The following is a 53,187-nucleotide window of genomic DNA, read 5'->3' on the forward strand; positions in this document are numbered from 1 at the left end:
ACAGAGGAGTTTCGTAAGTCTGAGACTCTCTTTATTTCATTTTCTGAATATAGGAAGGGACTTGGACTATCGGCAAAATCCATTAGTAGGTGGATTAAGGACTGTATCTCGGAGGCCTACAAGGCTGGTGGACACACAGTTCCAGAAGGATTGACGGCTCACTCAACCAGGAGTGCGGCGACTTCGGTGGCTTGGTCTACTCAAGCATCGATAGAGGACATTTGTCGGGCTGCAACCTGGGCAGCCCCTACAACATTTATTAGACATTATAAGTTGGACTCCTTTGCTTCAGCGGAAGCGGCCTTTGGCAGGAGGGTTCTTCAAAGAGTTTGTGTTTCTCCTAAGTCCCTAGTTAGACCTTCTCCCTCCCATGGGCTTTAAAAATCTTTGGTATATCCCATGTTGGACTCTCCTTCCAGATGCAGTGGAGAAGACCCGTTGTACCTACCTGAACGGTCTTCTCGATGCACTGGAAGGAGAGTCCAAACCCACCCGGTAGTTGAAGTTCAGGGACACCGGAGGTTGGGTCGGTTTATGAGTTATTGCATTGGTCAATAAAACTTGGTTATCCTCTTAAGTGCCTTTCGTTTTTAAAACTGAGCTCATGGGGGGACTGCAAGGGGGCGGTACCTATTATTATGTAAATTTTTTACTCAGTCTCTATCAATAGGATTGGTTAAATACCCATGTTGGACTCTCCTTCCAGTGCATCGAGAAGACCGTTCAGGTAGGTACAACGGGTCATTTGCCTTGCATCAATTAGCATATAGGTACTTCTGGTCACTGGGTGTTTTAATGAACGTAAACTTTTACATAGAACTACGTATATGTTTTGGATTTGGAAGCAAATATTAAAATTGGAGTTCCCAGTGCAACATCTACAGGTGGCATTACACTCAAAGACATGCTGCTTTATTTTTCCTTTTTGCAGTGAATAGCATTGAGAATCATGAAATTCAGGAAAATTGAATAATTTCCTTCCTTCATTTAGATACCAAACACATTTCCCAGAGACATGGACAAATGCACCTAAAAATTCATGCTAGTTTTGACATAGGTAAATAAGTCATTACAGTATAGCTATTTAGTAGTTTCAAAGCAGCCAAAGGGATTGTACAAAATCTATATCCACTGCTACAGAGCAACACCAGTGAGATCACCACTCCCAGGACTCGTAGTAGTAGAGACCGTAAAGCAGCGCCTAGAAATATAACTGGGGACCTGTACAGTCTTTATAAGCTTTCTTTTTGTGGCAAGGCGGGGGTAGGCAAAGTTGGCTCTTCTATGACATGTGGACTTCAACTCCCAGAATTCCTGAGCCAATCATGCTAGCTCAGGAGTTCTGGGAGTTGAAGTTCACAAGTCATTAGAAGAGCCAAATTTGCCTACCGCCGATCTGAGACATCACACTGATTGCCCTCGTTTTCCTCTTTATTGTCCCAGAGTAATAGTGACGCCGCGGACGCTCCTACTTCAGAGCGTGAGTCTCCCATTTAAGCCGACTCGTCTGTACCAGGTTAAAACAAAGCGGGTTCCAGTTGCTTTGGAAACATTTTTGACCCGGAAATAAGATGAGAAGCTCTTCCGGTTGCCTTGCCATTTTCACGTGCGGGGCGCTTTGCTTGCTAGGAGTGGTGCGAGGAGAACTGAGGCGATGAAGTTTGCCTACCGGGTGAGTAAACGAGACCCTTTGTCGACTTGGGAATTTGCAGGTTTTCTTGTATGGGTGGCTCCCCTTTTTTAGTTTTTCCATCTTCTTTTTATACCGTGGTTGCTTCCCTCCAGGTTGCTTCACAAGTGGAGCAGGTCGGATATCCCTCTCTTTAATAAATGTACCTCGAGAGGAGTCTCGGTTCCTTCCCGCTTCCTCTCACTCTCTTCTTACCCAGGAGTAGGAAACGTATTTGGCGATCCACGGGTTCACTTTGCCCCTGATAAATATCAGCTCTGCATTTTGACAAAAGCGCAGCTGGATTGCTTGCAAAATCTCTCTTCAGAAGTCCAAAACATCTGAGAGATTCTCTATAATTTATCTTACGTTTGAAATCAGTGCTGCATCTAAATTGGGGTATAGAAAAAAAAAGTGAATTTTTTTTGTAAATCAGAGCAATTTTACAATTGTGGTTATGCTTGCTGCAAATGAAATCAGATGGTTCTATTTTTTCCATTTCTTTTCCACTTCTTTTATTTCTTTTAAACTTTATTTGTTTGTGTTACTTTTTATGTTTGTGTAAAAAGTTTAAATTAAAACTCATTAAAGATGCTGCCTTATATATTAAGATCAAGTGAAATATACTGCTCAAAAAAATAAAGGGAAGACTCAAATAACACATCCTAGATCTGAATCAATGAAATATTCTCATTGTACTTTGTTCTGTACAAAGTTGAATGCACAACAGCATGTGAAATTGATTGTCAATCAGTGTTGTTTCCTAAGTGGACAGTTTGATTTTACAGAAGTTTGATTTACTTGGAGTTATATTGTGTTGTTTAAGTGTTCCCTTTATTTTTTTAAGCAGTGGATTTTGGGTACCTAGAAATGGCACTTGATGGATAAGCAGCAGGAAAAAAACCCTGGAACTTTGCTTTCATATATGACATCTGCAGTAAGGCAAGATTGAAAGATTTGACTTTCTACCCATAATGGAGACTTGCTGAGAGGGCTTAATTAAGACATTGTCTAAATTTAATGATGAATAAAAGCCCCAATTGCAAGAAACAGAAAAAAATAAAGTCAAATGGTTTCTAGAATTAAATAAAAATAATAGAATATAAAAAATGTAAACAATGCTATAACTATTAAAAAACAGGTTATTTTATATTTATGCTTATAATTACTGTAAAGCAAAATTGGGAGTCATTTCTTTATAATTCTTTTTCTTTTTTGTTGATTTCTGCGCTTTCATATTTTCTCTTGTCTTTCATTTTTCCTTTATTCTAAATATTCTTGTTAATTTTTAACATGTTTAATAAATTTTTGTAAAAGAAAAAGAAATGGCACTTGATTAAGAACTTACTGTTAGAGCATCTAGTAATAGAATTAGTTTGTGCATTGTATGTATTTCTCTAGATTTTGGCAGAGAGTTGGTTATAAATCACTTTTTAATTCGTATTCAAATTTGTATTGTCTGAAATTTCCTTCAAGAGCTAGTTACAGTACTGTACCACTTTTGTGCTTTATTTCATTTTCTGCTTAAGTTGCATTAATGCAAGTGCAATTTTATTTTTCTAGTTTTCCAATTTGTTGGGTACAGTCTACCGATGTGGAAACTTGAAGTTCACTCCAGACGGAAACAGTCTGATTAGTCCAGTGGGAAACAGAATTACAGTCTTTGATTTGAAAAAGTATTCATTTATTTATTTGATTTATATGCTCCTTTTTTTTCAATTCAAAGCATGCATATGATTGTTTGTCTTCCTATCTTTCCGCACAATAACAAAGCTTGAATGTTGTTTGAACTGAGAGTGTGGGACACTAGTTCAACAATTTCCAGAGTGGAGGGTGGATTTGAACCTGGGTCTTCTAAGTGCCAGTCCACCATTTGAACCATTATATCTGGCTCTTGTATTGTGACCTCTAAGTGTATGATTAGTAAATAGCCTGTTAAAAATGCTTTTACAATCTGCCTCTGAAACTAATGTTTTGTGGAGGAGGTTTATGAAATATATTTGATGTGCTAGTATTATAGAGGGTTTAGTTTTCTATTTGCTTCAAATATATTGTATAATTTTGCCTGGAAACAAAGAGCTATATTTACTTCCTTAACTAATTCATTAATTTTGTGTGTGTGTGTGTGTGTGTGTAAATAGTTTTGCTGATAATGAAAAGGGAGGCTTTTCAAGCTATTTCGCTCTCATCAACTAGCCATACCCTTGCTGGGATTTGAACCTGGGCAGTCTAGCTTTAACCTGTAGGCCACAGGTTCTCCTCCTGGAAAGCTTCTACCACCATTTCTATCAGGGAAGAGTTTTTTAAAATTTATTTATTTATTTATTTAGTTAGTTAGTTTGTCTGTTTGTTTATTTTACTGTATTAATTTCTATTCCCGTGTTGCTTTTGATATGTTATTCATCTATTCTTTCAGTAACAAATCTGAAACTTTACCACTTGCTGCTCAATACAATGTTGCATGTATGGGACTGTCTCCAGATGGGAATCTTGCTATACTTGTTGATGAAGGTAATTGTTTAAGATATTAAGAAATTATTTATTTATTTAATTATTATTTATTAATTGGATTTGTATGCCACCCCCTCCGAGGATTCGGGGCGGCTCACAACATATCAAAACAATAAACAATATACATATCTAAAAACAATATAGATATCTAAAAGATCCAATTGATATAGCTAAAAAACTTTAATAACTCTAATAACATTTAAAATTATTCATTCCCATTCACACAGCAAGACATACTACATTCATCGGCCAGGGGGATAGGATCTAATGGCCCCAGGCATGGCAGCACAAATAGGTCTTTAAACTTTTGCGAAAGGCGAGGAGGGTGGGGGACAGTGCGAATCTGGGAGGAGCTGATTCCAGAGGACCGGGGCTCCCACACAGAAGACTCTTCCCCTAGGCCCCGCCAAATGACATTGTCTAGTTGACGGAACCTGGAGAAGGCCGACTCTGTGGGACCTAGCCGGTCGCTGGGACTCATGCAGCAGAAGGCTGTCCCGGAGGTAATCTGGTCTGATGCTATGTAGGGCTTTATAGATCAAAACCAACACTTTGAATTGCATCCGAAAACCAAGCAGCAGCCAATGCAGTCCGTGGACTGCTGGAGAAATATGGGTATGCCTTGGAAGGCCCATAATCGCTCACATGGCTGATTCTGCACAATTTGTAGTTTCCGATCACTCTTCAAAGGTAGCCCCATGTAGAGAGCATTGCAGTAGTTGAACCTCGAGGTGATAAGGGCATGAGTGACTGTGAGTAGAGACTCCCCGTCCAGATAGGGCCGCAACTGGTGCACCAGGCGAACCTGGGCAAATGCCCCCCTTGTCACAGCAGAAAGATTTGATCAGTAAATTACATTTACAAATGTTAGTATTCTAATATTTTCACTAAAAATCATGTTTTAAACTTTTGTTTAAATATTCAGTTGAATTGCAGATAAAATAAAATTATTTGAGTTCAATTCTAATTAAAATATGAGTAGATACATGTACATAAACTATATTTCATATTTGTAAAAATATTTGAAATATTTATTTTGTTTCTTACAGAGGGATCTGCTTTACTTGTCAGTTTGATCAGTAAATCTGTCATCCATCGATTCCATTTTCAGAAACCTGTCCATAGTGTTTGTTTTTCTCCAGATGGAAAGTATGAAGAACTATATTGAGTATTTGATTTTACTATTTTGCTTTTTATAGAAACATTAATATCAATTAACAATAAATAAAATAAGCTTCATGAAAGTACTACTAAGGAAAATAAGTGTGCTTAAAGAAAAATAAATCTAATGGAAGATTTAATGGATCATTCTTGTCAATCTATATGTTATTTATGAGTGTGCATACAAGTAGTAAATTATCTGAAAGTATCTGTATCAGAAGCATAAATAATTTTAATTACACAAATACTTATTAAGTAAATTGGCTGTAGTGTCACCATTATTTCTATAATTTATTTTCAATTTTAATTTTTATAAAACAGAAAATTTGTGATTACTAAAGACAAAGTTGCTATGATGTACCATGCTCCAGGGAAAAAGAGAGAATTTAATGCATTTGTTCTTGACAAAACATATTATGGTGCTTATGATGAAACAACATGCATTGACTGGACTGATGATTCCAGGTAGGTTTCTGAATAGTTGATTGAGAAAGTCAAATACCTAGTTTCAATGTCAATGACTCCTAGTTTCAATTCATGATTTGTAATCTTAAAATATACAGTTAATGTCCCTTGTTCCATTAATTTAAAGAAAGAAGCTGAAGCATTTCAGGAATACTTCCTTATCTAAACATGCAAGTAGTCCTTGACTTACAACTATTTATTTAACAATGCTTCAAAATTATAATAGCCTTGGAAAAAGTGTTTTACGACCTGTCCTTAAAGTTACAACTGTTGCACCACTCCAGAAGTCGTAGAATTGCAATTTGGGCACTTAGCAATTGGATCACGTTTATATCCATTTGCAGCATTGTGTGGTCAAGTAATAACAATTTGCAACCTTTCCAGCTGATTTTCGACAAGCAACATCAAATGGGAAGCTGGATTTGCTATGACTATGTGATTTTCTAATGACTGCAATAAAAATGGTTATAACATTGGGACTGTTAACATGACTGTTTTGAGTAGCAAAATGCCTTTGTGATTGTAAGTTTGAGGATTATAAGTTTTTTCATTCCTTCATCTGTTCTCAAAATTAAAGTTCTTAACAGTATCCCAACATACAAAGATTTATACTTTTGCCAATAATTAATTGGATAATGATTAAGAGCACTTCCTTGGATGTGGCAGTCTTGGGTTGAAATCCTGTACCTTACCAGCAAGGGTCCTTAGTGAAAGGGTTCCTAACATTTCACCTGCTTACTTCAAAAATATGGGAATGACACAACATAAGAACATAAGAAGAGCCATTCTGAATCAGGCCAAAGACCATCGAGTCCAGCATTCTGTGTCACACAGTGGCCCACCAATTGTACATGGGGATCTTGAGCAGAAAGAGAAGGCAAAACCCTCCCTTTCCCTTGACCCCCAACAAATGGTACCAAAGGGAATCCTGCCTGCCTCAACCAACATAGAGGCGGCACATGGACATCCGTTTCAATAACCAATGGTACACTTGGCATCCATGAATCTGTCTAATCCTGCCTTGAAGCTATCAAGGCCGACAGCTGTCATAGGCTCTTCTGGAAGTGAATTCCATAAGCCAAATTAGAAGAGTCATGCCAGCTTGGGCATTGCTTGGTTTAAGAAGGTCCATGTCAGATGTTGAGGACCAGGACAATCTGTTGATATGTGGGTTACTGGATCATACAGACCAGTACATGAGCACAGCTCAAAAAGGCATTGGAAACAATATCAGAAGTTCAAAACACCAGTTACTCATAGATACAGCAGTTGCCCATGACCTAGGGATCTACCAGATTAGACATGATTCAAATGAAGACTATTGCAGAGAGGCCTCAGAAATAGTCCATCACTTAGTGGCAGGGTATAAGATGTAGGTAGTGCTAGCATATACTGACTGACACAACTAAGTAGCTGGCATTCTGTATAGCAATGTTTCCCAACCTTTTTTGAGCCGCGGCACATTATTCACATTTAGAAAATCCTGGGGAACATTGAGCCGGGGGGAGGGGTGTAAAAAAAAGTTTGGACAAAAACAATCTCTTCCTCCCTTTCGCTCTATTTCTCTCTCTCTCCCTCTTTCTCTCTCTCCCTTCCTTCCTCTTTCTTTCCCCCTCTCTCCATCTCTTTGTTTCTCCCTTCCTTCCTCTCTTTTTTGCCCTCCTTCTCTCTCCCTCCTTCCCTCCCTCTATGTCTTTCCCTCGCCCTCCTTCCCCCTCTTTCTCCCTCTCTCTTTATCTCTCTCCCTCTCCTGCTATCTCTTTCTCTCTCTTTCTCTCCCCCCTCTCTCCCTCTCTTTCTCTCTTTTGCTATCTCTTTCTCTCTCCCCCTCTTTCTCTGTCTCCCTCTCTTGCTATCTCTTTCTCTCTCTTTCTCCCCCTCTCTCTTTCTCTCTCTCCCTCTCTTGCTATCTCTTTCTCTCTCTTTCTCTTCCCCCCTCTCCCTCTCTCTTTCTCTCCCCCCTCTTTCCCTCTCTCTTTCTCCCTCTCCCTCTCTTGCTATCTCTTTCTCTCCCCCCTCTCTCCCTCTCTCTTTCTCTCAGCAGCCGCAGCGGGTAGTAGCCGTTTCGTGGCGGCAATGTCGTCAGCTGTGAGGCGGAGCTTTGGAACGGAGGCACCGACGGCGGCAGGCAAGTGCCAGCCACGCAATTCTAGCATGTCCAGCCGCCGCCGTCTGTCCCTCTGTTCTGGAGCTCCGCCTCACAGCTGACCACTCTGCCGCTGCCCCACGGCTACTTGCGGCTGCGGCCGCCATCACCCTCCCACTGCGTGCCGCCCTTCCGCTGCTGCTATTCTCCCACCAGGCACCAAAGCTCACCTGCTGCAGCCGCCAGGGAAGCTCCAGCCGGGCGGGGCGCTGCAGTTGCCGGAAAACTTGGAAGGCGCTAAGAAGGAAGCTCAGTTTCCGTTCTCACAACTTTTTGCTCTTCGCAAAAAGTTTCGAGACCAGAAGCTGAGCTGCTTTCTTCGCGGCACACCGGTTGGGAAACACTGTTGTAAAGGAATATCTGCCCAGAATATGGGCTAGAGCTAGACCTTCCTAAGTTCAGATGGGAGATCCCACAAAGATCATGGAAACAAGAAAGCTAAGATACTGTGTGACTTCCAGACCGACAGAAGAGTAGATACTAATCAAATCAACCCAGACATGATAATAGACAAGGACCAAAAGATAGCAGTGGTGATAGATGTACAAGTGCCAAATGACAGCAACATCAAGAAGGAGGAATCTAAGAAGCTGAAGAAGTAACAGGATCTGAAGGAAGAGTTTTGCTTTAAACCAAGTGCATTTATTTATGCTCTCCATTCCCTTATGACAAAGCTCATAAATATGAAGAGTGGGCACATTTTTCATCACCTTTGTAACTTTTAATATTTGTTAAATGAGGTAAACTCATCAGTATTTTTCCCAGTGCATAAAGCTATTGGGAGATAGCTAGCTGGCATGAGTAGTTTGTCTTATCCACAGCTATGTAATTATCATAGACTTTAGAGAATAATGATGAAGTAACTTTTTTTTCTTTTAGATGTTTTGCAGTGGGTAGCAAAGATATGTCAACATGGGTGTTTGGAGTGGAACGCTGGGTCAATTTGGTTTATTATGCACTAGGAGGTCATAAAGACGCAATTGTTGCCTGTTTTTTTGAAGAAAACAGTTTGGATGTATGTACCTTTCACATTTTTAAATATTATGTGAATATAGTTGGTTAGTATTTATTTGGTTTGGTCCTTCTAAGGACTATATTTTTCAAGCTCTCTTATGCTTTTTTGTATGTGTATGTAGTTACAATGTTAATGCATTAGTGGGTGGGGCAATACTTTAAATATGATGGAAGTTGATATTATTTATTTATTTATTTGTGATACAAATATAACATAATATAAGTATAAAGTAGAGATAGAAAAGACAAAAAGACATTAGGACAGGGATGGTAGACACAAAGGTGCACTTATGCATGCCCTTTATAGTGTTCTGAAAATTAGCACTATAGATTTTGGACTTAAACAACTAATGAATGGACATGTCCAATTATCTATTAGAGCTGTGCAGATTCAAAAGCAAAATGATGCTTTGAAATATACAGATTAGCAAATCCTACATTTCTATACTATCCCTTAAATGTTTTTCCCCTGGATCACATTGATTTTGCAGAGAACAGCCTGGGAAAAAGTTAATTGCTGAAGAAGTTGCAGGCAGGTGATAGATGAGCACACCAGGTGCTCCAACCACTTTTGCCTTTGAATTTGAAGTGCTGTATGGCCCGATTCCCTTTCATTAAGTACATGCACAGGTCCAATGTAAATATAATTATATAATATAATAATATAAATGCAATCCAGATGTCAGGCAGCTAAATATTTCAAGAAGTTTGTTTCTTTCTCTCTCATATACCACAGATCACATGCTCACATTAAAATAGAGTATAAATTAGAAGTAGCATTTTGTGATTTTGGAATTCCTGTACAATTCTTTTATTTAAAGGTCCTTTTTGCTAATTGATAATTGTACTTTGTTATTGTAGTTATACACTATCAGCCGTGATGGGGCTTTGTGTGTGTGGCAGTGTGATACAGAATTAAATGGTCTGATACAGAGAACTTCCAAAAGCCATTCCACTGACCAGGAAGAATCAGCAAAAGACCTAGATGAAGAGTTGATAGAAACACAAAGAGACAAAGAGATTCATGGTAAAACCAGTACAAATGAAAAACAAAACAAGAAAAAAGTGAAATATTCATGTGCTGCCAAGTAAGTGAGTTTCTAATGAAAGAAACTTATAAAAGGAATTTATTGCATTTCTAACTGGTTTATTACATGGTTAACCTCTACATTGGGATGCTTTTAACATGAATGCATTATGATGGAAGTGACTGGAAACAGGTTGTTAAAATAAGCCTTCTGAACTGAAGATCTAATGTATTAATTTTTATATTACTCATGAAAAATATCAAAATTGTCTGTTTGTTGTTCTGTTACTGACAAAGAGTAAAAGAATCTAATGTTGTTGTGACTGTAGTCAGATTGTTGTTCTGAGTGGCACATAAGATGCAAGGCACAGCTCACTGAATTTTAAGAAGCCTGAACTAGGAAGAATTGTTAATATAGTACTGCAATCAGTTCATTTAAGTAGAAGTCTTAAAATATGGGCTATAGACTATAGTGTTTCAGACAAACAATTTATTTATTTATTAGATTTGTATGCCGCCCCTCTCCGTAGACTCGGGGCAGCTAATGTAATTGCTCTTGCATTACTTAACAGCCCCCATAGCCTGCTATTTGGGATTCCAACTGCAGACATTACCAGCAAGAATGGCAAAAAGTGAAGAGTCTATTAAGTCCAGAAAATTAGGATAATAGGAATGCAGAGGAGGGTCTCTATCCTCTGGCAATATAAGTGTATGCCATTATATTATGCATTTTCTCCAGTCATGTAGGAAATATAAACTGGAGCAGTACTGCAGGTGCTTGTGCAACTAATAGTTGAATAAAATAATCTAAAATCTTAGTCAAATATGCCACCCACTAAAGTGATAGATATGAGGAAAAAATGATAATACTGTATAGGTATTCCTCAGATTATGAATGTAATGGAGCCTGTCCATTCCATTCGTAACCGGAAGATCTGTGGAGTGAATCTTTTACCTTGAACGAGATCACTCCCTCCTTTCACCATGCATTCGCTAATCGTATGTGAGGCTTGTTAAGTGCACATCAAGTATTTTAGGGTGGTGAAAGCAATGGCCTACTGATGGAACAGGTCAACTGCCTAAAACCACCCAAGGCTTCCTGACCCACTGAAATACCTCATTCTACCCAAATTGCTTCCCCCTCCCCCCAACCTGTTGTGCTGGGTCACTTACCGGTACCTTGTGAAGATCTAGCAAACAGTCTCCTCTCCAGTCTCATGCACCCTTCTGCAATTCTGTTCGGGCCTTCTATATCCCATTGCCGGCCGAAATGGAGCCTCTGGAGGACAAATGTGAGCCTCCAAGTCTCCATTTGTCCCCCCAGGACTTCCCCTGGCCCATTGCAGGATGAAATGGAGCCTATAGATTCCCCTGGAAGCTCCATTTCGGCTGGCAACATGCCAACCAAGGCTCTGGATGTCCAATCAGTTTCTGGGGGCGAGTGCACCACTGAAGCTCCATTTTGGCCCACAACATGCAGGACAAATGTAGCAGAGCCTCTGCAATTGTTCGTAAGGGAGAACAACTGCCGTGGTGCTGCAAGATTTGTAGCTTTGGGCCCTGTTTAGAAACACTAGAGGGCACTGATTGCGCAACTTTGAACATTCGCTAAGGGAATGCTTGTAACCTGTGCAGGATTACCTGTATTAACTTCCATTTAAATTTAGGAGAGATTATCACAGCTGTAATAGACTGCTAATATTTAAGATAGCAAATACTTATTTTAACTTATTGTTGAAATAAACAATGATTATTGTTCTACCTTTAGTGACATGACAAGTATTAACATACTGTTAATGTTATTTTATTGCTTTCCTGGATATGCTAACATAAAAGCAGCATTTTATTACCAACCATTGCTGCTTCCGTTCCTGTTTATTAAACTCCTCTTTGAAAGGTAATTGGATGATTTGTTCTTATATAAATATGCATCTGATAATATTTCTATTCTTTATGTTTTCAGATACTTTTTTAATAAAGAAGGAGATTTTAACACCCTGACAGCTGCAGCTTATCACAAGAAAATCCATCTATTGGTCACCGGATTTGCTTCTGGAATTTTTCACCTTCATGAGCTTCCAGAATTCAATCTCATCCATTCTTTAAGGTTCATATTAATGTTTTTATTTATTTATTGATTGATTGATTGATTTGATTTGTATGCCGCCCCTCTCCGAAGATTGTTAAAAATTGAGGATACGTATAATATTAAAGAAATAATAATTCATCAGTTTTGTTTAAAGACATCTTTTGTTTAGTGGGAAGAGTACTTGAAATAATATATTTAACTTTATACACAGAGGGAGAAAGATATGTTTTTGATGTACAGGTAGTCCTCACTTTATAACCACAGTTGAGCCCAAAATGTATGCTAAGTGAAAAATTGGTTAAGTGAGTTTTGTCCCATTTTACAACTTTTCTTGCCACATTTATTAAGTGAATCATTGCAGTTGTTAAATTACTGTAACACAATTGTTAAGCGAATCTGGTTACTGCATTGACATTACTTGTCAGAAACTTGCAAAAACATGATCCCAAGACACTGCAACCATCATAAATGTGAGGCAGTTGTCAAGCATCCGAATATAAATCACATGATCATGGGGATGCAATGGTTATAAATGTGAAAAACGGTCATAAGTTTCTTTTTTCAGTGCCGTTGTAACTTTGAACTACAGTAGTCCCTCGCTATACCGCGCTTCACCTACTGCGGCTTCACTTCATCGCGGGTTTCTGAGGAAGCCGATCGGCAGATTTAAACAGCCCGCCGAACTCGATCGGCAGGTTTTTCAAAATAAATAAATAAATCTAAAATTGTAAATACTGTATTTAAATACTGTATCTAAAATAAATACTGTGTGGGAAGGGTTTATAAACACTTAAAACAATGAAAACTTACCAAACAATTACAATATAAATACTTAAATAAGTACTATCAGTCGATAAATTCCCCATCGCGGATTTCACCTATCGCGGCCAGGTCTGGAACGTAACACCAGCGATAGGTGAGGGACTACTGTATTACTAAATGAACTGTTGTAAATTGAGGACTACCTGTATTCAATTTTTTGTTCTTTTTGTTCAGCATTTCAGACCAGAGAATTGCATCTATTTCCATCAACAGTACCGGTGACTGGATTGCCTTTGGATGTGCAGGTTAGTAACTAAGATATTCTAAGGAATTTGGGAGGGCTTATTTATGTAAGAGTGTTAAAATATTTATTTGTTTGTTTGTTTGATATTTTTTTTAATGCCGCCCTTCTGCTTAGGGCACTTAATACAAATAATCATTTGATTTGTACATAAATACCTATATTCATATGCTGGATGCCATGTTCTTTTAGTGTAAAGCCGTCTACGCAAAGCCGATAAAGAATGTAAGTAGTAAGAAAAATAAATTAAGGCATTAGATAAGAAAGGAAAGGAATTGTAGCTAATTTACGTTTATACCAAAATTGTAATTCTCCATGCCATTCTGTCCTTGCAAATAATTTTTTTTGTCTCCGCTGCTTCAAACATTCCCTTTTGGTTTTCAAACCTTTCACTTATTTTATTACTTCTTCATGAAATACATCTTGTTTAATCTTTCTAACCCTCTTAATGAATTCCTCAGTGAGGAATGATTTGCAAATAAATGAAGGAGAAATGAAAATATTTGTGATTTATTCCTTATTTGTCCAGACTCTTTCTGGTAGATTCAGAGATCTCCACTGATCACGTTTCCTTTCTGTTGTATTGACAGGTCTGGGACAGCTCTTGGTTTGGGAGTGGCAAAGTGAGTCCTATGTGCTGAAACAGCAAGGCCATTTTAACAGCATGGTATCACTTGCATATTCACCAGATGGACAGTACTTAGTTACTGGCGGGGATGATGGAAAAGTAAGCCTGTTGATTAAAATGTTGATTTTTTAAAAAGTCTTAGTATATAATTTAAGGAGACCAAGAAAGGATTTGTTAATATTAAATAGGTAATTATTACATTAACATTCCACAATTAAAATACCTAACATCACAATATTGTTTTGGATGTAGAAATTACTTTAGAATGGATTTTTTTTTACTGCATGAAATACTTGATTAGTATGAGAGGGCAAATTAATACATAGGAATCACTGATGTAATTTGAATTTGCATTGAGGAAAATGACTATTTTTTAAAATATTTAGGTTAGAGAAAATCATCAAGGACAGTTTTCTCTATTTGTAGCATTCTTTTGTTAAATCTGGAAATAGAAATAGAATATGGAAATGATTCTCTATTGCCTTCTTCAAAGATACGTTCTGATTTTCCAGTTAAGCCTCTATCTTGTTATCCTATCCAAATGCTAGTCAGATTAACCTTGACAAATCACAATTGTCAAGACCTATTAGATTATCTTTGACAAACCAAACAATCTTATTAAGGAAATCAAACTGTAGTTATTGTACTAAATATAATTAAATGTAGATAAGGATCAGTAACATAAATGTGACTCCGACAAAACATATTTTCAAGTTAATTGTCAGAATATTATGTGTACAATTTCATAATTCACCATGCATGTTAAAAATTATAATTTAGCATGTGCACATATTAAATTATTTTGGAATACTAAATCTTAAAAATATTTATGATATTTAAAATAAATTGTGGAATTAAAAAAATACTAACAATACAGAACCATTGGAAAACAATAAAATATTCAGTCCTTTTGTTGAGGGCTTACATAACCTATATTTTTTAAAAATAACTGCATATAAATAACATATTTTGTGAAGTCATCATTACAAAAATGCTGAGTATACTATTGTATATAATATAATATTCAGCTACTGTTAATAAAGTAATACCTTGTCTTACGAGCTTAATTGTTTCCTGAAGGAGGTTCGTAAGGCGAAACGTTCGTAAGATGAAACTATGTTCCCATAGGAAACAATGTAAAATCAATTAATGTGTGCAAGACCCCCCCCCCCCCCAAAATAGTGCTTTGCTGGGTGCTGCCGCCCGGCTGTCGCCTTTTGAAACAGCCGGGGGGCTTCTCGGCGTCCTCCCAAACCCGAACGCCAAACCTGAACTTTTGCTGAACTTCCAGGTTCGAAATTCAGGAGGCCGCCGAAAAGCCCCGCCGCCCGGCTGTCGCCTTTTGAAACAGCCAGTGGGCTTCTGGGTGTTCTCCCGAACGCTGAACCTGGAAGTTCGGCAAAAGTTCGGGTTTGGCGTTCGGGTTCAGGAGAATGCCGAGAAGCCCCGCCGCCCAGCTGTCAGCTTTGCAAAAGAGCCGCGGAACTGTTGGCCGGTCAGGAGGCTCAAACGGAGGTGGGGAATCCCAATAGGGAATTCCATGGGCGGAGCTTTGACGTCACGGAGACGTCCTTCATGGCCGGCCGAAACGTGGACTCCAGGAAGGATGTCTTCATGATGTCAAAGCTCCGCCCATGGAATTTCCTATTGGGATTCCCCACCTCTGTTTGAGCCTCCCGACCGGCCGACAGCTCCGTGGCTCTTTTGCAAAGCTGACAGCCAGGCGGCAGGGCTTCTTGGCATTTTTCCGAACCTGAACTTTTGCCGAACTTCCAGGTTCGGCGTTCGGGCGGGGGGTTCGTAAGGCGGAAAAAGTTTGTAAGAAGAGGCAAAAAATTTCCGAACCCCGGGTTCGTATCTCGGAAAGTTCGTATGACTAGGTATTCGTATCACGAGGTACTACTGTATATGATGATGTTGATCCATTGTTTTTGAAGAGGACTTTGTTATCTTGGGAAGGATGTTAATATACAGTAGAACCTCGACATACGAGCTGCTCTATATACGAGCATTTCGAGATGCGAGCTAGGAGGGGAGAGATATTTCTGTTCTACTTACGAGTCCAAATTCGGGATACGAGCGCTCACCGCCTGTCCCTGTCAGCGGCCCAGCCACCTTCACCCGCCCGGACAATCGCCAGAGCGGGGCCGGTGCTGGGCGCGGGAGGAGGCGAAGGTGCCACTGCACCGGCCCCCTCAGGCTGCTCCGCCCGGGATGGGGCTCCTCTGGAGCCCCCGTACGTCCCTCCGGAGGTGCCTCATCCCAGACGGAGCGGCCTGAGGGAGCTGGTGCGGCGGCGCCTCCGCCTCCTTCCACGCCCCGCCCCCGCTCGGCAATCGGCCAGGCGGCATTGCTGGCGTTCCAGGCGGGCCGCCCGGCATGAGCACCGGTTTCGTGCCTCTCAGGCCGGGCAGACAAGAGGTGCGGCGCTCCCACGGGGAAAGGAGAAGGCGGCGGCTCAAGCCCTTCCCCGTGCGCCCCTCCGGAAGAACTCTGGCGGTTGTCCGGGCGGGTGAAGGTGGCTGGGCCGCTGACAGGGACAGGCGGTGAGCGCTCGGAGGGGGCACAGCCCGGAGCGAGACTTGGCCTCTGCTGCGGCTGCTGCCCGTCTGTTTCTCTCTCCCTCCTTCCCCGCCGGATGACATGCATGGCAAAGGGGCAGGGAGGATCGGGAGGCTCAAGCTTCCTTCAGTGGTGACGGCCGGTTTCTTATTTTTGGGCTTGCACGCATTAATCGCTTTTCCATTGGTTCCTATGGGAAACAATGTTTCATCATACGAGCTTTTCGACTTACGAGCCTCCTTCCCGCACCAATTAAATTCGTAAGTCGAGGTTCTACTGTATACTTTATGTGTTAATATATACTTTACTGCTAATTCAGCTTTGGAATGATAAGGTCTAATTTTATCTTTTGGCTTACGGTTATGTTCTTCTCATGAATTGTTTTTTCTTTTTTTAAAAAAAATTCTAGAATACAGTGGGCTTTTTCCAATTCTAATCAACATACTTAAGAGGTTAGAAAGTAATATGTCATATATGTTTTTTTGGGCTATAGAAAAGTGATTCTACTTTTAAAAAAGACAAAGATTTGTTTGAAGCAGAGTTGCATGACAGTTGGTTTGCTCCTTGAGTTATATATAAAAAGGATAAGAAAAAAATGAAGAACAGGTGGAACTTATGTGCATACCAGTTTTTAAAGAGATGATTCTATATTTTTTGTTGAAAATATGACTGGCTAACCTGTCTGCCTGGCTAATCATTAAAGGTGGTGAATTGGAATGTTCTTTCAATAGTCTCTCAAAGTCAAATCATTAATCAATTGCTGAAAAGGTTTAATTTATCTTAAGCTGATTTGGAGCTTTTTGTTCCATTTCAGGTTAAAGTATGGAATACCAGCAGTGGCTTCTGCTTTGTCACCTTTACTGAGCATACCAGCATTATATCAGCTGTAACATTTACCAATTCAGGATATGTTGTTTTGAGTGCTTCTCTTGACGGAACTGTGCGGGCGTTTGATCTTCACAGGTAAGCTTATTATTTTATTTGCTTACTTTTAGTTTTATTCCATCTTGGAGTAGACATCAGATGATTAATGTCTGAAGATACAATTTTCAATTAGACCAGTTGGCTATGTTCTCTTCCGCAGTTGTGTCAATTACAGGACTCCTCGATCTGTCCGTTCACTGTTCTGGGGGGAGGAAACATTGACCGCCTCAGATGGGGTCCGCAACTTGGGTGTCCTCCGGGATCCACAGCTCAGCTTTAACCACCATCTTTCGGCTATGTCCAGGGGGATCTTTGCCCAGGTTCACCTGGTTTACCAGTTGTGGCTCTATTTGGACCAGGAGACTCTAAGCACAGTCACTCAGGCCCTCATCATCTCCTGTCTTGATTATTGCAACATGCTTTACATGGGGCTACCCTTGAAAAGTGTTCAGAGACTGCAAATAGTCCAGAATGCAGCCGCGAGAGCTGTCATGGGTATATCTCGGTATGCCCATATAACACCTATGCTCTGCGAGCTGCACTGGCTTCCTATTAGTCTCCGGGCACAATTCAAGGTGTTGGTTATTACAGTAGTCCCTCGCTATACCGCGCTTCACCTACTGCGGCTTCACTTCATCGCGGGTTTCTGAGGAAGCCGATCGGCAGATTTAAACAGCCCGCCGAACTCGATCGGCAGGTTTTTTAAAAAAATAAAATAAATCTAAAATTGTAAATACTGTATTTAAATACTGTATCTAAAATAAATACTGTGTGGGAAGGGTTTATAAACACTTAAAACAATGAAAACTTACCAAACAATTACAATATAAATACTTAAATAAGTACTATCAGTCGATAAATTCCCCATCGCGGATTTCACCTATCGCGGCCAGGTCTGGAACGTAACACCAGCGATAGGTGAGGGACTACTGTACCTATAAAGCCCTACATTGTTCAGGTCCAGACTATTTACGGGACCGCCTCTTGCCACATACCTCCCAGAGACCAATAAAAGCACACAGAGTTGGCCTCCTCCGGATCCTTTCGACTAAGCAATGCAGGTTGGCAGGACTGCAGGGGAGGGCCTTCTCTGTGGCCACCCCAGCTCTATGGAACCAACTACCCCCTGATGTCCCTACTGCTCCCGCCCTAGTGGCCTTCCGTAAGGCCACAAGGCCTGGCTTTGCTGGCAGGCCTGGGGGGTCATGAACTAACAACTGACAAGGCCAAATTGCATGAATGGTATGTATGTGATTATGGCTGTTTTATAATTAATGGGTTCTTTTTTAATATGGGGTTTTATAGTTTTAGATATTATATTCAACTTCTTATTCTGTATCTATTTGTATTTGTAATTTATATTATTATTTTAAGCCGCCCTGAGTCATTCAGGATTGGGTGGCATAGAAGTCAAACAAACAAACAAATTGTGTTAGTTAATCTAATTTCCATGACAGAAGAAGACATGTAGTATTAGGTTGTTATATAGAAGCATAATTAAAATTCTAGTCAAATATTTTATATAATTAATTGGTTTTCCAGAATTTAGATTTTTTTAACCTGTCTAAAAATTAGTTCTATATATATTATTCTTGCCTTTTGCAATAGATACCGCAATTTCCGCACTTTCACTTCCCCGCGACCAACACAGTTTTCCTGCTTAGCTGTGGACGCGAGTGGAGAAATTGTTTCAGCTGGTTCCCAGGATTCTTTTGAAGTATTTGTGTGGTCTGTGCAGAGTGGCCGACTTTTAGATGTAAGACACAGACACTTTTGAAACAAATGTTATTTTTACCAATGTTGAGCTTAAAGATGAAATCCTACTGGTACAATTTTAAGTGATTATTAAAATCAAATATTGAATTTCTATGTATTTTAAAATAGCTTATTCATGTGAAAAAATAAAACCAGATAGAGTTGAAGAACTCCTGATTTTGCAACCATTTTCAAATAATTATGGTCATATAATGAATCACACAGTTGTTAAGTGAATTAAGTGACAAGCATAATCACATCATGCTTGTCAGAAACCTGCTGGGAAAATTATAAATCATGATCACATGATTGTAAGACATTGTAACTATCAGTACATAAACTATCACCCTTGATTGAATACTTATAAATACATTTCAATAATTTTTTATTATTATTTTCCATTGTTACATTGATACTTTTTTTCATTAGGTATTAGATGGTCATGAAGGCCCCATCAGTAGTCTGTGTTTTAACCCAGTGAAGTGTGTTCTGGCAAGTGCCTCTTGGGATAAAACAGTCAGATTGTGGGACATGTTGGATAGCTGGAGGACCAAAGAAACGCTAGCACTAGGTTCTGATGGTAAGACTGTTGAAATGTCATGACTGTCTTTCTGTTGTTTGGGTGACGTTTTCAATAATTATGGAGTGGAGTGAAGCCAAATTACATAGAGACCTCAGAGCACTAGTACTGGCATAAAACTTCCATGTGACACAATTTTTATTAATGAGTCTCATTTGAATTTTACTGTTTTTTTTTATTTATTTAATACAATTTAGAGGTTGCCTAACTACAAATAACTCTGGGTATTTAAAAATATAAGCAATGTAAAGCAAGAAACAGAGTGTAAGTCTCCAGAAAGCAAAGTCTGAATAATGATAAAATGTCATATATAGGGACTCAACACCAGTTGGGACAAAGATCTGTGATGGCCATGCTTTCACTATCTTTCTGAATATCATGTGGGTGATAGCTGCACAGACTTCCAACTAATCAGATAGGAAATTATATTGACTATATTAAAACTTTCTGTATTGCACGTATGTTTTAATATAAAGAACAGGACCATTTTATGAAATGTGGAATCTATTCTTGTGGAAATTTAAGATATAACAACTGGTCTCTGATAATTGTTTGAAGGGATAAAAGGTAATGCAATCAAAATGCATGGGATGGAATGGAACTTAAATAAAGCTTGCCTTCGATTTCATTTGTAAACTTTGCAGTGCTTGCTGTTGCTTTTCGTCCGGATGGCAATGAGCTTGCTGTTGCTTCCTTGGATGGGCAAATCACTTTCTGGGATCATGAAAATGCAGTGCAAACAGGATCAATTATGGGGCGACATGACCTTCAGATGGGAAGGAAGGAACTGGACAAAATAACTGCCAAACAAGCTGCTAAGGGCAAGTGAGTAGAATACTTATGACCTTTATATCTTTTCCCCCCTGAACTGATATTTATTATAATTGCGGAATCTTTTATCTGAATGTTTGAATTTTATTACTATGGGCTTATTTTAATATTAGGAGTGCAGAGATTTGCTTTGCATGTTTTCTTTTGAATTCTTGAATCCTAAAATTATAAGTATTTACTATATTTAAATCAATTTCCAGCCAGAGAGAAAATACAAATCTATAAAATTTATGGTGGAACCCTTAGAACAAGCTTGTAGAATCATGGAATGTAAAGGTTGGAAGGAATCTTGAAGATTTAGTTCAACCCGAGCTTTATTTGGAACATAACCTTGAATGAATGTCTGAAATCTCTCAGCTCCCTTTTTATATCTCTCTAACCGACAAAGGTTTTAAAAATAAAGTGAAAATATTGGGAATGTGTTTAATTTGTTTGGATATTACATGGGGTCACATCTCTTTAGATTTCCAAATTTCACAGGTTTAATTAAGATTTAAATCAAGTATATCTAAACATGTGAATTATCACACAAAAGTATGCTTGAAAAATCCTAATTATTCATATAGGATGCAGACTGCAATTATTCTAGAGTAACTGTTCAGGGTGAGAACTATAAACTCTGTGGTACCGAGCTTGTGATATACATCAAATTACTGATTTGAACTTCTTTTTCCAGATCTTTTACAAATATATGCTATTCTGCTGATGGCCAGTGCATTTTGGCAGGAGGTCTGTCAAAATATGTTTGTATTTATCATGTCGAGGAACAGATTCTCATTAAAAAGTTTGAAATATCTTGCAATCTTTCCTTAGATGCAATGGAGGTTAGTATGAGTGTGTTGCACATAGGATAAAGTTTATGAAATAAAAATATGGTCACTTGCTTACCACACATTATTTTTTTAATCAATAGTAAATGTATTATTTGACTAAGTAATTTAAATGTGTGTCTTTGACTTGATTGCCTGCTCTGAAATGTTCTTTATTAAAATGTTCTTTTTTATGCTCTATCTTTATAGTATTATATCAGTTTATCTGTCAGATAGACAATTCATGATTCTAATGAGGAATAGAAAAAAATTAGCATCCCATTATATTTAGAGTATTGTGAAACGTATTTGAAATTGGAAATAGGCTATGTTGTATATTTTATTTTACAGGAATATTTGGATCGCAGGAAGATGACTGAGTTTGGGAGCATGGCGTTAATAGAAGAGGGAAATGGAGATGATGACGATGTTGTCATTCCTCTTCCAGGAGTTAAGAGAGGTATTAGTTAATTTTAAATAAGGCTCTCCAAATCATATCTATTAGATTTATTTTGATTTTCCTGATGAAAAGGGCAAAGTTTTTTTTTAAAGTCCTTTTGTTTCCTTTCATTTAACAAAATGATTGAATCTTAATTTGGAGATCAGTCAGTGTCTTTATTGAGGAATGAGAAGCAGTGCCCCAGGTTATAGGCATTGGAAAATATTTCAATTTATTGAGTGCTTTATGACTCTTTTTTCATTATCTGTGATGTTTTTAGCTAATTCAATGGTTTAGTAAATCTTGCACTTAATAACCATTAGTGTTTTCAATACTGCATCTACTGTATATTTATTTATTTATTTATTTTATTTATTAGATTTGTATGCCGCCCCTCTCCGTAGATGCGGGGCGGCTAACAACAATAATAAAACAGTGTATAACAAATCTAATATTTAAGTATATATCACTACTCCCACCCTCACCCTATTTTCTCCCCCTCCCTACAATTACCTGAATTTAATTAATTAATTTGGAATAAGACGTGACAAAATCGGCTTGGTCGATAAATACTATGATCCCAATATGCTTGCAAAAAGTTTGTAAAGTTGGCAACTGACAAATGTGAATGTTCCAAATGATTGCTGTGATGATAACAACTGTATGCATCACATAAACATTTGTATTGGTTAATGTATTGAATAAGGACAGTCATTTACTTAAAAGGGTGGGGGTGGTTGGGGTGGGGGAACATTGATGGAGGAAATGCCCTGTCCTACAATTTGACTTTGATGGGGTATACATTTTTTTTTAAAAAAAAGAAATGTAAAAGAATCTGTGTGGTTCTTTCTCTTGCTACACTTCCTTTGTAGAAAGAATCAATTTACAGTGTCAGCACTGTTTTGTACAAGGAAATTATTGTGGGTAATTATTAAGTTAAGTTTTGATTTCTTTTCAGGTGATATGAGTTCTCGACATTTTAAACCAGAAATAAGAGTGACGTGCCTCCGCTTCTGTCCTACTGGTAGGTTTTTAGAGCATCTTTTCATTACTTGAAAAATGTTCTTCATTTCTCTGTCTGTCCACCTGCCCTCCCACATCACCATAGTTTTAGCTAATATCACAGTGCTTCCCTTTCAGGAAGAAATTGGGCAGCAACCACTACAGAAGGTCTTCTTATCTACTCTTTGGATTCTAGTCTCATCTTTGATCCATTTGACTTAGAAATTGACATCACCCCTAGTAATATTCGTAAAGTATTGCACCAAAAGGAGTACACTAAGGCTATTGTCATGTCTTTTCGACTAAATGAGAAGAAAATGATTCAAGAGGTTCTGGAAACTGTGCCCTATGATGAAAGTAAGCTGGACTACTATTATTAGTGTGATGCGCTGGTTGCATAAAACAAGATTTCCTAAATTTCTAAGTTGTTAGCAAAACTTGATGTATATATGTACAAAAGAGAAGGAAAAAGATAATATCCTGAATAATTTGAATATTTTAAGTTAGTAGATGTTCTCTAATTATTAAATATCACATGACAAAAGGGAAATTGAAAAAAGGAATTACCATTTTTAAAAAAATATAAGACACACTTTACCCCCTTAAAAGAGGGCGGGAATGTTGCTGCATCTTAGACACCGAATATAGCTCCACCTTACGTCCCATTTTTGCAAAAAATGGCCTGTTTTTTGCAAAAAAATGGGTTGCACAGAGGGTTTTGGAGCCTTGCAGAGTGCTCTTGGGGACTGGGGGAAGACAAAAATCCCTCCGTTTTTGGAAAAAAATGGCCTTTTTTGCAAAACAGGGTCATTTTTGCTTTTCCCCAGTCCCCGGAAACACTTTCCAGGCCTCCCAAGCCCTCAGCACCAGAGGTGGGTTCCTCCTTGTTCGGACCAGTTCTATAGAATTTCTCCCTGCTGACCAAACTGGGAGAAATGGCCTACATGCACAGAAGCTTAGTTTTTGGTACTGCGCATGCGTGCACGCCCACAGCACATGTGCGCGCAAAAACCATGTGCAGCCATGCAGCATGGGAGGAAGCGAACTCGCAGTGAGGTGAGTTAGAACCCACCCCTGCTCTGCGTGCCCTGTTTTTTGCAAAAATGGGTGAAAAACAGGCCAGTTTTTGCAAAAAAAATGGTCGCCAGAGGGTTTGAGACGCTTACAGAATACTCCTGGGGGTTGGGGAAGGACAATTTCTTTTTTTTACTTACCTCTTTGAAATCCTATACACTGGTGCATCTTATAGTCTGGAAAATATAGTATGTCATGCAATATAGAACCGCCTCTGACCCCATACCTTATTGCGGCCAGTAAGGGCCCACAGAGTCAGCCTTCTCCAGGTCCCATCCGCCAAACAATGTCGGTTGGCGGGACCTTGGGGAAGAGCCTTCTCAGTGGCCACTTGGACCCTATGGAATCAGTTTGCCTGTTGTGTTTTTTAGGATATGGTTTTATTATTGATTTTATTCTGATTGTTTTTACTATTTCTCTATTTTTCTATTGTTGTATTTATCTTGTTAGCCGTTCTAAGTCCGTTTCGGAATAAGTGGCATATAAATACAATTAATGAACGAACGAACGAATGAATGAATGAATGATTTTCTTGCCTTCAGTTTCCTTTGCTAAAAATGCAGCCATTTTCCTTCTGCACATGTCATGTGCAGTGAACTGTTCTGACATGTTTACTCATTTATTGATAACTAATACATCCTCTTGTTTGTTATAAAAATACAGTCAATATAGTCTGCTCATCACTTCCAGACTTATACATAGAAAAAGTCCTAGAATTTTTAGCATCTTGTTTTGAGAAATCTCGTCATTTGGAATTCTATCTCATGTGGACTCAGAAGTTGCTCATGCTGCATGGATGCAAGTTAAAAACAAGGTTAGTGATCTTAGCTTAATACGTCCAGAAAGAGAGAATACATATCATCAATTGATAACTTTAAAACTACAATTATATCTACCATCAGAAGGCCAGTAGTTAGAATGTCAGTGAAAGTCCATTCTTTTTCATTGGCTTCTGATGATTTGACTGAAAAATGGAATACAAGGGAACAGCAAATATGCTTTTAACATCCCAAAAAAGTTGCAACATGTATGCTATATGTCTATATTTCTGTTGTAATTACTAGCTATTTTATTGGTAATGCATTAAAGATACTTTTTCAAGCTTATTGACACTTTGAAAATTACATATAAATTAGCTTTGGGCATTTATACTTAGCATTTCTAGCACTTTTTTCTAGGGTTATACAAAGGCTTGGAAATGTATGCATTGGCACCAAGAAGCAACTGCATTCTTTGACATTTTTGTGGTTTTGACATTTTTTGCTGTATGTATATGTGTGTGTATGGCATAGGTTCATTACTATGAAATATACATGCAAATAAAAAAATCTTGCAAACGATGTTTGTTTTAACATGTCAAATGTTTATGCTAATGCTTCTTTTTCAAGAGCTTTGCACAGCCCTAATTTATAGAATGACTATTTTTGTCCATTGCAGATCGGAAAAACTGCTGCCTATTGTTCAGTTTCTTCAAAAGAGCATTCAGAAACATTTTGAAGATCTTTCTAAACTGTAAGTATTTTGTTTGATTTTTGTTCTACTGTACTTAATCGAGGAGAATAAAAAAGCATCATTATAAGATCATTTTATTTATTTTTAAAATGTTTTTCCCTTTTTCCCATTACGTAAGGCAGATTGCAATCTGGATAAGTGCCAGCTTTGATTTTTCTTTGGGCATTTAATCATTCCTTGTTTTCTGTAGCCCAAAGTTACTATATTGAACAACAATCCATAATATGATATCAAAAACTACAGTTTCTAATGTTAGCAGAAAAAGTAGAGGCTTGCCTGATTTACTTTATATTGGATATTATGGAATACCTTGCAACTGGAAGAAACTAGATGGAAAGGAAAGTACAGTAATACCTCGTCTTACGAACCTAATTGGTTCCCGGGGGAGGTTCGTAAGATGAAAAGTTCGTAAGACGAAACATTGTTTCCCATAGGAAACAATGTAAGATCAATTAATCCGTGCAACGGAAAAAAAAACCAACACAAAAAAACGAGAAGCCCCCCGGCTGTTTTAAAAGGTGACAGCCGGGCGGCGAGGCTTCTCAGCGGCCTCCCGAACGCCGAACCCGGAAGTTTGGGTTTGGAGTTCGGGTTCAGGAGGACGCTGGGAAGCCCCCTGGCTGTTTTAAAAGGTGACAGCCGGGCGGCGGGGCTTCCCAGCGTCCTCCTGAACCCGAACGCCAAACCCGAACTTATGGGTTCGGCGTTTGGGAGGCCACCAAGAAGCCCCGCCGCCCAGCGGTCAGCTTTTAAAACAGCCGGGGGGCTTCTCTGCGGCCTCCTGAACGCCGAACCTGGAAGTTCGGGTTTGGCGTTCGGGTTCAGGAGGACGCTGGGAAGCCCCCCAGCTGTTTAAAAAAGCAACAGCCAGGCGGCGGGGCTTCTCAGCGGCAGCGGCAGGGGGTTCGTAAGAAGGAAAAAGTTCATAAGAAGAGGCAAAAAATTTCTGAACCCCGGGTTCGTATCTCGGGTTGTTCGTAAGACGAGGGGTTCGTATCATGAGGTACATTTGATTAGAAACAGTGTACAAATAACACATTGCAGCTTAAATATCATATGATGACTTTCAAATTGCTCCAGAATATTGGATGATATGTTGAATAATTGAGTGATGTAAATTTTTAGCATTGCTTTTGACTTATTTTTATGATGATTTTTCTTTCTGCAGTTGTGATTGGAATTGTTATAACATGAAGTACATTCTCTCTATTTCACAACAACGGGGTATGAAACGCAGAGCAGAAGATTCTGAAAACAATGATTTGAAAAATTTGGAAGATTCCAGTGTTGAGGATTTTATGGAAGAATCAGCTGTACTTTTATAGAAATATGACAAGTTTTTTCCATGTGTAAATGTAAACAGTGGTATTCACTGAGAACCTCCTAGCCCTTAAAGTGGCCTATTTTAATAGATGATTTGAATGTGAAATAATGCATCTTGGAGAAAGCAATTTATTTTTTGTACACTTTTTTGAGTATTTGAATAGCTGGTCATTAAATCCCAACCATGGCTTTTTCTGTTGTAGACTGCATGATTCATAAGTGTTCCTTCCTACCCATGTTTGATGCTCATGGAATTGGTGATTTACAGATTATCTAAAATGATCTTTTATAGAGAGCCGGGGTGACGCAGCAGGTAGAGTGCTGTACTGTAGGCCACTGAGGCTGACTGTAGATCTGAAGATCAGCGGTTCAAATCTCATCACCGGCTCAAGGTTGACTCAGCCTTCCATCCTTCTGAGGTGGGTAAAATGAGGACCCGGATTGTGGGGGCAATAGCCTAGCTCTATTAAAAAGTGCTATTGCTAACATGTTGTAAGCCGCCCTGAGTCTAAGGAGAAGGGCGGCATAAAAATTGAATAAACAAACAAACAAAACAAACAAACAAATAAATAAATAAAATAATATCACTTCTATAAAATAAAATACATAGTGGAATAATGAGAAGAGACACAAGGACCAAAAGAATGAACTGAATAGATTCAGTGTTTTGTTTTGGAGGGGGGGCAGAGGGGGCAAACAAACCCCAAAAACATTCATTGTCTTAAAATAACCACAGACTTTCTAGAAATCCTTTATAGAAACTTGTCTCTCCTGCCAAAATTCTTGGTGTTTTTGTGAATCTACTCTGTAAAATTCCAGTGTGGCAACTTCAGCAAAACACTTATGTAAATTTAATGTAAAAAATTACCCAGATTACTCTTCTAGTTAGTTATTTATAGGTTGATTTCAATTATTAAGCCATCATCAGTTTCATTTGCAAATCTGTTATTTCTCACTGTTCCTTGTAAGTTATTAGTTTTTAGTCCACCTGCAAATCAATTTCAGTTTTATTCAACAGAACTTGTTGAACACCTTTTGTTCACTTCATTAACACCTGATTCTTTTGTAAAGGTAAATAACTGGAAGGCTTCCTGCGCCCATTCATTAAAAATCTCTTTTTAAAGTAACCATTTGATGCCTTATAGTGTTTCCAAACATAGACATTTCTCATGAGAAAAGATCCTTTCAGTTAACTTCAAAGTCTTAAAGCAAGTCCATCTAAGCTCTTAATCGGTTTAAACAATTCTAAAGCTAATATTAAGAATCCTTTTGCTCTAAAGGCCACAATGTTTTCTTCTTACAAATATTTAAACTTGTATTTCAGCTTTTAAAAAAAGGCTTGTAGAAAAACTCTCTCAACGATTTCAATAAAACTTGCCAGTCTGAATGTTCTCATTTTTTAAACAACAAAAATAAATGTGATTAGGAGATGAACCCGGGTCAAACTTAAGAGTTTGCATAGAGGACATTTAGCAGCTATAATCATGATGAAATCCTGCAACTCTCAGCCAATTGTAAGCTGACTGCAAAAATACAATTCCTGCCATCTGCTCACATAAAAACACCAATCCAGCTGTCCATATCACATATGGCAAGTTTGTGATATCTCCTTACTCCAAAAGAGATTTTGGTAGTCCAAATTTTCCATTTGCGCATTACTCTCAGTTGCAGTGTGTCCTGTTCAGCATGGTGGCTCACCAAAAGCTCTTGTTTGAAATCATTGAAAACCTATTCAAAGTTTCACAGGAGGTGTTTGGATTCCATATACTGTGAAATTGTTAGTACGGTATGTAATAGTGCATCTGTGGTAGCCAAAAATGCTTTGGAATTTTTGTTTCTGATATTATAGCCTTAATAGAAATTATGAAGAAATTCTATTGGTTTAACAGTAGAAAGGCAAGAATAAATGAAGTAATTCTGTTATCCTGGAATTGTTGCCTGGCGTATTTTTTCCCCCTAGAGTCTTGTTTTGTTCAGAAAAGACATAAGTTGACACCATACTTGTTAAATAGACAGAAAACCCACTTAAATACATACAGTAACAACTTCTAAATGAACTTGAAACATTCCCTCCTGACAACCTTGGGCAAACACAATTTTTGTTTGTTTGTTAAAGGGAAGAGGGAAGAAAAAATAGACTGCCCTCTTCCTCATGTTTTGCTGGCCAGGCAAACTTGGATGAAGATATTTTTCTTTTATGGTTTTAACAATTTTTTTCTAACAGTTTAGAATTTTTGTCTCTAGGGATTAGAGACATTTAATAGTTACATTTATCTAACATACTGTACCAAGACCTTTACACACATACACAGAAAGACAAAAGAAAAGGACAGTAGAACTCACACCCTAGTCATTCTCACCAGAAATCTCAGTTAAATTTAGGAAAAGCAAAAATCTTTAACAAACATTAATTGCTTAAAAGAGGGGAAACTCAATGTTACTATATTTTCATTTTCTTTTAAGTACTGTACCTTTACTGTATTTAGCCAAATTTTCTAGCTTTGTCCGTGAGCAAAGCCCACTCCTTACACAACTTCCTGGCTCATTTCTTTGTCATACCAGCCAGGATGGGCATAAGCCTCTCATTCCAGGCATTGAGCAAGTCTCCTACAGAGTTAGGGTTATCCTGACCCTTGAGCTAGAGCTATTTATCTCATTAAGTCTAATGAGCTTCCGCCCTGCTATTCAGTTTTCGCCCCGCCAAAAAAGCATCTGGGAGGACTCTGGTTCCCTATCAGAGTAAAGGCACCTCCTTTCCTGGGAACTCCCACTATGCTTTTCGGACCAAAAAGGGGTCTGGGAGGACCTGCTCCCCTGCAGTGAGTATGTGCTGCTCCTTCCACAGCCTTTCCCACCTCAGTTTTCAGACCAGGAGAGTCTGGGAAGAACCATGCTCTTCTAAGCAAGGGTAATGATGCCCTGAGCAGTTCTGCTCAGTGACCTCCCAGGTAGTTGCCCAGGTTTAACTCACCCACTTTTCCATTCCATTTTTATAGTTTCCCTTCTCCCTACAGAAGGTCCTGTACGCTGGCCAAACCCCCTTGGTTTCCAAGGTCTGTGGGTTGTACAGCGGAACCTCTTCTCATCTACCAAAAATCTTGGGCCACTGGAGACCTACCAGAAGACTGGAAACGAGCGGACGTAGTTCCCATCCACAAAAATGGGAAAAAGACGGATCCAAGCAACTACAGACCTATTAGTCTGACTTCAATACCTGGAAAAATACTGGAGAAAATAATTAAAAAACAGCTTTGCCACTACCTGGAAACAAACAAGATAATATCCAACAGCCAACACGGGTTTGTCAGAAACAAATCATGTCAAACCAATCTCATATCCTTTTTCAAGACCATAACCAAATCAGTAGACCAGCGCAACACGTTGGATCTCATATACTTAGACTTCAGCAAAGCTTTCGACAAAGTCGACCACTATCTCCTAATCCAGTGTTTCCCAACCTTTTTTGAGCCGCGGCACATTATTCATGTTTTCAAAATTCTGGGGAACACTGAACTGGGGGGGGGGGGGGGCGCTAAAGAAAATTTTGGACAAAAAAAATATCTCTTCCTCCATTTCACTCTTTCTCCCTCTTTCTCTTCCTTCCTTCCCTTCTTTTTCTCCATCCCTCTTTCTTTCTTCCTCTCTTTTTTGCTCTCTTTCTCTCTCCCTCCTTCCCTCCCTCTATGTCTTTCCCTCTCCTTCCCCCCTTTCTTTCTCTCTCTTGCTTTATTTCCCTCTCTTTCTCTTGCTTTCTTTCTCTCTCATTCTCTCTCCCCTCCTTTTTCTCTCTCTCTCTCTTTCTCTCTTGTTCACCACGCCAGCAACAGAGAGAAAAAGAAAGAGCGAGAGAGAGCCGGAGAGAGAGTGGAGTGCGCAGCAGCCATCAGCCTCCTCGCCCTCCCAGACGTCCCCAGCGCCCGGCCTCGCGCCGCCTCCCGTTAGCCCGGCCAACTTTTCCCTGCTGCCGTTTTCTCTTCATGGCGCAAAGCCACACAGTCCCGGACTCCCGGATTGCTCGCTTCTCCGGCCAGCGCGGCGCTTTCCTGGGCAGATGGCTTTGCTGACCGGAGAAGCGAGCAATCCGGGAGTCCGGGACTGTGTGGCTTTGCGCCATGAAGAGAAAACGGCAGCAGGAAAAAGTCGGCCGTTTTCTCTTCATGGCGCAAAGCCACACAGTCCCGGACTCCTGGATTGCTCGCCCCAAGGCAGGAGGCGGCGGCGGAGGAGAGGGGGCGGATCGCTCCCCAAGGCTTGAGGTGGCGGCGGCGGAGGAGAGTGGGCGGATCGGGCGGGCAATGGGGCAGGGCGGAGAAGCCAGGGGCGTGTTTGGCCGGAGGCACCGTGGGGAGGCAGGGGCAGCCGCGGCTCCCTTTACTCCTACTGCCGCACCTCCCTGCCCCTGCCTCCTTTTTCCCGCCTTCCTTCTTTGGGGCCCAGCAGGAGAACGCCGGATACGGCGGTCCAGCACCGTCAGTGCCCCGCCCAGCTGGAGCTTCCTAGGGGCGCCGCGGCACACCGGTTGGGAAACGCTGTCCTAATCAACAAATTAGAAAAAAGCGGAGTAGACTACAACACATGCAGATGGATCAATAGCTGCCTGACCAACCGCACCCAACGAGTTGTCCTCAGCGGTTTCAAATCCACATGGGAGAACGTAGGCAGTGGGGTACCACAGGGTTCAGTCCTGGGCCCTGTGCTCTTCAACATTTTCATCAACGACTTGGACGAGGGAATAGAAGGGCAACTGATCAAATTCGCAGACGACACCAAGTTGGCGGGAGTAGCCAATACCCAGAAGACAGGCTCAAATTACAGAAAGACCTAGACAGACTAACACAGTGGGCCCACACCAACAAAATGATGTTTAACATCGACAAGAGCAAAGTCCTTCACCTAGGCAGAAAAAATCCTGGACACACATACAACCTGGGAGAAACCCCTCTTAGCAATAGCTAAGGAGAGATTCAACATGGAGATAAGGAGGAACTTCCTGACGGTCAGAGCGATCAACCAATGGAACAACCTACCAGCGGACGTTGTAAACTCCAACACTCTGGACATTTTAAAGAGAAGATTGAACTGCCACTTGACTGGTGTACTATAGGGTTCCTGCTTGTGCAGGGGGTTGAACTCGATGGCTGTCATGGTCCCTTTCAACTCTAACAATAAATAAATAAATAAATTTGTTTGCAGCTAGGAAACGCACAGAGGTAGCAGGATCCATGCACACATTTCCCTCACTCTCCTTGGCTTTAAAAATTAAAGTTTAGAGGTATTCACCTTCTTTCCAAGCAGCGTGTTGAGCTCAAGACTCAAAACTCCCTTTACTACCCTTGCTCCAAACAGCCAAGATCCAGGAGGGCTTACCCACAGATGCAGGGTTCTGCTGCTGGCAAGGTGGACACTTACCTGGGTGAGGTCCTTTGGCCAGGTTCACTTGGAGTCCCATCTAGGTGGCAAATTGTTGGAAGAAAAATCCGGTTCCGTTCTAAGCTGGGAGAAAGATGCTGGAAATAAAATGGAGGCTGATTGGAAAGAAGGACTCTGTTTATTGATGATCAGAACCAACAGCAGCATGTAGTTCTGGGACAGCTGACAAATTGGATTGATGAGTACATGGATTTTTATAGGGTTCTGGGATGCCGTAGGAGGTTGTGTAATGAGCCTTGTGCCTTTCTAAAATGCTATTCTAATGGTGGTGGGTTTATCTCTCTCTCTAATTTATATTGCCACCTATTCGCCCATGGTGACTCAAGGCGCCTTACAGAATATAAAACCACATTTAGGACAATAAAAACAAACAAAAAGAATCAAATTAATATAGTAATTTGAAACCATAACAAAATGGGGTTTGGTGTTTTTTGGTGTTCTGAAAGTTTTGAACTGGCCAATACAAGACATGAGGCTATAATGCAGATAGTGCTTCCTTTAAAAAAAAAAATGCCAGAAGGAAATTTAAATTGTCAACACCAATGCAGCCGCAAATCACAAAAGAGGTGCATTCCTGGGTTAAGGTTTTCCAAGGGACGGACTCAAAGCTGCAGGGATCCGCAATTCCACCAAGTTGCTTTCATTATACAATCCAACAGAATTCAATTCAATTCAATTCAATTTATTAGATTTGTATGCCGCCCCTCTCCGAAGACTTGGGGCGGTTCACAACAATAATGAAAACAATATTCCAGCGAAAACAAATCTAATATTAAAAAGCACATAAAACCCTATCATATTTTAAAAAGCAAACAACATATACAAACCCAAACATAAATATAAAAAACAACCCTGGGGGAAAGGTGTCTCAACTCCCCCATGCCTAGCGGTATAGATGGGTCTTGAGTAATTTACGAAAGACAAGGAGTGTGGTGGCAGTTCTAATCTCCGGGGGGCGTTGATTCCAGAGGGTCGTGGCCACCACAGAGAAGGCTCTTCCCCTGGGGCCCGCCAAACGACATTGTTTGGTTGACGGGACCCGGAGAAGGCCAACTCAGTGTGACCTTATTGGTCACTGGGATTTGTGTGGTAGCAGGCGGTTCCGGAGGTACTCTGGTCCAATGCCATGCAGGGCTTTAAAGGTCATAACCAACACTTTGAATTGTGTCCGGAAACTGATTGGCAGCCAATGCAGGCCACGGAGTGTTGCAGAAACGTGGGCGAATCTAGGAAGCCCCACGATGGCTCTCGCGGCCACGTTCTGCACGATCTGAAGTTTCCGAACACTTTTCAGAGGTAGCCCCATGTAGAGAGCGTTGTAGTAATCGAACCTTGAGGTGATGAGGGTGTGAGCGACTGTGAGCAGTGACACCCTGTCCAAATAGGGCCGCAACTGGTGCACCAGGTGGACCTGGGCAAACGCCCTCGCCACAGCCAAAAGAATGGTTGGTATAAGTTTATATAGAATGGGTATCTGAAGGGGTGGATGTGGCTGCTGCCTCTTAGCTGCAGAGCCGGACGGGGGCAGAGGCGATGGCGGAGTCCGTGCTGGGGCCATGTGGGGCCGCTGATCCAGGGGGCCGCGGACTGGCAAGCCACCCTCCACTCTCTCTCTGCTCTCTCTCTTTCTCTCTCTGTTGCTGGCGTGATGTACGAGAGAGAAAGAGAGAGAGAAAGAGAGAAAGAAAGCAAGAGAGAGAGAGAAAGAAAGCAAGAGAAAGAGAGAAGGAAAGCAAGAGAGAAAGAGAGAGGGAGAAAGCAAGGGAGAGAGAAAGTGTGAGAGAGAAAGCAAGAGAGAATAAAAGAGAGGTAGCAAGAGAGACAGAGAAAGAGAGAGAGAGAAAGAGAGGGAGAAAGAATGCAAGAGAGAGAAAGCAAGAAAGAGAGAAAGAGGGGGGAAGGAGGGAGAGGGAAAGACATAGAGGGAGGGAAGGAGGGAGAGTTAAAGAGCAAAAGAGAGAGGAAGAAAGAAAGAGGGATGGAGAGAGAGAGGGAAAGAAAGAGGGAGGGAGACAGAAATAGGGCGGAAGGGAGGAAGAGTGGGGTTTTTTGTCCAAACTTTTTTTAGCCCCCCCCCCCCGCTCAATGTTCCCCAGGATTTTGTAAATGTGAATAACGTGCCGCGGCTCAAAAAAGGTTGGGAAACACTGGCGTAGGGTATTCCGTTGCAAGTGGAGAAGTGAAGGGCTCTTCTAGTAAAGTATCTCTGGACATTTTCTAAAGTGTTTATGTCAGAAATTACACTACTCCTCTTGGCAACAACCTAAAGCAGGGCTCTCCGACCTTTGCAACTTTAAGCCTGGAGGACTTCAACTCCGGGAATCCCACAGCAAGCAAAAATGGGAGTTGAAGTCCTACAGGCTTAAAGTTGCCAAGGTTGGAGACCTCTTACCTAAAGCGATTAAGGAGGCAGTGACCTGGAATAAATCCTCCGACCACCAGGTGGTGCTGCGGCGTCCTCTTCGGAAACTCAGCCTTTGGGAAAGTCACTTTACAAGGCTTCGGTGGCAGCGGAGCCTTCGGTTCCTCTCCGGTTCGGTTGTTTCCTCGCACTCAAGATGTGGGCTGCTAAATTCGCCAGCTGCCGTTCGCCCCTCCTGTCCTCGGTGCTCGTGCTCACGAAGGGAGCCCCTGCTTCCAGCTCGCCCTTTCACTCCTCGGCGCATCGCCATAAGGCGAAAGTGGCTGTGGTGAGTTTCGCCTCCGCGGCAAAGGCAGCGGCGGCCTCATGGCTGCCAGGAGGAGGAGGAAGAGGAGGAAGCGTAGCCGGGAGGGGTCCTTTTTGAGAACGCTCTGACGCGCGGCGGGACTCTGCCGGCGCTCCTTCGGCAGCTGTTTTTCTCGGACGCCCCCAAAAGAGACTTCAGCCCAGCGGCAAAACTAAACACCGCAAGTCAGCCTTGGGTTCATTTTTCCAAGACTGGGAATCAGCCGCAATTGGAGTCAAATGGGATGCGCGCGCGTCGTCAAAAATTGGTAACAAGTGAAATTCCACACAGGTATGTGGCCTCAGCGGTCCCCAACCTTGGCAACTTTAAGCCTTTGGAGGACTTCAGCTCCCGAACTTCCAAAGCTGGCTGGGGAATTCTGGGAGTTGAAGTCCTCCAGGCTTAAAAGTTGCTAAGGTTGGAGACCCCTGTGTTACATGACTGCATCTGGCTGACCTTGGCTTGACTCGGCCATTAGGGAGTCACAGGAATTAAGGAATTTTAGGATTAGTCTAGGTCGAAGTCGCAGGACTTCTCACAAGGCAATGTTCAAGATATATATGTGTGTGTGCATATTATGTGTGTGTGTGTATGTGTATGTGTATCACATGTTTTTGCTGAATTTTTAAAATTAAGGGAGACTAGGATCTCCCTTAATTTTAAAAATTCAGCAAAAACATGTGATACATACAGAATATAGTTTGTCGGCTATGAATAAATTAACTGCCTTGAAATGGCCCGGGGTTTGGCCTAGAGGCAAAAAGGAACTGTGACATTCCTTCAATATACCAGGGTGATCCTACAGGGAAAACCCCCCACATACTGGTACATACATACATACATGCATACATATATTGCACATGCTGTTGTGCACATTCAACTTTGTACAGAACAAAGTATTCAATGAGAATATTACATTCATTCAGATCTAGTATGTGTTATTTGAGTGTTCCCTTTATTTTTTTGAGCAGTATGTATATATACTATATATGTATATATAGCAATTCACTATTTTTTAACAGGACACTTCATATAGGTGTTTTATAAATGGACACTTCATATAGGTGTTTTATAACAAACAAGTTTAAATATAACCTTACACATAAATTACTGAAGTAACTAGTAGAGTTACCACTAGGATCAACTTGTGTGTGTGTGTATCCCCCTGTAATCATCCGAAGCTGAGTTGACCCCAGTGGTAACTCTATAAAATTACTTCTGAGTGTAATTTTTGTATAAGGAAATATCTAAACACATTTGCCTTTTATTTTTTTAAATTGAGTTTTAAAAAACAATACAAAAACATAAAAGACATTACCAAAGCACATAAACATCCTTACATTTTACATTTCTATAGCATCGAAAAGAAAAAAGATTTCTATACATAACTATCAATGAAATTATTAAACTAACACAATATTAATTTCCATTGGTGTTAATATTTACAATTACTATTTATTTCTGTTTGCTTCTTTCTTTGTTTTAATTTCTAGCCACTTATAAAACTTTTCCCATAGGATGAAAAACACTCTTCTCTGTTCTGTACTTCATAGATAAGTCTCATCATTTCAGCACAGACCATCCATTTGTTTATTATCATGTTTTATGTCAGGGGATTTCTATCCTTTCAAATCTATGCAAATGCTAGCCTAGCAGCAGTTAATACATGTATGATGATGAGATGGTTTAGTGTATTGTCCCTTAATAATTCACAGTAGGTATGTCTCGAGTCTTAACTCTATACAGTATTGCACTCTGTCATTTCTTTTATCCAGGTCTTGATTTTATTCCAATAACTTCTTGCCACAGGGCACACCCACCATAAGTGATAATATGGCACATTTGCCTTTTGAAGCACCTATATGAAGTGTCCATTTGGTATATTAGTGACTTGCTCATAATTATCTGTTGAAGTGATTGGCTGAAACCTAGGCTTCCAGTTGTAGACCTTCATTGTAATGACCAAGTGCACAGTTTTTTAAAGATTATCTCTCAACTTTATGCAGCATCTAGGATTACAGGAAATAGATAAAAGAAGTGAGTTGAGGGACAAAATTGAATTTGTCTGGATTACAATTTAAGTACAGTGATACCTTGTCTTACAAACCCCTCGTCATACAAACGTTTCGAGATACAAACCCGGGGTTTAAGATTTTTTTGCCTCTTCTTCCAAACTATTTTTACCTTACAAACCCAAGCCGCCACCACTGGGATGCCCCGCCTCCGGACTTCTGTTGCCAGCGAAGCGCCCATTTTTGCGCTGCTGGGATTCCCCTGAGGCTCCCCTCCATGGGAAACACCACCTCTGGACTTCCGTGTTTTTGCGATGCTGCAGGGGAATCCCAGCAGCGCAAAAATGGGCATTTCGCTGGCAACGGAAGTCCGGAGGTGGGGTTTCCCAGCGAGGGGAGCCTCAGTGAAATTGCAGCATCACAAAAACATGGAGGTCCGGAGGTGGGATTTCCCATGGAGGGGAGCCTCAGGGGAATCCCAGGATTGCAAAAACGGGTGCTTCGCTTGCAACGGAAGTCCGGAGGGCGGGGCATCCCAGCAGCGGCGGTGGGTTCATAAGGTGAAAAAAGTTCGTAAGAAGAGGCAAAAAAATTCTGAACCCCGGGTTCGTATCTCGAAAAGTTCTTATGACGTAAGGTTTGTATCATGAGGTACCACTGTATAAGCAAATAATTTGTAAGACTGGGTGTATTATTTTATCTCCTGATATATTTGCTCCCTCCTTTAAGTTGGTTCATCACTTTTTGTGATTTTCAAGCTGTGTTAGGCTATGACTTCTATTATATCTGAAGTTCAATAAATTTAGCAAGATTAAGAAGTATCTAGAAAAGACTATTTTATTTTTATTTCTTATTACAGGTTCTTTCTGGTTGTGGTGTTTATGATGGCACTGAAATCCATGAAGCCTCTGCGTAAGTGTATTTTTAACATTTAAGGACAACCTCCATTGCCATAAGTAAAGCTGATCGGTAGATAATCTAGTTATCTAGACAGCATTTTAGCATTAAGTGACTTTCCATTAGAATAGTTTGGAATGTCATTCTCCCTTCTATCGGTTTTTAGTAGCGTCTAAGAAGAGACGGGTGGAATATAAATCTAATAAATAAATTTTAAATTAAACTTGCATTTAATGGAGTATTTATTGAGGCTCATTCTGGCTTTATAATGTCTCAATGATAATAAATACTGAAAAAGTTTGGATAGTGGATATGGCAATACCTTGAGATAGAATAGAAAAGAAAGATCTGGAGAATAGAAAGACTGATATAAGGGAGCAAAGGCATTACTAAAATTAATAAGCACCTTGGTGTAGGAGAAGGACAGGCTCAGCTGGAATGTAAGGTTAAACATGTCAGTTGGCGCGCCATTTGAACACCATCTGCATTGACAAAACCAATAGAAACATAGAAACATAGAAGTCTGACGGCAGAAAAAGACCTCATGGTCCAATAAATTGCAAAAGGCAGCTTTCCTTGGAAAATCTTGCATCCTGCAATGATACCTTTGATGGCACCAAACATCAATATCTGCCTATCCCAGCCCCTTGGGAAAAACTTCATAGGTCATAAAAATGCCAAAACCAGCCTAAACTCCTAGCTGACTGTGTGATGAACTCTAGTAATAGTAACAAATCCAGTATAAACATCTGACTGAGTATGTGATGAATCATAATAATTTATTACATTTATATGTAGGATAATGGTTCATTTGAGCCGAGGAGGAGCCAATGTTGACATGTATGCCCCAAATATTTCTCAGATGCATGTTGTTGATCACAGCAAAGGGCAGCCAGCTGACAAGGAATCAAGGTAAGAATTACTAAAGTATGTGCTTGACTAATGATGTGCCATCAAGTTGTTCATGACTTTTAGGGACCACTTAGATTTTCTCTATGATGTTCGATCCCTAACCTAGTTCTTCAGTTTCCTTAATGCTGCCTCCATCACCAGTGTAACAGTCTATCAAGCATGCTGCTGGTTGACCTGACCTCTTACACCTTTTCCAGCACCAGAGACTTTTCCAGACAGCTGGGTCTTCTCATGTGTCTGAAGTACCGTATTTTTCAGAGTATAAAATGCACCAGAGTATATGACGCACCTAGATTTTAGAGATGGAAAACAAGGAAAGAAGTATTCTGAACCAAATGGTGTAGTAATCTATTTTTTAATAAAATACCAGTGTAACAGAGTACTTTTTACAAACATGTATACTTTTTTACAAACTTCAAACTTGACAGCTTTAAGACTTGTGGACTTCAACTCCCAGAATTCCTCCTTCCAGTCATGCTAACTCAGGAATGGGAGTTGAACCCCACAGGTCTTAGACTTGCCAAGTTTGAATACCCTTGCACCCCTAATCTTCAAACTTGACAGCTTTAAGACTAGTGGATTTCAACTCCAAGAATTGCTCCTCCAGTCATGCTTGATGGGGTAATTAGAAGGCAAAAATGACCCCGTTTTTGTGAAGAATGAGCCATTTTTCGCCCTTTTTTTTTTTTTGCAAACATTGGGTGGGCAAAGGGTCTAGGAAGCCTGCAGGGAATTCCTGGGTGCTGGCAAAAATGGACCTGTTTTTTTGAAAAATGGGCCATTTTCCAGCCGTTTTTTCACAAAAATGAGTGGGCAAACGGTCTGGGGAGCCTGTAGAGACTTCCCCAGACTGGGGGAAGGCAAAAATGCCTCCTTTTTTGTGAAACACCTGGCAAAAAAATCCCATTTGTTTGCAAAAATGGGACCATTTTTGCCATCCCCCAGCGCTCAGGAGCTGTCTGCAGGCTTCCCAGACCCACTGTCTAAAAATGGGACACTGGGGCGGGGCTTTGGGACAGCAAAAATGGCTGTATTTGGTGTATAAGATGCACCAACATTTCCACCCTCTTTTAGGGAGAAAAAGCTGTGTCTTATATTCTGAAAAATATAGTAGGTTAATTTGAACTTGATCATTTGTGCCTTGAGTGAGAACTCTGGTGGATTTGTTCAGTCATCTATTTGTTTTTTTCTTGGCTGTCCCTGGTATTCTTAAGCATCTTTTTTCAATACCAGAATTCAAAAGCTTAAAAGTTTAAAATATTGCATGAGGTAGCTGGGAACTGGAAACATTTTCTCTTGAGGCAGAAGTCCCCCCCCCCCTTCTTCTGATCACATTTCTGGAATCAAGCCATTAGAAAGCTACCGTAGCTTATGAAATAGGTTTGGTAACTCTGCAACAACTATCAAGTTGTCCCAAAGGTGCTTTTTCGAAAGGCAACTGGACTTTGTTTTTTTCCTGAAGACATTTTTTCTTATTCAAGAAGCTCCTTCAGTACTATCACGTTGTTTAAGAAGAAGACTTCTTAATGTGATTATCTTAAAATTCCATTCATTTCCTCCTTCAGCATAATTTTAGGTTTTTTGTAATGTGAAGAAATTAGGCACTCTGTTCTTTTTTAAAACTTTATTGATAACCAGTAGTCTAAAATGTGATGCCCCAAAAGCATTTATATTTATATTCCCCTAAGAAACGTCTTAACAGAATCAGCAAGGATCGCTCGTGGGAAAATTATTGACTTGGCTAGACTTACTGCAAGAGACTATGATGCAGTAGTATTTCCTGGAGGTTTTGGAGCTGCTAAAAATCTGTGAGTATTTAATTCTGTAAGTTGCCACAATATGTTACTACTACCGTGTTTCCCCGAAAGTAAGACAGTGTCTTACTTTCTTTTTACCCCCAAAAGCCCCACTACGTCTTACTTTCGGGGTATGTCTTACATTGGAAAAAAATTGAAAGGGTCCTTTCAGCGGCGCAGCAGCGAGGAGGCGAAGATTGGGGTTTCCCCTTTGCGTGGGCGGCGGGGAAGACCCAGGGAAGATTCTTCGGCCGCCCAGCCTCTGATCCGCTCGGCAGCGCGGCAGCAGCCCTGGCGGCGATCCTCTCGGCGGCGCAGCGGCGAGGAGCCGAAGATCGGGGTTTCCCCTTTGCATGGGCGGCGGGGAAGACCCAGGGAAGATTCTTCGGCCGCCCAGCCTCTGATCCGCTCGGCAGCGCGGCAGCAGCCCTGGCGGCGATCCTCTCGGTGGCACAGCGGCGAGGAGCCGAAGATCGGGGTTTCCCCTTTGCGTGGGCGGCGGGGAAGACCCAGGGAAGGTTTCTTCAGCTGCCCAGCAGCTGATCTGCTCGGCAGCGCGGCAGCAGCCCTGGCGGCGGTTCCCTCGGCAGCGCGGTGGCAGGGAGAGGCTTGCGGCAAGGCACAAAGGATTTCCCTCGGTGCACGCGTGGAGCCGCAGACGCGTGTCGGGGAAGCGTGTGTCTGGAGGGGAGGAGCCGCTCTGCGCAGTTCGGCAGCCCCACCTGCCTGCCGGAAAGGAGGCGGGCGGGCGAAGGAGGGCGCAGCTCCGGCCGCTCGCCTCGGAGCCAGTCGGCCTTGCTGGCCGCTTGCAGCCGAGCCTCGGTAGGACTCGGTTGCTGGGACGAGCGCGTTCGCAGCAAGCCGCCGCCCGCTCGCCTCACTTCAGACCAGCGCCGTCCTTCGCTTTGCCAAGCCGGGGAAGAGGCGGTGGCGCCGCGGCGAGGCGAAGGCGAGGGGCGCGCGGGGAGCTGACGGAAAGGAGGCGGGCGAAGGAGGGCGCAGCTCCGGCCGCTCGCCTCGGAGCCGGTCGGCCTCGCTGGCCGTTTGCAGCCGAGCCTCAGCAGGACTCGGTTGCTGGGACGAGCGCCTTCGCTGCAAGCCGCCGCCCGCTCGGCTCGCTTCGGACCAGCGCCGTCCTTCGCTTTGCCAAGCCGGGGAAGAGGCGGTGGCGCCGAGGCGAAGGCGAGGGGCGCGCGGGGATCTTGGAAGCGACGTCATTGGGCTCCCCCCCCCGGCAATACCCCCGTGTTTCCCCGAAAGTAAGACATATGTCTTACTTTCGGGGTACGGCTTATATTAGCCGACCCCCCTGAAACCCCCGATACGTCTTACAATCGGGGGTGTCTTACTATCGGGGAAACACGGTACTACTATTCTAATCAGATGTGATTAAATAACATAGCAGGCAGTATAAACTCTAACTGCAACTCTGAATTGAAATTAGTATAATGTACTTTTAAATATCCTTTCTCAAATCATAACCAACAGAATTAATAGTTGCTCTCTTTTCTATATGTCTTAGTCTTGGAGTGAGAATATACTGTGGTTACTTCAGGAAAGATTGCAATATTAGTTGCAGTAATTAACACAGTATAATTTCTTGTAATGAATGTATCAAACATGTTGGAAATCTATATTTCAATTTTGTTGACAACCTTCAACCTCTTAAGCTGCGCCACAGTTGACTTATTATCTTGCATGAGAGGAAAATGTTTTTCAGGATACTTTCCACATTGAAGCCAAAGTTAGCTTCTCATATAAGAAAGAGCTAATTGTCCGTTTAAATTGCGTTCTGTACTCATTTCTTATTTATTCAATTATCTATTAAGTATTTCAGAATTTAATTTTTTCCTTTCCATGGAGGTATTTACAATCTACTGAAATCTTTAGTGGCCTGAGTGTGGCATATGAAAAATGCTTTATAGGACAACATTTGGGAAATATTAGTGTGGACTAACTCTGTAAATGCATTTAAAAGTACTTAGAAGAGCAGGCTGAAGAATCAGGAAGCATAAACACATCAGAGGAGCTGTGCCTTTTTTTGTGTGTGTGTGTGTGATTCTATGCAAGCCTGAAAAAAAGCATACCAATTCAATTCATTAAAACAGCTTTATGACTGTTGCTATGCTTGCCTTTGAAGCACACATACCATAATTTTTATTCAGTTTAAGTTAGCTGTAACTTAATGGCTTAGAGCAGTGATGGCGAACCTATGGCACGGGTGCCATAGGTTGCATGTGAAGCCATATCTGCTGTCACAGAAGCTCAGCTTCAACATGCATGTGTGTGCTGACCAGCTGATTTTTGGTTCGCACAGAGGCTCTGGGGGGGTGTTTTTGGCTTTCAGAGAGCCTTGGGATGGGGTAGAGGCATTTTTACTGTCCTTTGGCTCCAGGGAAGCCTTTGGAGCCTGGGGAGAGCGAAACACGAGCCTACCAGGCCCACTTGAAGTTTGGAAACAGGCCATTTCTGGCTTCCAGAGGGCCTCGTGGGTGGAGGAAGCTATTTTTGCCTCCCCCAAGCATTGAATTATGGGTGTGGGCACTTGTGCATGCACGATAGTGCAGACATATGTTCTTTAGGCACCCAAGAGAAAAAAGGTTTACCATCACTGATTTAGAGCTTTAGACCAATAATCCCCTACTCTTGATTTTATTTACCTCCATTCATTCACATTATCGTTTATTTAGTTGCTTTCTCTTTTCTCCCCTCTTTGACATCTATCCAACATCCATCAACATATACACTAATAAGATAGTGACAATTGTGTCATTTCTTACTTACGGGAAACTTTTTCTTCCCAATTGGTTACAAATCGTGTCCCTGGCAAGGCAATTACAGAAAGAAACATTTTCTGTTCTTTCTTATGGAGGCTTGTTTAAAATCTCAGAGATAGCAGAACAAAGAAAAGAATCTCTAAGTTCCACCTTTTAAGAAAAAAGCAAGGGATAATTAATATTCCCTTTCCTGAATTTTTGGAAGCAGGAGAATCCTGGAATTATAGGATAGAAAGGAGAAATATTAATATATAATGTATTGATAAATCCTTGTCTCTCAACTTCTATTTTTTCCCAATGAAGAAGTGGAAAGATTGAGTTTGCTATTCCTGACATTTTTGTTGGAAAAAGTATTTCCACGTTAAAGGAACAGTACTGTATTTGCATTTATGAATGTAAAAAAAAATTGGTTATTTCAAGTGTTCATACCTTGTAGGTTACCGAGTGTGGATGTGTATCTCAGAACTGTAATGCATTGTATGGGTTTCTCTTGTGGCAGATCTACCTTTTCTGTGGATGGGAAAGACTGTAAAGTTAACAAAGACATTGAGCGTGTGCTGAAAGACTTCCACAAATCAGGGAAGCCCATTGGGTATGTCACATATTTAAATATTCTTTGGCAAAGAGCCTTTCATAGCTCTCCCTTCAGTCAGAAAGTTACTTGTGGTGATTCTCTTAAGTAAAATGAATTTACAAGCCTAGAACTTCAAAACCAGATTGGTTAGGCACTTGGCAAGTCACAGTCAATAGTAGTTTGGGGGATGGGGTTGTCATTTAATTAGGCCAGTTTAAACTGTTCACTAAAATTAATTCATTAAACTTGTTTCCTGCCAATTTTCAAGGATTTTGAATAATATTTTATATTAGAAGGGCAACAGATATGTCAGAACTAAAGGAATTCAGAAAAAGCATCTGTTTAACGCTCTTTAAAGTAGCTGTGCATTTAAATGCCATCTTGAAATTGTAGAACAAATTTTCCTTAAAATAATGTTACATAATATAGCCAGATAAAAAAAATAAAATTTATAGTATAGCAGTCTACCCAATGACATAATGGTTGAGATATTAAAAAATAGTCAAATAAAAAATGTGGATAGTTGAAAAAAAATATCAGGGGCTAAATCCCAAAATCACCATGTGTCCATCAAATTTAATTCCACTAGGTAGACTTGAACCACATTCCAGCTATATGATTGAAATGAATTTAAAATACTAGAGTCCAAAGTATCCAAAATTATCCAAGATTAGGCAATTATTTTTTTTAAAAAATGGAATATATTCTAGAAAGCAATTTATATTGATAACAAGATAACAAATGAAGCCCTTCGGAATATATTGAAAAAAATGAACACATGTATAGGTGGTAATTTTAAAAAATTATAATATATACTCATAGATAAGCCCATCTGCAGATAAACCAACCTGAATTTTGGGGTTATGTTTTGCAACCAATAATTCTTGGTTTATCTGTAACTGTATATAACATGCAAAGTGTCTGCTGTATGGAGCACAATAATGAGTCCTGAGTCTTTTGGAATTGAGCGGCATAGAAATCAAATAAATAAATAATCAAAGCTATCTCTAAATATCTAATCACTAAAATATTTTATAATATCAGATACATTTTCCATTATTAATCTTGACTGAACATAATCATTTTATGTTGAACTCTGCTTGTAAATTGTGTATTGGCTCTCTTTTAGGTTGTGCTGTATTTCCCCCGTCTTGGCTGCAAAAGTTCTACCTGGCACTGAAGTCACTGTAGGTCAAGAACAAGAACAAGGCGGGAAGTGGCCTCACGCTAGCACTGCTGGGGCCATTAAAGCCATGGGAGGAAAACACTGCCCTAAAGACGTAACAATATCCTTTTCATGTTCGGTTTGACTACCTTGAGGCAGAATTATAGAGTCAAATTTATAGGCTGGAAGGGAACTTAGAAGTCTTCTAGTCCAACCTCCTGCGCAAGATAGGAGTCCTTACACCATCCCAGACAAATCTTTCCTTCAAAACCTCCACCAATATGGAACTCACAGCTCTGGGAGGCAAGCTATTTTATTGATTAATTGTTGTCACTGTCAAGAAATTTCTTCTTAGTTCCAGGTTGAATTTCCCTCTATTGCTTCTTTCACATTTTTGTTATTTCACTTCATTAGGCTAAACATATTTCATCATACAATTTAGTCTCCAGATCCATTATCATCTTTGTTGCTCTTCTCTGTACTCTTTTTAGGGCCTTAGTATTTTTTTTGGTATCATGGTGATGATAACTGGATGCAATATTCCAAGTGCAGCCTCACTAGTGCTATGTAGAACAGTACAATCCCTTCCCATGAATTCTTGATGTTATCTGTTTGTTGATGCAGACATAATCAACAAACAGGATTGCATTTATTTTTTGGGCAGTTTCAGTACACTACTGACTCATACTTAAGCAGTCACGAGAATACCTAGATCCCTCTCACTGGCACTATTGTGGAACCATGTACTGCCTATTTTGTCTGCATTTCATTCTTCTTGCCTAAATGTAAAAGGACCCTACTTTTCTCACCACTGAACTGCATCTTGTTGGATAGGGCCCAGTGCTCAAGTCTGTCAAGAGCCTTCTGAATCTTGAATCTATCTTTTAAAGTGTTAGCAATTCCCCCCAGCTCAGCGTTACGTTATCTGCAAATTTGATAAGCACCCTTTAGTCCTCTCATCTTGATCATTTATGAAGATGTTGAAAAGTACCAAGACAGAACCTTGAGGTATCACATTGCATGCTTTCCTCCACGTAGATATAGTTCTTTAGAGGATCACTCCTGGTTATCTGTTTTCCTAGCTACTGAAGTCAAACTGATTGGACTTAGATTCCTGGATCCACTTTTTTCTCCTTTTGGGGGATTGGAACCACATTGGCTCATTTTTTCGTTCCTCTGGCAATTCCCCTGTACTCCAGATTTCTCTTTCAGTTGCTTTGAGATCAGATCATAGGTGTGGGATGATGATGAAGCTTTATTCTCTGAGCTTGTGAGTTGATTTCCAAACATTTCGTTACAGTTTTTCCCTCTAAACTTCACTAAAGATGTTACCTAGCCTGGTAACGAAACATTCAGAAACCAACCTACAAGCTCAGAGAATGAATATTCACCCTCATTGTATGCCGCCCTGCATTTGTATGCCGCACTGAGTAATAATAATAATAATAATAATAATAATAATAATAATAATAATAATAATACCAAAGGATCTCAGCGGACATTTGAAAACCATCAGAATTGACAAAATCTCCATCTGTCAATGGCAAAAGGCCGCTTTACTGGGATCGGCAAACATAATTCGCCGCTACATCACGCAGTCCTAGGTGCTTGGGAAGCGCCTGACTGGTGATGAAATACGAAATCCAGCATAGTGATCTCGTTTGCTGTGTTGTACTGACATAATAATAATTGGTGCAAGACTTAGTTCATTCTGACCCTTAGCTTTACTGATATTATCCCTGCAGATTTTGAGTTATTTGTTGTTAGTATGTTCTAGTTATACGCCCTTCTTTCCATTTTTTATTAGAAAGGCCAGGCTCTTAACTAGACATTGGAACAATAAAGGGTTGAGACCTTATTATGCTTTAAATTGTTATGAAATGCATACCTGCTTTTTCAATAAATGTTTAAAACTTATATTACATGGAGCTAAACAAATCACCCCTTCCAATATGGGTACTATATATAGACTGCAAAAACCATATTACTACTAGACAATGATGTTGCTGAGGTTTGCTAATTGTCTAGGTTTTTGCAACCCAAATGTGAAAAATCTGTTCCTGAAGCTGAGCTTATGTTTGGTGATTAATATGCAGTTCTTATGGAGATAACGTGAGAATGGTATTTATTTATTTATTTGTTGTTTGTTTGTTTGTTTATTTATTCATTCATTCATTCATTCATTCACTCACTCACTCACTCACTCACTCACTCATTCATTTATTGCATTTATATGTCGCTCACTCCGAAATAGACTCTGAGCAGCTAACAACAAAGTTTAACACTTTCTTTCAGAATATTTATTTATTGTCTTCCCAATCCAAACAATATTTCTAGTATTTCCATTCAAATGGTAACCACCTTCAACCCTGCCTAGTTTCTGAAACAAGATAAATTTGGCCAACTATTGTCATCTATAGGAAGATATTTTTGTCAATAGAAGGAAATTAATTTACAATGTTATTCACTCTTGCTAATTACCTTAACTGCCTTTCACGAAGCGCATGTGGACAATACCAACAAGGTAGTTACTACACCGGCATTTATGTGTGAAACTGAATTACATCACGTTTTTGACGGTATTGGAGCCATGATAAAAAATTTGTTAAGGCTGACAGGCAAATGAAATGGATTGTTAATAACAAAAGCAATATCTTTTAGGAATATTACAGTTGATGACAAAATTTGGCACAGAATGTAGACATATTTTAGAGGATTTACTTAAATTTCTGAATTGGAGCATCTACACATTGGATCTGGATCCTTTTATGTCAAACTCTTCTCCATATAGTGCATTGTCATTGACAATTGTTTTATATTCTGAACATCACCCATTGTTAAACAAATTGGATTTAATGATTCAAATATTTAAAGTATTTATCAGCTATTATCAGAATGTTTTCAATGATTATATCATGAATTTGCAAATATGATTTAGCATGTTAAAGTTGTACAATTGGATTTGAATCACTAGTATGACTAACTCTAGAGAACCTATTTTGGGAATTGAGAACAGCACAATAGAATTCCATTTATTTTTCTAATTTAAATTGAATTATTAGTACTGTGAATATCTGGTTGCTTAACATTCCATAAGCACTGGTATATTACAAATTCCTGAATAATTGAACACCACATAGGTAATCAGTTAAAGAAATGAGGCTATGGCTCCAAATACAGTCCTAATTATAGGGAATGTTTGTAAATCCTTTTACAGAGTCCATATGAACATTATTAAGTATTCTGATAATTGAGGCAAACTACTGTGCAACAGTTCAGATCAATGAGAAGAAATTAACTTTTCTCAATTAGATATACCACATTAAATAAAACGGATGAAGCCAAAACCAATTGTTTTCTTCTTTATTAATATGCAGAATATTTGTTTGGTGTATTTTTGTCTGCCTAATGTAGGAGAATTTGTGTGATGGTGGTAGATGATCCCGTGTGTGTGCGTATGTATGTGCACGCACACACACTTTCAAATAAAGGTTGACTCCTGGTGAGTAAGTCCAGGCAAGTTTTTTGGTAACATTTTCAGAAGTAATTTGCCATTTCCTTTTTCCTAGGGACGAGAGAGGGACTGCCCCAGAGTCACCCAACTGTCTTTGTGGTTAGGGAGGATTAGAACTCCATCTTCTGATTTTTTTAGCTTAGTGTCTTTAAGACGTGTATAAAGTTGGCTTTAGCAAGCCATTAAGAACTGTGATGACAGAGTGGTTAGAATGCAGAATGCAATTCTAAATTGCATTAACAGGGATTCAATCAAGATCACATGAAGTACTAATACCACTCTATAAACCCTTAGTAAGATTATACCTAGAATACTGCATCCAATTTTGGTCACCACACTACAAAAAAGATGTTGAGACTAGAAAGAGTACAGAGAAGAGCAACAAAGGTGATCAGGGGATTGGAGGCTAAAACATAAGAATGGTTACAGGAGTTGAGCATGGCTAGTCTAGTGAAGAGAAGGACCAGAGAAGACATAATGGCAGTGTTGCAATACTTTAGGGGCTGTTACAGAGAGGAGGGATCAACCTGTTTTCCAAAGCAGCTGAAGGCCAGATGAAGAATAATGGCTTGAAACTGATCAGGGAGGCATTTGTTTTATTTTATTTTGATTTATAAGCCACACTTCTCCAGACGGACTCAGGACAGCGTACAACAATAAAAACCAAATACAAAATTTAAAACCCCAATATTAAAAAAAAACATTAATCCATCTGTCATTCATACTATTGGCCGGAGCAGAGTGTTGTTGCTCAATGGTCCCAGGCCTGCTGGCAAAGCCAAGTTTTTAAAGCCTTTTGAAAGGCCAGCAGGGTGGCGGCAGTGCGAATCTCTGTGGGCAGTTGATTCCAGAGGATCGGAAGCTGCCACGGAGAAGTTATATGGGTGTATCTGGATACATCCATAACCGCTTGCGCGGCTGCATTCTGGACTAATTGAAGTCTCCGAACATTCTTTAAGAGTAGCCCAAAGTAGAGCACATTGCAATAATCAGGTGATGAGGGTGTGAATGACTGTGAGAAGAGACTTTATTTGACCTAGAAATGAAACATTTTCTGACAGAACAATCAAACAATGGAACAACTTGCCTTCAGAATTTATGGGATATTTCAAGAGACGACTGCCATGGTGTATGGCAGTGATGGTGAACCTTTTGCTCGGCTGCCAAAAGGGTGTGCATGCCCACGTCCATAATGCAATGCCCTCCCCCCATGCATGCACATACAATTCCCCGTGCTTTCCCCCGCGCACGCGCACAGGGCTCATTGAAACTTCTGGAGCCTGTGGATGGTGAAAATAGACTCAACAGGCCTACCAGAAGTTCAAAAATGAACTTCTGGTTGAGCCGTTGGGGCATTTTTGATCATCCCCAGGTTTTAGGAAAGCCTCCAGAAGCCTGGGGTGGTGGTGGTGGTAAAAAATGGCCCAACAGCCCAACCGGAAATTCATTTCCAAACTTCCAGTAGGACTACTGGGTCCATTTTTCACCATCCACATGCTCTGGAGGCTTTACAGAATCCTGGGGAAGGTGACGACCTGCCCCCACCCTCCGGAAGACCAAATATCAGCTGGAGCTGACATATGGCAATGCCTCGTGTGCCTTCAGATACGGCCATAGGTTCACCATCACAAGTGTAGGATCTGCTTAGACGGGGAGGGGGCTGGACCTGATGACCTACAAGATCCCTTCCAACTCTGCTATTCTGTTATTTCATTGTGGGCAACATCTTTATCCAGTTGATTACTATACCCTGTGGAGGAATGTCTCTTCAGTCCCTGGTCACTGTTTCTCCATAGCCAATTTACAAACAAGTTTCAGTTGAATGTGAAAGGTTTGGTGGAAGATTAGTTATAACCACTTGCATTCTGTACTTCCAAAGCTGCATGGAATTTGTACAATTTAACACATTCCTTTATTTTCCCACAATATTGTACAATCCTTCTCAACCGTTGATTGATTTTCTATTGTGGTTTACGTTTTGCAACAATAATGGTTTCTCTTTTTTCGCTGAATTCCCCTTTCATTCCCCTTAGTTTCTTTCTTACAATCACATTATGATTATTTAACTGTGGGTGGAAAAGCATACCACTTCTGTAGTGAGATTTTCTGATCGATATGGCTCTTGCAAGTTATTCCCAGGGGAAAGATGTTTGCAGCCATTCCATAAAGAGAGTCATAGAGATACCAAGAATATGTTTGCCTAATTAAAATTCCTGTGTTTTTCAAATAATATAGACGGAATCTTGTCCTCATTAAATAATATTAACATTTTTTTAAAATGATAATTTAATTCACAGAGCAAATAAATTGATTACAAGATTTTTCTTGATTTACCTAACCTACCATTCTGTAATTCCCAGGTGAAAAAGTCAGCCAAGTGTACCACATACAATATTGTCATAAAGCCAGAGAGAGTCAGAATGTTTTCAGTTTTCACTCTACTGAAGATGTTCTTTTTAAATCCCCCAAATCTGCAAATAAGAATGCTGAATAATTTCTAGTCATTCTTCATGAGAGCTGAGCTGTATGGGGCGCCTGTTTTAGGACAGTCTTGTGTTTGAGAAAGCAGCAAGGCACCATCTGCATACAAAATAACAGAAATGTATCTATTTCCCATGTCTACGGAGATTCTCGGTCATCCAGGGCATAGTTGTCCCAAAGGTGCTTTTTAAAAAGACAACTGAACTTTGAGAAGCGAAATGTCTTCAAGGAGAAACAAAGTTCAGTTGCCTTTTGAAAAAACACTTTTGGTATATTTTGGTAAAGTAATATTTTATCAATTGAGGAAGGGTTCAATTTCTCCCACAGTTTGGATCTGAAGATGAGAACAAAATCACATCTAAGATCAATAAACTCAGTGTGATGAGCATGCTCTTGGGGTAATACTTCCCAATTAGATGTTGGAAGGTTAAAAAGTGGTCAATAATTGTGTGGCCTTTGAAACCTGCCTACTCATTGGCCAAAAGATTGCTTTGTAACTCAGTCCAGGAGCTTATTAACAGCAGAGAGTTTACTAATCACATTGAGAAGACTAATGGAATGGTAACCAACAGCTAAATCTCTGCCTCCTTTGTTTTAGATCAGAATTACCAAAATTAGGTCTCAAATCATCAGACTCTAGCATGATTATTAGTGTAAGTGAGTAAGAAATTCAGAATGGGCGCTCACCAATTTAAATTGTTTCAAATAGCTTCTGCTGAAATAAAATCATATCCTGGAGCTTGTTTGGTTTCAGCTGTGGAATCACTTTTGTAATTTTAAAGCCTGAGGCCCGTTTGAGAGCCCTGATCTAGAACAAGGTCTCCAACCTGTGGCTTATGGACACTGCCGGGTCATGGCCTATTCGCAACTGGGTTGTGTGAGTGGTGGGCACATGCACAGCCTTTGTCATGCAAGCAGAGTGTGCACTTGCAGTCCCCAATGTGCCCTGGTGCTCATAATCCCCTCACGCCTGCAGCATGCACTGGTGCTCACCATCTCCCCTCATGCTTGTGGCAGATACACGCATGCACATCTGTCCTTGCACAAAACCATCCCCCTTTCCCACTCATGCCAGGCTGCCAAGCCGAAAAAGGTTGGTGAACATTGATGTAGAACAGCTCTATGTAGTTGGAAGTACTTTGTCCTTCATCTGACTTGTGTCAGTTCTGAAAGCCATTACAGTGGTACCTCGGTACTCGACCACAATTCGTTCCAGAAGTTGGTCGAGAACCGATTTGGTTGAGTACCGAATTTATTTATCCCATAGGAAATAATGGAAATGGATTTAATTGGTTCCCAGCCCCTGTTAACTCACTGGGAACCAATTAAATCTATTTTCTTTATTTCCAATGGGATAAATAAATTCGCTACTCCAAGCTGCAGGAAAGGTGGGGGCTGTTGCAATCCCGGCAGCTTTGGGGGGCTCTTTTCCTCATTGCTTCCTTTTATTACCTGTAAGCAGCTTCAAAAACTTTCTCCTTCCCTGTGGCTGCAACAGCGGCGGCTTCCCTTCCAGTAGCAAGAGCGCCGGGAAGTCACGTAATGAAGGGAAGCTGCTGGAGCGGCAGCAACTGCTGAGATGGCTCCGGCGGCTTCCCTTCATCATGTGACGTTCCCGGCGCTGTTTCTACTGGAAGGGAAGCCGCCGCTGTTGCAGCCACAGGGAAGGAGAAAGTTTTTGAAGCTGCTTGCAGGTAATAAGAGGAAGCAATGAGGAAAGGAGCCCCCAGAAGCTGCCAAGATTGCAGCAGCCCCCACCCTTCCTGCAGCTTGGAGCTCTTAGAGAGCTCCTCAGCCCCCTGAAGCTGCCGGGATTACATTTCGGATAATGAACAAAATTTTCTCTGGCTGTTCGGTATCTGAATTTTTGTTCAGATACCGAAGCAAATTTTTGCCGAAAATTTTGTTCGTTATCCGAAATGTACGGTTACTCAAGGACAAATACCTGCACCTACGTGGGGACTGTATCCAGTTGAGTGTGAAGATTTGATTGGTCCGTTTGATGAGCTTGTGAACTTTCAACTAGATGGGGAAGCTCTGGAAACTTTCAGATTTGGGTTTCCCCAGATGTGCCAACATGACATCTCTAATAAAAATTGGAACTTTGAGGAACTTCTAGCCTCAGGGTTTTATTTCATTGGGGGTGTTGACAACTTGTCCACTGTGTTTGCATATGTTCTGGGAAATTTTTAGATGGAATAGGTTGTATATCCTAAACAGGGACCCTAAAAGCAGTTTGTTGAGACAGTAATCACTCTTGGGATGATATAATATGGAACTGGAGAATTGAGAAACATAGGTTTCTTGATATGGCAATGTAATCAATCAGATATGGAC

The 53,187-nt window shown here is 40.5% G+C and overlaps 2 protein-coding genes across 2 annotated transcripts; both read left to right on the plus strand.

The window, feature by feature from the left end:
• Positions 1-1,327: 1,327 nt before the first annotated feature.
• Positions 1,328-27,163, plus strand: PWP2 (PWP2 small subunit processome component). The gene is made up of 21 exons (XM_070750512.1): positions 1,328-1,672; positions 3,233-3,345; positions 4,086-4,180; positions 5,230-5,329; positions 5,663-5,806; positions 8,832-8,967; positions 9,828-10,054; positions 11,957-12,100; positions 13,079-13,149; positions 13,736-13,872; positions 17,150-17,298; positions 18,868-19,015; positions 19,444-19,594; positions 20,239-20,419; positions 21,102-21,249; positions 21,586-21,694; positions 22,632-22,697; positions 22,814-23,032; positions 24,413-24,563; positions 25,187-25,261; positions 26,430-27,163. The coding sequence occupies exons 1-21, from the start codon at positions 1,655-1,657 to the stop codon at positions 26,584-26,586; spliced, it is 2,739 nt and encodes a 912-aa protein (XP_070606613.1). The 5' UTR covers positions 1,328-1,654; the 3' UTR covers positions 26,587-27,163.
• Positions 27,164-34,442: 7,279 nt separating this feature from the next.
• Positions 34,443-48,202, plus strand: GATD3 (glutamine amidotransferase class 1 domain containing 3). The gene is made up of 7 exons (XM_070750511.1): positions 34,443-34,704; positions 37,594-37,646; positions 38,430-38,543; positions 40,232-40,351; positions 43,616-43,708; positions 44,820-44,976; positions 47,353-48,202. The coding sequence occupies exons 1-7, from the start codon at positions 34,573-34,575 to the stop codon at positions 47,479-47,481; spliced, it is 798 nt and encodes a 265-aa protein (XP_070606612.1). The 5' UTR covers positions 34,443-34,572; the 3' UTR covers positions 47,482-48,202.
• Positions 48,203-53,187: the final 4,985 nt, after the last annotated feature.

Source organism: Erythrolamprus reginae, chromosome 4 (genome assembly GCF_031021105.1).
Source record: "Erythrolamprus reginae isolate rEryReg1 chromosome 4, rEryReg1.hap1, whole genome shotgun sequence".
In the NCBI taxonomy this organism is placed as follows: domain Eukaryota; kingdom Metazoa; phylum Chordata; class Lepidosauria; order Squamata; family Dipsadidae; genus Erythrolamprus; species Erythrolamprus reginae.

Coding starts and splice junctions, on each gene's coding strand:
- GATD3 (XM_070750511.1), top strand. CDS start 34,573: ATGTGGGCTGCTAAATTCGCCAGCTGCCGTTCGCCCCTCCTGTCCTCG. Junction 37,647..38,429: donor GAAATCCATGAAGCCTCTGC/GTAAGTGTATTT, acceptor ATTTATATGTAG/GATAATGGTTCATTTGAGCC. Junction 43,709..44,819: donor AAATCAGGGAAGCCCATTGG/GTATGTCACATA, acceptor GCTCTCTTTTAG/GTTGTGCTGTATTTCCCCCG.
- PWP2 (XM_070750512.1), top strand. Junction 17,299..18,867: donor CGGGCGTTTGATCTTCACAG/GTAAGCTTATTA, acceptor CTTTTGCAATAG/ATACCGCAATTTCCGCACTT. Junction 25,262..26,429: donor TTTGAAGATCTTTCTAAACT/GTAAGTATTTTG, acceptor TTCTTTCTGCAG/TTGTGATTGGAATTGTTATA.